At 45.4% G+C, this 61,728-nt stretch overlaps 4 protein-coding genes across 11 annotated transcripts; 1 reads left to right on the top strand and 3 right to left on the bottom strand.

Moving 5' to 3' along the window:
• Window positions 1-3,963: 3,963 nt before the first annotated feature.
• LOC309398153 (protein FAM200C-like) lies at window positions 3,964-12,367 on the bottom strand. The gene is made up of 7 exons (XM_081964759.1): window positions 12,253-12,367; window positions 10,022-10,500; window positions 9,770-9,884; window positions 9,252-9,337; window positions 7,648-7,774; window positions 7,303-7,503; window positions 3,964-6,067 (listed from the first exon to the last, which is right to left on the bottom strand). Exons 2-7 carry the CDS (start codon window positions 10,400-10,402, stop codon window positions 4,224-4,226), a joined length of 2,754 nt encoding a protein of 917 aa, XP_081820885.1. The 5' UTR covers window positions 10,403-10,500; window positions 12,253-12,367; the 3' UTR covers window positions 3,964-4,223.
• A 476-nt stretch (window positions 12,368-12,843) lies between these two features.
• LOC309398354 (uncharacterized protein) lies at window positions 12,844-16,782 on the top strand. The gene is made up of 3 exons (XM_081965175.1): window positions 12,844-12,914; window positions 14,001-14,115; window positions 15,173-16,782. The coding sequence occupies exons 2-3, from the start codon at window positions 14,082-14,084 to the stop codon at window positions 16,288-16,290; spliced, it is 1,152 nt and encodes a 383-aa protein (XP_081821301.1). The 5' UTR covers window positions 12,844-12,914; window positions 14,001-14,081; the 3' UTR covers window positions 16,291-16,782.
• Window positions 16,783-18,989: 2,207 nt separating this feature from the next.
• Window positions 18,990-24,595, bottom strand: RPS17 (ribosomal protein S17). Its single transcript, XM_081964689.1, has 5 exons — window positions 24,485-24,595; window positions 22,774-22,925; window positions 21,912-22,017; window positions 19,772-19,837; window positions 18,990-19,117 (listed from the first exon to the last, which is right to left on the bottom strand). Exons 1-5 carry the CDS (start codon window positions 24,485-24,487, stop codon window positions 19,037-19,039), a joined length of 408 nt encoding a protein of 135 aa, XP_081820815.1. The 5' UTR covers window positions 24,488-24,595; the 3' UTR covers window positions 18,990-19,036.
• Window positions 24,596-27,124: 2,529 nt separating this feature from the next.
• On the bottom strand, window positions 27,125-60,800 carry CPEB1 (cytoplasmic polyadenylation element binding protein 1). 8 transcript variants are annotated; one of them, XM_081965238.1, is made up of 12 exons: window positions 60,662-60,800; window positions 55,760-55,949; window positions 50,600-50,791; window positions 37,918-38,135; window positions 36,753-37,002; window positions 36,531-36,674; window positions 35,418-35,522; window positions 33,469-33,605; window positions 31,812-32,010; window positions 30,642-30,736; window positions 29,637-29,717; window positions 27,125-28,604 (listed from the first exon to the last, which is right to left on the bottom strand). In XM_081965238.1, the coding sequence occupies exons 1-12, from the start codon at window positions 60,677-60,679 to the stop codon at window positions 28,494-28,496; spliced, it is 1,740 nt and encodes a 579-aa protein (XP_081821364.1). In that variant the 5' UTR covers window positions 60,680-60,800; the 3' UTR covers window positions 27,125-28,493. The 8 variants fall into 8 exon arrangements, with proteins under 8 accessions (XP_081821364.1, XP_081821367.1, XP_081821368.1 ...); XM_081965241.1 differs by having other exon boundaries at window positions 35,433-35,522; XM_081965242.1 differs by having other exon boundaries at window positions 36,531-36,644.
• Window positions 60,801-61,728: the final 928 nt, after the last annotated feature.

Below are 61,728 nucleotides of genomic sequence, written 5' to 3'. Positions count from 1 at the left end.
TTCCACCATTGTGGTAAATAAAAGATTCTGAAGAAGTCAGTTCAACTTTTTAAGTTGCTTTTCTTGAACATTTTCACACTTGACTGTGTTACTGGTCTATTTTGTATATTGTTATCTACCCTAATTAATTAGCAGGTTTCTTCTTGGGGATATTCCTCCAGCCCTTTGCTATCACCATCGCCTTGTAATTTTCAATCCGTTCCCGAATAAGAGGCAACCTGCTATAGGCAAAAACCATTGATCCCGCTTGCATGAGCAGTTCTCACTTGCTATCTAATCATCTTAACTGGAAGTCCTTTTTGTACGTAAAGCTCAAGCTTTGCCACGACACTCTTTTTTCCTTCTCTTTAGAACCAACCAAGGTGTCCAAACTTGCCCACTGTAAGACCTGTGGACTTCAATTCCCAGAACTCCCCAGCTTGTCATGCTGGCTCAGGAATTGTGGGAGTTGAAGCCCACAAATCTTGAAGGAGCCATCATTGGCCACAAGTCTTAAAAGTTGCCAAGGGTGGACACCTCTGCTTTAGAACATCTCCTTCCTGCTGCCAACCCAGTGTTTGCGCTTTCTCCTTCTTCCTTGGTGCCTGTTTAGGCTCCACATTGATTTTGGTTGAGCCATTCCCACCTCGCTGTCTTGTCAAACCGGCCGTGTTCTGCAGTTCTGCTCACCTAGGCATAAATGGCCCCCGAGGAGCACAGGAATCGAGTGTGGGACCCCCCGTTCTCTTTGAATTATAGAGGAGATTCTTTTAATCCTGCATTAACACGGACTGACCATAAATAATTCAGCCCCCCTGCGCTTGCATAGAGTTCTTGCATATGTGTGCCTCGTACGTATCCCAAATCATCAAAGTAGGTCATAGCAGCAGTGGCTGCCCTAGAAAAGATGCACTTTTCCTTCTGAATTTATAACCAGGTGCACATACAGCAGGCTAAAAAGCAACAAATCCTCTCCTGGAATTTGGAGATAGTAACCAGCATTGTACAAGACAAGAATAGCTAGATTGGGCAATCTGTTATCTTGAAATCTATACTATCGGCCGGGACCTGCTATTTTGCAGGCGTGGTCTTGCAGCTCAATCAGAATAGAACTGGAAGGGACCTTGGAGATCTTCTAGTCCAACCCCCTGCTCAAACCCGAGACCCTCTTATCATTTGAGACAAGTGGCTGTCCTCTCTCTTCTTAAAATCCTCCAGTGATGAAGCACCCATAACTTCTGAAGGCAAAGCAGTTGCATTGATTAATTGTCCTCCCTGTCAGAAAGTGTTTCCTTAATTCCAGGTTGCTTCTCTCCTTGATTAGTTTCCACCCATTGCTTCTTGTCCTGCCCTCCGGTGGCTTTGGAGAATAGCCTGGCTTCCTCTTCTTTGTGGCAACCCCTCAAATATTGGAAGGTACTGCTGTCATGTCTCCCCCTAGTCCTCCTTTTCTGACGTGTCCTCTGACACTATCCATGCTGGAATTGCAATTTGGCAATTGGAATTGCAATTAGAGAGGTACGGATTCCTCATTCCTGTTATATTTTAGCTCTGGTTACGTCTAAAAAAGAACAGGTAGCGTAAATGAAAGCTAGAACATTTCTCTTCGATTTCACTAAGCTATGGTTTGCTCCACTAGACCACGGCTGGTTGGAGTAGCACAACACTGAACCAAAATCAAAACCAAATACTTGAAATGTTTTGGGTTTCTTTTCTGCGTGTTGCACAAACCAGTCCTATGTGACCTTGGCAACAATTGCTTCAGAGAAGTTACCATAAGTCTCGTTTCCAGCCTAAGAAAACCGTGCTCTGCTGCGTTCTCTTAATCCATTCCTCACCATCAAAACTTTGCTTCACCTCCAAAGCAAAACCACCAATCTTTCAACACAGATTACAGGCAGAAGCTCTGAAGGATTCACACGCAAGGCCAAAATGCCCCACATAGATTTGAACCAATAAACTTCAGGAGGCTGAGCTTTTTGCCTCTATAAACTGGTTTTTGGAACAAAATCTTGGCTATGGTGCCATCTAGAGGTGTATATTTCCTTTCTTTGGGTTCCTAAGTTGATAGTAGATTCCGACAGTGTTTCTGCTCGCCCATTAAATAGAGATGAGCCTTGGCATTCAATGGGCCACTTTTCAGCAAACGTTAGGCACACGGCATGAAGCTGTTGCGTGTAAGAAACCTTTAGCTCCTTCTTCGCTTTGCTCCAATTTAATTGCTTAGGGGCAATGTTTCTCAACCTTAGCAATTTGAGGAGGGGTGGATTTCAACTCCCAGAATTCCCCAGGCAGCCTGGGAATTAAAGTCCACATATTTTCAAATGCCTAAGTTTGAATCAAGTTTTCAGAAGTGTGTACCTTCAACTCCCAGAATTCCCCGGCCAGCTCCTTTGGAGGAACTGAAATCTGCCATTTTCCTCACCAGAAACCAACTCTCTGCTTTTGTGCAACGTGTGTGAAAAAGGGGGACGAGCTTCATTCATAAAGGGACAACTTGCGTTTGGTTTGGGAATCACATGATGACCTCATAGTGCTTTCATAGTGGAGTGGTGGTCTTGTGTTTTGAGACAAAACTCAACATTTTGTGCTCGCCTTGGTAGGAAGCTGCTACAACTCTTAGGAATCAACTTATTCTCCAAACACCCCCAATTCTCTTCTCGAAAAATTTAATGCTAAATATTGTATATAGATAACAGACACAACCTTTCACCTTTGTTGAGAGGGTCCATGTTTTATGTTTTTGTTGGCTTTGCCAGAACATGTATCTGTTTGCTGCAATCTACCAAACATCTTTTATCACCGTTGTTGTCAACAGATGCTTTTCTTTTCTTTGAAAGACAAGGCAAATTATCCATCTAACATTGTACTTTATTAGAGACTCTGAATATGGCGATTCTTTGTCAGATTTCTTCTTATCTCCTGGCCTTCATAGGAAACAAAGAATTTCCGTCATCTTCAGAGAACTGGTTGGTTGGCACTAGCCTGGGAAAACATTGGTGTGACCTCTATATAAATCCCATATCACACTTAATATCTCAGCACTTCAATCATACCAGTCTTGCTGTATGGCATCTATAGACATACCATTTATGGACATTCATCTCAGATATAAAATGCTTATGATGTGGCATTCACAAGAATTAAGAATTCTTAAGATTTTGATTACGTTTTTAAAAACAAAAAACAGAAAAAGTTCCAATAGACTCCTCTTGTCCAAAGATGCTTTTTCAAAAGGCAACTGGACTTTGTTTTTCCTTAAAAGATGTTTCGCTTCTCATCCAAGAAGCTGAACTGAAGAAGCTTCTTGGTTGAGAAGCAAAATCTTTTCAAAGAAAAACGGAAAGTCCAGTTCCTTCCTGAAAAAGCCCCTTTGGGAGAACCGTGGCCGGGATGACTGAGAATCTCCAGACCTTCAGCTTCCTCTTGATTTTTGTAACCACAAATTAACACAGTTGCCTTTGAGAAATAGCCATACTGTTTCACTCCTTCTTATTTATTTGAATAAACGACTTGAGATATGCAGCAAATAAACTGTTCCTATTCTACGTTTTCACACACGACTTTTACATAAAGGATTTCATGTTGCTTATTAAAGCTGCAAGTATTTCCCTTGCCATGACAGCCAGCCTGTGGCCCTTAAAATCTGGTCACAATTATTGAGAACAGCAAAGTTCCTAGGATTTGAGAGGCGAAAGGTATTAACACTCTTATTTTAAGTACTGAAATAGAGATATTAGTTTAAAAAGGCAAATTTTCAATAGAGCTAACAGATCCACCAGCTTCAGCTTGGTGCCTTGCCGTTGTCCTGCCATCAATCGGGAAGAAGAGGGCGAAAACAAATAGACAATAAAGCTGTATATTTTTATGTTGGGAACTTGGGACACTCAAGGCAGTTTCTATATGTGACATAACACTTTGCACCTCCAATGTGATCCTTGTACATAAGTGGTCCCATCGCGACATAGTGCTGGTAACAGATGATTCCCCATATAAAAGAGTATTTATTTGCATAGTAAAGAGGGCAGGTAGGTGTATAACTCAACATTATTCCTAGACTACCAGTACATAATTATATTCACAGTACAAATAAATCGGTATACATTTAAGTCTAGCATCTCTACCGTTTGATGGAACACAGAATGGAAAATAAAAAAATTGGCAACGTGAAGTCCGCTCTACACAAGTTACTGATGAGTGCAAAACAGGCACATGTTGCCCAGGTTTCACAGCACAGCTCCGGATTAGTGAGAGGCTTGGCACTGCATGCCGTCGGCAAGCCGGTTGTAATTGGGAGTGTAGGAAGAGATTGCCACTCGCAGGCAGTCATCCAGATGCTTGTCTGTCATCCGTGTTCTGTTCTTTGACTTGATAAATCTCCTTGTTGAGAAAACGGACTCACACTGGTAAGTGGACCCAAAGTAAGACTTGATCTTTGCAGCCGTCTTCCTCAACACAGGGAATTTTTGGGCGTCCACCAGGTTCCAAAAGTTGGCGTGACTCGAGTTGGATTTGAGGATGACGTCGTTCTGAAGGCTCACCATCTCCATCTCGACCTCTTCCGCCAAGGCCTGGCACAGCTCCCCGATGGCCGCTGCAGTCTCCGTGACATTGATGGGGCTGAAGGGGTTTTCGAAGAAGGACACCACCGGCTCGATGCCGCTGAACTGCTGGAAGCGGGCGAGGAACTGTTCCTCCAAAGTCTCCAGGTAGCCCACAAACGGCGCGTTGTTGAAGTCGCTTTCCCCGACCACTTGCTTCATGGAGGGGAAGGGAAGGAGGGACTTCACCTGCAGGTGTGACTTCCATAACCTCAGCTTGCCTTTGAAGGCGTGGACCGAAGAGATCATCCCGGAGAGGTGCTTATCGTTTCGATGCAGCTCAATGTTCAAACTGTTGAGTTCTTGCATCAAGTCGGCCAAGAAAGCCAAATCCACCAACCAGAACCGATCGTCCAGCTGTTCCACGTATTGGTCTTTAGTTTTTAAAAAGGCCTTTATTTCATCCCTCAGGGTTAGAAACCTGGCAAGGACTTTGCCTTTGCTCAGCCACCTGACCTCCGTGTGCAAGATTAAGTCCCCGTATTCCGCGTCGACGTCCTTCAGGAGAGCTTTAAAGAGCCGGTGCTGCAAAGAGACGCCGCGGATGGAGTTTATGATTTTGGTAACCACGTCCATGACGTGTTTGAACTGAAGGACTTTGGCACACAGAGCCTCTTGGTGGATAATGCAGTGATACGAAATAAACTTCGGGAAAGTTTCGTCTTTCTGGCAGTGAGCAATGAAGCCGTCCATGGCTCCCACCATAGCCGGCGCCCCGTCGGTCGTGATGGAAGAAAGTTTATGGAGTGGGAGGTTGGTTTCAGCAGCATAGTTCCTGAATGTCAGGAAGATATCCTCGCCCCTCATTTTTCCTTTCAAGGACAGGATTTTGAGGAGCTCTTCCTTCACCGCGAGGTCGCTAAAAACCAGCCGGACGATCATGGCCAGCTGGGATGTGTCTGTGATGTCGGTGGACTCGTCCAGCTGCAGGGAAAACCAGAGGCACTTCTGCAGGTCACTTTGCAGCTGGTACTCTAGATCGTTCGAGATGGATTGGATCCTGCGGGAAACGGTGTTCCCGGACAACTGGAGCTTTTGTATGGCGCTCATGATCTCTTTCTTATTGGAGAAGCCTTCGAAAATCGAGTCGGCCGCCGTCAGGAACACCTCCTTTAGCAGCTCGCCGTCCTCGAAGGGTTTGTTCCTTTTAACCAGCAAGCTGGCGATTTTGAAAGAGGCGATGGTGGTGTTTTTGGAGTGGACCACGGGCTTGGTGTAGACGGTCAGCTGGGAGGCAAACTTGGACTTCATCTCTTTCACTTTCATTTTGCGAAGCTCGGAATCGAGGGGGTAGTTTTTGGTGAAGGTGCCATGGTTCCTCTCAAAGTGCCGCTGGACATTGTGCTTCTTGGCCACCGCGACCGTGGACGAGCAGATTAAGCACACCGATTTGCCATTCACGTCCATGAAACAGTACCGCTCCTCCCATTCTTTGTGGAACAGGTACGTCCTTTGCCTTTTACGGGCCGGCTCGCTTATTTTTGCAACTACAAAGAAGGCAAGAAGTAAATCAGGATAATTCAGCACCTGCTCGTCAGCAAAGACATTTTAAAAAGATTTTAAAAAAATTGTACTCCATAAACAGATGAGTGTGATGGAATGTAGTCTGGATTCCCAAGAGGGACCCCCCCCCCTCCCAGAGGTCAAGCAGAGCTTGGTAGAAGGTCAAAGCAGACCCCTCCTAGGAGTTCACAAGATATACAGAAGTGAGCACACACACCCCTCACAATTTGTTGCCAGCACTTTAGACATTAATGGCTGGGTGTTGCATCATTTTGAGGGGACAGCACATTGATACTAGTTATACAAGCTGTATACTCACTACTTTACATTGTAGCCATTGTATCATTTCTTCAGTGTTGTCACATGAAAAGATATTTACAAAATGTGAGAGGGTGTACTCACTTCTGTGATATACTGTATCTCTAGTTAGGCAGATATTAATGCTTTAGTCTGGCAAGATTCTGTCTGTAGGCAAATAGCAATAAAGACACTATTCAGAAGTAACTCCAGGTGTCGTTCTTGGTTCTTGGGGTCTGCCAGAGTGCCATCTTGTCTTTCACCCCCCCCCACCCCCCCCATCACTCATTTATAGCATTCCATGTTCAGTAAAACCAGAACATAAAACATCCAGACGCTAAACATTATATATATACCCAAAGAATTGTAAACATCTTCTTAACACCAGATTTAAACACCAGAGCTGTGGTGACACAGTGGTTAGAATGCAGTACTGCAGGCTAACCCACTTCTCACTCAGGAGTTTGATTCTGACTGGGTCAAGGTTGTCTCAGCCTTCCCTCCGAGGTCGGTAAAAGGAGGAGCCAGATTGTTGGGGGCAAGAGGCTGACTCTGTAAACCGCTTAGAGAGGGCTGTAAAAGCACTGTGACACAGTATATAAGTCTAAGTGCTATTGCAATTCCTTCCCTTCCTTCCTTCCTTCCTCTCTTATTCCCTTTCTCATTCTCCTTTCTCATGGTGCAGTGGTGAGAATGCAGTATTACAGGCTAACTCTGCTCACAGTCAGGAGTTTGATCCTGACTGGCTCAAGGTTGACTCAGTCTCCCATCCTTCCGAGGTGGGTCAAATGAGGACCCATATTGTTGGGGGCAAGAGGCTGACTCTGTAAACCGCTTAGAGAGGGCTGTAAAGTACTATGAAGTGGTACAGAAGCCTAAGTGCTATTGCTAAAGAAGCAGTGACCCAGCATTTGGCACTTACTATTCATTTTCTCTATTTTTTCTTGGACTGCGTTCTGATGGAAGTTGCTGCTCTGGGAAGTGGGGCACTCATTCAGCTCCATCATCCTTTTCCGATTCGGTACCGATTTTCTCCTCTGTTTCTCCCTCTTTTTAATGCCATCTCCTTCTGGCAGCCCCACCGATGGGTCTCCTTTTCTCTCGACTGCCCACTTATCGGCTTCTGCAGTGAAGACAGGAAGCTAGCCAAAGCTCTTTTGGGAAACAGAGGCCCGAACCAAATCCAGCAAATCCACCAATTCAGGATCGTCTTCCACGTGGATAAACCTGGTATGATTCCATGATAGGTGAAAGAGCGGCAGCTTACCAAAGGGAGCCATTAGTCCGCAATCTTGCTCCACGGCTTGCTTGTGGAAATGTTTCTGCTCAGGATCTGGTAGAATCCCTTCTCTTTCGGTGACCTGGACAGCCACATCCTCCGTTGTCACTGTGCCCTGAAAAGATGAACAGAAAGTTGTGTCACTAGCAAAATTCAACGGCTAGTTTGCCAAAAGCATGGCTTTCTCGGAGCCTGGGGAGGGCGAAAAGGGCCCCCACCCCACGCCGAGGGTGGAAATGGTCTGTTTTCCGACTTCTGGTATGCCCGGTAGGTCTGTTTTTCCCCCTCCCCCAGGCTCCAGAGGCTTTCTATGTGCCTCCGGAGGGCAAAAAAACGGTCCAACACACAAACCGGAACTCCCTCCCCGAACTTCTGGTTTGTGCGTTGGGTTGTTTTTCTTCCCTCCCTTCAGGGAAGCCTCCGGAGGGCGAAAAACGGCTGAATATCAAGGCTGAAATCAGCCGGCCGGTGTGTGCATGCGTGCTGGAGCTGACAGGGCAACGCCTCGCGTGTCCTCAGAAATGCCATATGCTCGCCATCACAGGCCTAGGGAATGACCCGATAACAGAAGGAGGAGCCCTCCACTGCCTAAGGGAGAAAGAAAGAATCTGAAATAGAATCGGCTCCAATAGATCAGATGGTTGTGGGAGATTTGAGACTTACATCTTAGCCTTCCCAAGTGAACCAGGCAAGGAAACACAACCGTACGAATTAATTCTACTTTATCGTTAAGGCTGTATTAACAGACTCTTGTACCAGTAGTCCTCGACTTACAACAGTTCATGGAGTGACTGTTCAACGGCACTGAACTTACGACCTTTTTTCACAATTATGACCATTTTAGCATCCCCATGATCATGTGATGAAAATGTGGATGATTGGCAACTGACTCATATTGAGGACCGTTGCAGGCTCCCCAGGTTATGTTATGGCTACTCTTCTGGGTTCTGGAGCATGCGCTTGTGCCAGCCAGATGGTCCGGCGTGCATGCAGACGGCTCTCAGGTGCTCTTCCGGGTTCCGGCATGCATGCGCACACCGGTCAGCTGTTCTTTCAGGTTCTGTCATTTGTGTGACGAGTACATGCAAACCGGCCAGCTGTTTTTCGCTACTTCTCATTCAGTTAATAGGCCCCTTTCATTTCCTTATACTGGCAATAATGTGGAGGGCATTTTAGGACATTCTGTGCACAAGCAGATGTGCCTGAATATAATTTAGACTTCAGTACTAATCAGCTTTCTAACTGACCGATGTTGCAAGCTGTGAAATCACAGGCCTTAGCACAATGGCCAGCTGCTCTTCCGGGTTCCGCCACGCACATGCACTCCGGAACCCAGGAGAGATCAGCGGGCCACCGCATGCATGCGTAAAGCCCAGCTGCTCTCTCCTAGGTTCTGGCACTCCGACGTACACACACCCCAGTTTCGGCCCTCAGTGCCGAAAAGGTTAGTCCTAACACCTCCAACAGATACGAAGCAAGAGAAGGAAGACGTTGAAGATATTGAAAGACGGGGAGGCTGAGCGCAGCATCGGAGCAATCAATTTGCAATTCTCTCTCCCCCCCCCCCCCCCCAAAACCAGCTTTTTCCACACCGGAGTCTGTTGTGCCGCTGTTAGGTCTCCTCCGCCACAAAGAAGAGAGGTGGACTGAGCACGTATCACCGACATCATTCCATCTCCTGCAAGAAACCAAAGGTAACACTCGGCTTACAACAGTTCATTTAGTGACCGTTCGGATTTACAAAAAAGTGACTTAGAACCGTTTCTCACACTTACGACCGTTGCAGCATCCCCATGGCCACGTGATCAAAAAACTCAGAGGCTTGGCAACCGGTTCCTATTTATGATGGTTGGGTGTGTGTTTGTGTGTCCCCATTTGCGACCTTCTGACAAGCAAAAATTAATGGGGAAGCCAGATTCGCTTTAACGGCCACGTTGCTAACTTAACCAACGCAGCGACCCACTTAACAACTGCAGCAAGAAGAGTCATAACACGGGGCAAACTCACTTCACAAATGTTAGACTTAGCAACATAAAATGTTTGCGCTCAACGGGTCGTAACTCGAGGACAACCTGCACCCGTTCGTGTTTAGCAACGTCTTCATCCTTACCTTGCAGGATGGACGTCCCGTCACTTTCGTGTTTCATCCACCTTCGCAGAGCGCTCTGTCGGGCGTCTGAGGACGCCTTGAACGGTTCAGGAAAGTTGGGTCCCGATTCTGTATACTGAAAGGGTTAGAAGAGGGGGTGACACGGTTAGGAAGTCCCCAAAATGTGGACCAGAAAAGAGAGCCAGGAAGGAGTTCTGAGCAATGGAGAAGAAGGCCCCTTCTTGGATGGGGGAAGCAAACGTTTTTTTTTACCTGCTGTTCTTCTTGTTTCTTGTCTTCGGCCTGGGTCAAGAGGAAGATCTCAGCCAGGGCTACGGCTTGGGAGCTGGACTCAGCTCCACATTCCCGGACCCACCTCTGCATCTCCGCAGGAATGACGGCTAGGAACTGCTCCAGGATGACGAGATCCAGAATCTGATTCTTGGCATGTTGCTCTGGTCTGAGCCACAGATGGCAAAGATTGTGGAGCTTCTTACAGACTTCTCGGGGCCCCTTGGCGTCCTGGTAAAGGAACTGCCGGAAACATTGACGGTGGACATCCGGACGAATCCCCCAGTGTTCTTCACTGCTCCCTGACTTGATGGTCTCTGGGTCCCTTTCGGGTTCTGGGCCAGCTGCGTTTTGCTCGTCCATCCTTGAGACGTTTTCCCGACAGGACAGACAGCCTTCCTCGGCTGTCAATGACAGCCCCCAAGGCAAGGATGGCTCCGGTTGATGGTGGCTAACAAACTCTGCAAAGTCAAGACCATGGAGTATCATTGCAAACTCCTTCTTCTTCCAGGAGTGGAAGCATTTTCCCAGCCAAAGTTGGGATGGCTATCAAGAAACCAGAGGAAATCCCTGATGAGTTGAGCCTCTCTTTTGGACATCAATTTTTTTTTTTAAGGTTTTCATTTATTTATTAGGTATGTCACACAGCGCTCAATCCCCTCCCCCCTCCAAGGATTTTGGAGGATGGAGTAAAGAAAGCCTCAGCAGTGGGAGACAACAAGGCAAGCTCTCAAGCCGTTTTATCTGGTTAAAAACGGGATTGTCCAACCTTGGCAACTTTTAAGACTTGCGGACTTCAACTCCCAGAATTCCCCCAGCCAGCATCCTCTGAGATGCGATCCAGTTTTAGTGGCGGGACTTTGTCTTAGTCCAGGGGTGTCCAAACTTGGGAACTTTAAGACTTGTGGACTTCAACTCCCAGAATTCCCCAGCCAGCCATGCTGGCTGGGGAATTCTGGGAGTTGAAGTCCACAAGTCTTAAAGTTCCCAAGTTTGGACACCCCTGCCTTAGTCCAAAACCACAGCACTTCCCATCTGCCTGCCTTCAGAGTGATTTCAACCCCCTTTCCCCTCTAGACAAGATTACATTCAATTTACAACCGTTCCTAGAGTGGTGCGATGGCCTAGAGGGGGCGCTCTCACCTCACAATCAGGAGGCTGTGAGTTTGGTCCTACGTAGAGGCAGATATTTCTCTCTCTGGGCACAATGAGAATATTTCTGCCGAGCAAAACTCTGCATTGGTGACAGGAAGGGCATCTGGCCACTAAAACACTCTGCTAGCTTCAGTCAGTTGCCCAGACTCCACCCTGCAAGTCGTTAAAAGACGATGGTGATTTAGTGACCGTTCCAGTACAATGGCATTGGAAAAAGAGACTTTTTGCTCGTTTTTTTCACACAACTGTTGCACCATCCTCACGGTCACATGGTCAAAATTATTGGAGGTTTGGCCACTGGATTATATTAATGAGAGTCGCAGTGTCCCGGGGTCATGTGATCCCATTTTGTGCCCTTCCGCGGCCAGATTCACTTAACGACCGTTACTAAATCAATGCAGCGATTCACTTAACAACGGTGAGTAGAATCGTCATCCAATGGGGCAAAACTCACTGAACAACTGTCTCACTTAGCAACAGAAATTTTGGGACTTGATTGTGGTACAGGGACTACCTGTACTCTACGAAGGGACTGCAGTGGGCTGCCCTAGACAGAAAAGCTGCAGAAAGAACGGCAGCCCAACTCCCAACTCCTTCCCCATACAAAAGAGGCATCCCTTTGGGTTCCTTCCATGGGACAGTTGCTCTTTCAAGAGGCCCCTCACCCCCATCCCATGCACAAGAGAGGGGGGATGGCTGAGGGGGCTGCAATGCCCGATGCAAAGGGGGCGCCACCCCCCATTGCGTGGCAGGGGAAGAGAAGGGCTCCCCTACCTGCCTTCATTGTTCTCTCTCTCTCTCGTTGAACAATACCTGGATGCTGACCTCCCCCTCCCCCTTTTGGCTTTGCAGAAAGAAGGACGGAGACCCCTCCACACCCCCACCCGCAGATCCCGCCCTGCCCTTTTTCTTTGCAAAGGGGGGGGGACAGGTTGGAGCCTGGGCATTGCCCCTCCCTGGGGAGGGAATCCCCAACCCCCCCCTCCCTCGCCTCTGCAGCTCTTGGGAGAGAAAGACCCCTCTCTGCAAAGCGGCGCTGCAGGGGGCTGGAAACTCACCCAATTCCCCCCCAAGGGGGTCTGCAATGCAAAGCTCCGAGGAAGGGGGGAGAAAAAAGGCCACTCCCCCCTCCTTTCCCCACCCACCCCCCCTTGTTGGAAAAGGCGGGGCAGGAAGAGCCCTTGGCGGGAGGATAGCTTGCAAGGGAAGGACTCCCTCCTGCCCCAATTCGCTTCCTCTCTAGGAGGCCGGCTCGTTGCATTTAACCCCTTGCAAAGCCACCAGGCGGGAACGACCCCCCCCTCTCCCTTTTTTGCAACCAGGCGAAAAACATCTGGGCACCGCTGGGCAGGCGTGGCCAGGATGCATGGAAACTGCAAAGACGTGCACATGTTGCAACGGGAGTCCCTGGGTGCATCTTCTGCTTCTCATCGGGGGGGGCGGGAGGCAATAAAAAGTCTCCCCCCCGTAAGATATCCCCCCCTCTCCTTTCCCGTTGCAGGGAGGCGCCTTGCCTCGAAAGCACGAGCGAGGCTTTGCTGCCGCCCTAAGGGTTAAAACCAGCGACGGCTGAGTTCCTAGAGTGGAAAGAGAAGGCAACAGGAAGGAGAAAGGGAGGAGCCTCTCTAGGAAACAGGCTCCTCCCAGAAGCATTATGGGTGGAGGGTGGAACAAGGGAGGGAGATGCACGGCCGCTTCTGCAGGGTCGCACCTGCTGCTGGTGAGCCCCGATGCTTTTGGGGGAGAAGGGCGGCCTGGGGCTGCAGGGAAGGCGGCCCCCAGGCTGTAGCCCTTGCAGGAATTGTAGGGGTGGGGGAGAGGGGCTTTTCTGGGGGCGGGAATGCATGGGGGAGGGGGTTGCACGTGGCCTTGAAACGTGGACGGAAAAGTTTGCTCTCTTTGGTCGCCACTTTGCATAGCATTTCGTGGAGATTTAAATCAGGCCTGCCCAACCTTTTAAGACTTCATTTCCCAGGATTCCCCTGTCTGGATGGCTGGGCTGGGGAATTCTGGGAGTTGAAGACCACAGGTCTTAAAGGGGCCAAGCTTGCTCCCTCCTCCGTGCTTTAAATCAGGGGTCCCCAACTGGTGGTCCGTGAACCGTGAGAAAATTTTGGTGGTTGGCAGAAAAATTATTTGCATTTTTTATATTGCGCTAAATATTATTTCTCTTTTTAAAAATGCATATTAGTGGTCCGCGGGATTTAAAATTATGAATTTAGTGGTCTCCGAGGTCCGAAAGGTTGGTGACCCCTGGTTTAAATCATACAGAAGAGAACTTGATGTTTCTCCTGAAACTGTTTCATATGTTGTTGCTAGTTGCGAAGTCGTGTCTGACCCATTGCGACCCCATGGACAACATTCCTCCAGGCCTTCCTGTCCTCTACCATCCTCTGGAGTCCATTTAAGCTCACACCTGCTGCTTCGGTGACTCCATCCAGACACCTCATTCTCTGTTGTCCCCTTCTTTCGCCCTCCATCGTTCCCAGCATGAGGCTCTTCTCCAGGGAGTCTTTCTTCCTTCTCATTAGGTGGCCAAAGTATTTGAGTTTCCTCTTCAGGATCTGGCCTTCTAAAGAGCAGTCAGGGTCAATCTCCTCTAGGACTGACTGGTTGGATCACCTTGCAGTCCAAGGGACTCGCAGGAATCTTCTCCAGCATCAGAGTTCAAAGGCCTCAATTTGGTGCTCAGCCTTCCTTATGATCCAACTTTCCCAGCCATCCATTGCAACTGGAGAAACCAGTTTTATGGATGGATATTTTGTATATACATGTCAGTGAGCATCTTCCTTTTTCTTTTTTATAGATACTTGCACTTTGATGACATCTTGCATTACAGAGATGTGAATTTTGCTGAATCTTGAGCAGAGTTCTTAACTATCCAGTTATGGAAGAGAATTGTGGGGTTATGAGCCCTTCCGGTAAGTCTCCCCATTTTCTGAGGTTTGAGAATCAGAATGCTTCTCACATTCTGCTTCATGACTTCGTATTTCTTTCTTTTGTTCTACCAAAAGATTGTATGGCATGGCTAATTAAAACATTTGTTTTTCCTAGTAATGCAATTCTGCAGTCAAATTGAGTAATTGAATGTCAGCTCATTCAATTGTTTAACAGTAAGAGCTATCTTGAAATCTCAGAAATTGGGATTTATGAAGCACTTTTTCTGACATTTCTGAATGGCCCCACAACGAAGAATTCCTGCTCCGTTATTTTTATTTAAAAAGTAAAACACAATGAGAAGAGATACTGTAAAATTTGCCTGCCAAAACATAAAAACTCAAAGATAAACAGTGTGACAGGCCAATGCACTCCTAAATTGCATTAACGGTACGATACGATCAAGATTAAGTGAGGTACTAATAACCCTCTATAAAGTCTTAGCAAGGCCACATCTAGAATGCTGCACCCAGTTTTGGTCCCCACACTATAAAGAAGATGTTGAGACTCTAGAAAGAGTGCAGAGAAGAGCAACCAGGATGATTAGGGGACTGGAGACTAAAACATATGAAGAACGGTTGCAGGAACTGGGCATGGCTAGTCTAGTGAAGAGAAGGACCAGGGGAGACAGGATAGCAGTCTTCCAATCACCCGAAGGCCAGACAAGGAATAATGGATGGAAACTGAGCAAGGAGAGATTCAGTCTAGAAATAAGGAGGAACTTTCTGACAGTGAGAACAACCAACCAATGGAACAGAAGTTGCCTTTGGAGTTTGTGGGAGCTCCGTCACTTGAGACTTTCAAGAAGAGATTGGACTGGTCAGAAAAGGTGTAGGGTCTCCTGCTTGAGCAGGGGGTTGGGCTAGATGACCTATAAGGTCCCTTCCAACTCTGTTAATCTGTTAAAAACTAAAGTTATTCTGATAGTGGCATAATTACAAAACAATGACCCTTTCTCTTTGAAATAAAAAAAGATAAATAAGTGGAAATCTCAAATTTAAGACAAATCCAAAGTATGTTTTTTTCCTGTTTTCCTTACAGAAGTTGGCAGTTCGGAGATGGAGAATAAAGAATCGTGTGTTCTGGATGCAGAAAAGGGAGATAAGAAAAGGGAGCCGCAGAGAAGGAAAACTAAATTAAACCCGATGAGGAATAAAGCATCTCCTCCTTTGGCCAAAGATCACCCTGGTCAGTTTGCCAGTCTGGGAGAAAACGACAAAGGACATGAAATGAAAACCTTCCTTCAGCGCCAGAAAAGTTTCCATTCGGACTCCAACCTCATAGCTCATTGCACCAGCTACGTCAAGGAGCAGCCCTTCAAATGCGAGAAGTGCGGGAGGAGTTTCGGCTTGAGCATGCACCTCAGTGCCCATCGCCGGATGCATGTGCAGGAGAAGCCCTTTAAATGCTCCCAGTGCAGCAAAAGCTTCGGTGCCATGACCAGCCTCGCCAGTCACCAGCGGAGCCACACGGGAGAGAAACCCTACAGCTGTTCGGAGTGCGGTAAGAGCTACGCTTCCGGCACCAGCCTGGCTTACCATCAGAGGACGCATCGCGGGGAGAAACCTTACAAGTGCTTGGAATGCGGCATCGGCTTCAGCTTGAGCACCAGCCTCATTTCCCACCAGAGGATCCACACTGGGGAGAAACCCTACAAATGCCTGGAGTGCGGGAAGAGCTTCCGGGTGAGCACCAGCCTCACCTCCCACCAGCGCATCCACACGGGGGAGAAGCCCTACCGGTGCTCGGAGTGCGGCAAGAGCTTCTGCGTGAGCACGAACCTCACGTACCACCAGAGGACGCACACGGGGGAGAAGCCTTACCAGTGCTCGGAGTGCGGGATGAGCTTCTGCCTGAGCACCAGCCTCACCTACCACGAAAGGATCCACACAGGGGAGAAGCCCTACCAGTGCCTGGATTGCGAGATGAGCTTCCGGCGGAGTTCGGATCTCAACACCCACCAGAGGATTCACACGGGGGAGAGACCCTACCAGTGCATGGCGTGCGGGAAGAGCTTCCGGGTCAGCTCCAGCCTCATTTCCCATCAGAGGACCCACACGGGGGAGAAACCGTATACCTGCTCACAGTGTGGGAAGAGCTTCAGCAGAAGCACACACCTCAACGCTCATCAACGGACCCACAGGGCAGCAGCCGTGTGAATACTTAAGTCTGGGTACGCCTGAGAGCAGATCTCATGGAGGAATTCTCTCAAGATACAACCCCCCCTCCCCCAAGCTTTGAATGTGTGGAACGAGATTAATTTTTAGTGGACCGTATTAATGTTAGAAGTGGTACGGTGGCCTAGAGGTGGAGCTCTCGCCTCACAATCAGGAGGCTGTGAGTTCGATCCTAGGTAGAGGCAGATATTTCTCTCTCTGGGCACAATGAGAATAGAGCTGTTGAATATAACTCCGAATTGGCAACAGGAAGGGCATTTGGCCACTAAATACTCAGCATTCAGTTGCCCAGACTCCACCCCGCAAAAGATTATGGGGTCATTAAAAGAGGAGGACGACGACCATATTAATGTTCTGGGACTGGGATAAGGAACCTATTTCCTTTTCTTTGTCCTGGTGTTTTAGTACCTGGCTTTGTGCCTCCCCTTACTTTCGTTCTGTAAACGTTGAAACTGGATTAAAACTTGGCATAGCTTTAGTGCTCAATTGTTCTGCAAGTGGCAAATAAAATCTTTAGTATTGTCCATTGTTCCTCAAATAGGAACAGGTTTGAAATTTACTAATTCTGACTCTGGGGAATTCAACTGTCGTCTCCATGTCACAGCCTTCCTCTCTGGGGTGAGAGCAAATGGGCGGGGGTGTGTGTGTGTCCATGATTGGTCGCACGAGATACTGCTTGCCTTAATGGGCAACTTCCAGGATACAGGGCCACCAATGTTCCCTCTAATTTTTTTTCAGTGTGAGCAGAAAAGTATAGTGTTTGAGCGTCACCTGAATTTTTTTCACAGGTGTCACCTAAGACAACAACAAAATCAGTATTATTTGAAACTCAAAGTTATGTTTATTCAAGGTACCCGCTTAATTAAAAGTGTTATATAGTATCACTTAACAACGCTCCTGCTTAGCAACCAAAATGTTGGGTCAGAAACTCTGGCATTTGAAGCACGCAAGTCTTAAAACTGTCAAGTTACAAGATCCTTGCATCCCTAACCCTTTAGGGAAAAAAAACCCAAGGGGTCTTCAAACTTGACAGCTTGAAGACTTGTGGACTTCAACTCCCAGAATTCCTCCTCCAGTCATATTGGCTCAGGAACTCTGGCATTGAAGCATGCAAGTCTTAAAGCTGTCAAGTTGCAAGATCCTGGCACCCTTAACCCTTTAGAAAAAAAAAACCAGGGGTCTTCAAACCTGACAGCTTGAAGACTTGTGGACTTCAACTCCCAGAATTCCTCCTCCAGTCATGTTTCGGTGACGTCATCTGCGTGGATCTGCTCCATCTTCGGTTTTTTTCACAGGGGGCAGGGCTGCCGCTGAAGATGCCGACGAGCTCCTGCCGCCACCAGAATAGCAGCTGCCTCCTCCTCCAACAGCACCACCACATTTGCTGCCCGGTGCTGCGGCTGAGGAGCACCTGAGCTGGGCACCGCGTTACCCCTGCTGCCCCCTCCTCCGCCGTGCTTTTGAGAAGCCATGAGGCCTTTTCCCCCTGCTCCCGCCCCCTCCGCCGCCTTCCTACTGGCTCCCGTGGCCTCATGGCTCCTCAAAAGCACAGCAGAGGAGGAGGGGGCAGGGGTAACGCGGGGCTCAGCTCAGGTGCTCTGAACTGAGGGGGAGGCGCCATTGCCACGGGCGGGGGTGCCGGCGGGCGCTTTGGCGGCTTCACCTCGGCCGCAGTGTTGGGCAGCAAATGTGATGCTGTTAGAGGAGGCGGCGGCAGCAGATATTTTGGTAGCGGCAGGGGCTTTGGGGGTTTATTTTAGCCGCAGCGCCGGGCGCAAGCACCTAGGATTGGCCGCCCACAAAGGACCTCCCCGGGCTTGCTTTCCTGAACTCAGTCGCCCCACGCTCACCAAAACAAGTCCAGGGAGGTCCTTTGCGGGCGGCCAGTTCTAGCCGCCTGCAAAGGACCTCCCCAGCCTCCGCTGTCTGTGACAGTAGAAATCACTGCGCGGCAGTTAGAAACTGCTGCGCTGTGTTTTCTTGCCAGCTGCGCACCTTAGAGGGAACAGTGGTCAGGATGAAATATAAGATCAGGGGCACATATTTGCGAGAGGCTGGGGACACAGCAGTCTTCTCCATGACCTCTGAAAATCATGGAGCACAGACAGAGTGCCTGAAAATTAGTAAAGGGTTGTTTCTATCTTCAAAAAAGGGTAAAAAGGAGAATTCGGTCAGTTTAAATTTGGGGCAAAATTCTGTAACAAATCTTTTAAGTTTGAGTGCCTTTAATACCACAACATTTTGCTTGACAGGAGTATTTCTCAAGAAAAAATTGAGAGTCCTATAATTACAATTTTATAATCGTTTTAGGCCACGGGAATGCAATAGATACTGTGGGTCTTTTATTTTGCAAACCATTTGATAAAGCAGGGGTGACCAACTGTGGCAACTTTAAAACTTGTGGACTTCAAAGTCCCGGAATTCCCCAGCATGCAAAAAGCAGCTGAGAGTCTTGCGGGGCAAGATATATATTCTAAAACCCTATGAATAGGATTTGCTTGGCTGTGGCCCTGCTCCACTAGATCTAACCCATACTGGCTTAATCAACAAATCAAAGTTTAATACAAACCTTGCTTAGCTGATACAGGAATGCAACCAAACTCTCAATTCTATTGTACGTGGAATCGGTGTATAGAAACTTACCTAGAAGACACAGGCATTTGAAATGATACAAAGGAAGCTGTTGTTTCTATATATTTATTGTAAAAGTGACAAGATGGAATTGGCTTTAGATGGCACCTCTTGGAGTTTTGAAGTTCATCCCTACGGTGGGCTGCGTGACCTGCAGGTTGGACAGGCTGCCAAAATCCTGTGAATAGAAGAGAGCCAAGATATACTAAGTAGATCCCTGGGCAAGAGCTGAAAAGATCTTTTCACTCAGGCTAAATGATCTACTTGAAACCATTCGGGTGGTCTTTGAGGCTCAATTTCCTTGGTGTGCAAAAACAAATGAAAGCTTTTGTAAATCATCTTGTGTTCAAGTATTCTAGCGATTTGCCAAGAAGTTATGTTTGCTTTATCCCCTATATCTGCCTGGCTTTTAAACGCCCTACTACATAATAATACTGCTCTCCCCACCAACCATTCAGAACGACTCCCAAGTGGGGTGACTTTTTTGGGAGGGCATCTTCTTATCTTGACTACCAATGACTGCGTGGACAAGTTCATGCAGCTTTATTGGCAACATTTTTGGAAGTGGTTTGCCATTTCCTTCTTCCTAAGTGTGCGAGGGAGGGACTGGCCTGAAGTTATCCAGCTGGCTTCATGCCAAGGTAGAACTAGAACTCACAGCCACCCAGCTTATAGCCTGGTGCTCATGACCACCCCACCACCACACTGACTCTCCTGGCTATTTTATTTTCACTTAATCTTCAGACCCTCACATCAACAGCCAATTAAAAAAAAAAACCCAGCCACTATAGAAAAGCAATTCTACTGGAAGCCATGCCAATGCCCTACTCACCAGCAATTTCAACATTTCCTTGGTATCTGGATCCACTTCAATAATCTCCTGATCCAGGGCAGAGACCTGGAGAAGAAAAGAGGCAATGATTGACTTGGTTGTTAACAGAGGCCCAAGAATTATGAGTCAAAATACAGCAAAGGTGTGATGTATACATGTATCATAAATCCCCTTCCTGCAGACAGTTTTGAGATTGTCAGCAAGATGCTTCAATAAATGTGAGCAAGAAAAGGAGTTAAAAGCATTAGCCAAAACTATATGCAAATATGACTCTGGCATCTTTACAACCATCCCTAACCTGTTGCCCTCCGTATATTCTGCGAACCATTCCAGGAATATCAGTTTGGTATCAACAGTCCTGATATGACTGGAATGATAAGGCCCCCTAATCCTAAAACCTTTGGGAAATACGTTGAGGAAGGCTGACACACAATGTATCAGAATAAATCTGTTCTCCATAAAAACTACTGTTAAAGAGCGAAGGACTGGGCATCCAATACAAACAGAGCCTCAGTAAGGTTGTATATTCATAGGGGGTATCCTTTCCTCTCAGATATTCTAACCTGCAAAGCTTTAAGAACAAAATGTACCTCTGGCTAGTAACCGCAAATATTTTTTATTAATTCTGGAGCCCCAAATTTAGAAACTTGACAGAATAACCTTTCCACCGACTGAAATTTTGGGGCTCAGGGAACATGCAAAATACATCCCATGGAAGCTGCACAAAAGGTAATTTTTTGCCCATATTTGCCAAACTGAATTGCAAACAGAAAGTATTATGGCTCTTCTCCCCCCCCCCCCTTAAATACTATTAAAGGAAGAAAATGACCTCCAACTTTTAGTCACTCAGGAACAGCAAAAGAAAGAACCAAACTACCAGATAAAAATAGAAGCTTCAATTATATTTCATCTCCTAAAATTGTATCAGGACAACACTGAATTCAGGTAGATGAATAATCAAAAATATCTTAACAGAAAACATCCCCTAACATTCTTCTAAAGTAATGTGTTGATTTAAATTACATTTATTTGTTTTACTGTCATTTTTGTTCATTATCCTAATTTTAATCTTAATAAAACCCGAGAAATTTTACCTGGCTTAGCTATTTTCTATAGGGCTAACCAACTACAGCGTTAAATAGTCTGGGGTCCTACCAGAGCAAGCCTATGGCTTTGTAAATCATCAGAACAGAAAGAAATCAAGACTATATGATTAATATTTTACATATCTTTCTGTCAAGAGCCACACAGAAAAACAACTGCATTGTTTTGGAACAACAGAATATAGTACAGAAAGAATGCCCTTACGTTAATGAGGGGAAAAAAACAATCAAAATTATGATTAACACTTCCAAAATCAAGTACGAAATATCTGGTGCTATAGGGCTAAATGAAATAGCAATAGCACTTAGATTTATATACCGCTTTAAAGTATATAGATTTATATACCACTTTACAGTGCTTTACAGCCCTCTCTAAGCGGTTTTATGGAGTCAGCTCTTGCCCCCAACAGTCTGGGTCCTCATTTGACCCACCTCGGAAGGATGGAAGGCTGAGTAAACCTTGAGCCTGGTGGGATTTGAAAATGCCAAATTGGAGGCAGCCGGCAGTCGCCAGAAGTAGCCTGCAGTACTGCACTCTAACCACTGCGCCACCGCGGCTCAAAACCGTGTCTGAAAAGCTCAGGGTTTGAAGGAGATGGCAAGAGGCCCCACAAACACGGGAAATGCTTTCAGGCATTCTCTGCCTGCACTATCAATGACAAAGGCCACAGGGGAAGGCCTCCATCACTTTCGAATGCAGGCCCAGTTCACCTTCCCTGTTACACAGCGCTAGGGATTCGAACCGCTGAACTGCCGACCTTCTGATCGACAAGCTCAGCGTCTTAGCCACCGAGCCACCGCATCCCTCAAAAATCCACAATAGATTTTCTTAATTCGTATTAATGATTTAATACCAATTTATTGACCAGAAGAAAAGTTTTATTAGATAAGATTACAGATAACCCAGCAACTACATTTTGCTAAGATGACTTACATATTGACTTCTTGCCACGCAAAATTGACTAGGCCTAAATATGCTTTTATTTAAATTTAAGACATGAAACTCCTATGAAACTCATCTGAGATATAAAACTTACCTCTGGGACATAGTTATCCCTTCTTTCTCTTTCCTCTTCTTGTAGTTTGATAGAGATACCTCTGACGGGCCCTCTTTGGATGCGTTTCATCAGATGGGTGACATACCTGTGGAGAAGAACGGAAGGGGGGGGGGGGTTAGCATAACTCACTGTGATTTTTTTTCTCCCTGTAAAAACCATCAGGCATTCAAGCAAGAATAGACTAGAATAGAATTCTTTATTGGCCAAGTGTGATTGGACACACAAGGAATTTCTCTTTGGTGCATAGGCTCTGTGTACAGGAAGAAAAATAAAATAGAATACATTCATCAAGAATCATAAAGTGCAACACTTAGTGATAGTCAAAGGTTACTAATAAGCAATCAAATTATACTAGGAAACAAATAAAACAATATAAATTTTAAAGATACAAGCAACATGGTTACAGTCACAAGTGGGAAGAGATAGGGACCAGGAAAGGGATAGGGACTAGGAAGGAAGAGAAGAATAATAGTAAGACAGTCTTAGTAGGTAATTTGACCGTGTTGTGGGGAATCTCAGTAAGCTCTGGATGGACTCAGCAAAGCTTAGCCTTCAACATTTCAAATATAGAAAAACGCCAAACTGGGACAAAGCTATGACGTCTGTTCGAATCACCCAGTTTTCAGCAATGTCTGAAAAGCTCAGGGTTTGGTAGGAAATAAAAAGAATCCTCCAAACACGGGAAATGCTCTCAAGGATGCTTTTCCTGCATTATCAATGACCAGGCCACAAATAAGACCAAAATCACTTTCGATGCAGGTGCTGCTAGTGAGCAGGATTCAGATTTAGAACGACCGCGTGTGAAAACTCTGCACGGAGTCCCACCCGCAACAATGCATACCCAGCGATTTTGTTCCGCAGCTTCTTGCTAGGGATGATGGCGATTTCCTCACACACTCGCTTGTTTGTGTGGAAGTCGTTTCCAAGGCGCGTGTAATATTTTTCAATGATCACCCGTGCCGCTTTTTTCACCGTCTTGGTACGGACGCGTCCCTAAGGAGAGCCAAAGACACAAATAAATCAGCACGTCGAAGAATGTAGCTTTTAAATTTTGCAAACCCTCTTGAGAAATTTGAAAACCAGGGATGACCAAACTGGTGCCTTCTAAACTGCATCTCCCCTTGAAAAGTACTTGGGAGCGAAAAGCCTCAGAAATTCTGCTTTTGTGGATTATAAAGTTTATTGCCAAAGAAAGCCTGTAATTTTCAGAAATATTTTTCGAATGTGCTGAGTCGATATGAAATGCTTGCATCTACCTCTGTTCGTCTTTTGGCTGTATTGTTCAAATGATTAAAAGGGACTAATTGTTTTAATTTTTAAAAAGTGTTTATGGTTTTGAACGCCACCTGTGCCTGATGACGGAGTTCACACATTGCACTAAATCATGATAGGATTGGACAGCTTTTGGTTACAAACTACAGTTTATAAGGCTGAATGCAACACCAAAGTGTAGGGCAGGGGAAGTTGAGAAACAAACAGTTAAGAATTCTGCTGCTTTTATCCCCCAAGTCGTATAAGCAGAGTTAGGCAACCTGGCATTACCATTCACACACAGTGACAAGCCAGGCTAGAAAAGTCAGGCCTGTTAAGTCCAAAGACGATCAAAGGATTATTAATTAACCAGTAAAATAGTTTGCCTTCAGAGGTGTGGGCGCTTCATCACTGGAGGTTTCTTAAAGAAGAGATTGGGTAGCGTCTGAAATGGTATAGCATCTCCTGCTTGGGCAGGGGGTTGGACTATAAGACCTCCAGGGTCTCATCCAGCTCTATTCTGATTGATCAATTACTGGAGGTTTTTAAGACGAGATTAGACAGCCACCTATGTGAAACGGTACAGGGTCTCCTGTTTGAACAAGGGGGGGTTGGACTAGATGACCTCCAAGGTAACTATATCCAGCTCTAGTCTGATTGTTCGATCACTGGAGGTTTTTAAGACGAGACTAGCCAGCCACCTCTTTGAAATGGCACAGGGTCTCCTGCTTGAACGGAGGGTTGGACTAGATGACCTCCAAGGTCCCTTCCAGCTCGATTCTGGTTCCAATTTACCGTTTCACACGGCGGGTGAGCATCCCACGTCAAAAGCAACAACGCTAGCTGACTATCCTCCCATGCAGACGCATCAGTTCGGAGGGAAGGAATCATTTACCTGTTGGATCTCTGCCTGCCAGGCAGCTTTTCAAGGGGCAAAGGCGGATGGGGGGGAGGCAGGCGGGCCCAAAACGATGCCTTTTTTCCTCAACCAAAACGGAGAGGCGGAGGACCCCCGCCCCGCACAGTCCCAGATTTGGCCCCTTAAAGCCCCCGTAGGCCTCCAGTGCCCGCCCGGCCTAGCAGTTCCCACGCAGCCTCCATCCCCGCAGCCATTACTGCGGCGGGAAAAAAGATGGGGCACCTTCCTCAACCCCCGGAACAGGCCAGGCCAGCCGTTAGCATCGATTCTACCGACGGACCCACCGACACCCCTCCCGGAGGCCCCCGAGACCGCCCCGCATTTTCCTCCCAGCGCCGCCGCCGCCCCGGATGGCCCCGGATTGCCTCGTCCCCACTCTCACCATCTTGGCAGCTGCCGGTGGGAAAGGGAGCAAAGGATCTTGGGAAAGGATCTAGAAAGGTCGGTCTGGAAGAGCAAGCGAGCGAGGCGGAATCGCGCCTCTCGTGGCGGCCCCTAGCGGCCTGGAGGACCGCTGCACAGGCACGGAGTCCAATGGGTTTGGATCAACTTTTCCCTGTTATTTTGATTTTATTTTTATTTTTTTTGATAGAAAGGCAGCACTGATGGGCTTCTGGCATTCAGGACAGGGGCAGAGAGTTGTCCCTGCAAAGAAAGAGAAATATGCACCAAGACAAATTCCTTGTGTCCAATCACACTTGGCCAATAAAGAATTCTATTCTGTTCTGTTCTTTCCATATTCTATTCCATTCCTATTCCTATTTCATTCCATTAGAATAAGTAAAATAAAAGGGCCTTACCGAATATTGTCACTGTGGGCATACAACCCAACCATGTTCATCCTAATCTCTTGATGGAAGAATTTCAGTGCAGAAATAGTATTTTATGGGCTTTGGATAAAGATTTTATCATATAGTAATATTCTCATTTTTTTGGAGAGATGGAAGAGGAGGAAGAATGAGGTAGTGCAATGCTGTTTCTACATTTTAACAGGGGAGCTTCGTAATACTAAAAAAGTCATCATTGAAAAAAGCTGACAGCCTTAGGAAGCAATCTACTGATAAGACCTAGCTGAGATGCCAAATTTCCAAAGCCATCCCAGAAATGCATAGAATCTGGGGAGAAACCTACTTGTGGAGAAGCTATACAAAAACATTTAGCAAATCATCAACTATATATGTGTGTCTATTAGAATCTTCTTTCGTCTATATGTATATATGAAGAATGGTTTTAGAGAAGAAAAACGAATAGGATTGCTGTTGTTAGTTGCGAAGTCGTGTCCGACCCATTGCGACCACATGGACAATGCTCCTCCAGACCTTCCTGTCCTCTACCATCCTCTGGAGTCCATTGAAGCTCACACCTGCTGCTTCGGTGACTCTATCAAGCCACCTCCTTCTCTGTCGTCCCCTTTTGCCCTCAGTCTTTCCCAGCATGAGGCTCTTCTCCAGGGAGTCCTTCCTTCTCATTAGGTGGCCAAAGTATTTTGAGTTTCCTCTTCAGGATCTGGCCTTCTAAAGAGCAGTCAAGGTCGATCTCCTCTAGAACTGACCGGTTGGATCGCCTTGCAGTACCAGGGACTCCCAATAATCGCTAACGGGATTATTGATAGTAAAAATAGAATATCCAAGTGTGACAATAGTCCAGACATACAACTGTGTTGGGTTACTAAAGAAAATGTGCTCTGGTATTTTTAATTATGTCTGGTTTCAGTTCTCCGACCCATTTTTTTAAAAAAATTCTCCCTCAACATTGGAGATTCCAGCCCCACATTATTTCTAATGTGTTTTCCCTGTGACTGTCATTTCTTTGAATGGAAGAATGATACAGATAAGGAGAGTTTTAAATCTACAAAAATATTTCTTCGGCATTTTTCCCGTTGACCTCAGGAAAGAAACGGAATCACTGTGACTTTTAAAGGTTTTTACTGGCTTTATATTGACTGTTTTGCTTATTGTCGTGCACCATCCAGAGTCCCCTTTGAGGGAAAGATGGGCAACTATATAAATTTGATTAATAAATAAATTTGCAGTCAGAAAACGGGCTTGATATGTGAAATCTATGAAGAGCTCCTTTTTTTAAAACTGGCATTTCTGCAAAGCTGCAAACGTTATGCAGTTATTGAAGTCTTAAATCTAACTAGACTTCCCACAGCCTAGACATGACAATGCAAAACACAATTACAACAGAATGCATTAGCCTTGCCTGTGTTTCTACACAATAAACACTGCCCTGCTTTTGACATTTGATCTTAACCAAAGGCCGAGCAAATGTATTGATCAGACAGCATCAAGAGGGCAGCAATTTGGTTTGAGAAAAAGTTATATACTGATGCCGCAGAAATAAAAGATATTCCCCTGGGGGTCCTTTCAAACGGAAATGAATACAAATAAATGGGGACAGGAGGACAAGGACGGTAGGCACGCCCCGTTTACAGACCTTAGGAATGGGGTGAGGTCCACGGTAGACCGTTTAAAGTTTTGGGGGTTTGAGGCTGTAACAACAGTGTCAGGTAGAGCATTCCAGGAGTTGCTGAAGTTGTATTTTCTGCAATCGAGTTTGGAGCGGTTTACCTTGAGTTTGTATCTATTGTTTGCCTGTGTATTATTGAGGTTGAAGCTGAAAGAAGTCATTGACAGGTAGGATGGTGTAGCAGACAATTTTGTGCAGTACACTTAGGCGGCTTGGTTCTAGGCTCTCCAAGCCCAAACTTTCAAGCCTGGTGGCATAAGGGATTCTATTGTGAGCAGAGGAGTGGAGGACTCTTCTCGTGAAATACCCCTGGACTCGCTCAATTGTGTTAAATGTCTGATATACAGTGTGGATTCCAGGCAGACGAGCTGTATTGGAGGATTGGTCTGGCAAAGGTTTTATATGCCCTACTTTGCAGTACAATGTTAATGTCATTTTGGGCTCGTTTGCGGTCACAAATCAAGGATTATTTGTACACAGACGGCAGCCTTCAGATTCTCCCGTCTCTTCCAACCTCCAGCCCTGAAAAAAACACCACACCAGCCGGAAGTTCTGCTGCAACGTGTTTTATTATGTGCCAAGAACTACATCACAGCTTACTCCACACAACTGTAGGAGAATGCAGTCTTGCCCGCATATGCTACAATGAGGTAGACTTCACATACTGCTTCACAACAACCCCACAAAGAGCAGCTGGAATATGCAACATGAGCTCAGCAGGAAAAAGGGAGAACTTAGAACATTCGTTCTTTGGCACACAGCTTTCCAAGAGACAAGGGGGGGGGAAGAAAACCCAAAATAAAACAAAATCAAAACTTCAACTCCCAGCGCAATCGGTGGGGCTGCTCCCACAGCGCCCGAGGGGGCCGTCCCTCTAAAAGAGAAAAGGGTTCCTCGTAAAATCTTTGCTGGCCCGACCCAGCGCAGCCCTTACCTCCGCTCAAGACATAAAAAAAGAAAATTGAAGTCTTGTGACTTTTGTGATTAAAAACCTTTTTGTCAAGCCCCCGGAAGTGCAACTTAAAAGTGCAACGAACTATATACAGCAGATCAAAGATCCATTTATCCGGTCCAGTTTCAAAATCCAAAATATCCTGCCCTTCGCGGGATTGCAAATACTGCTATTCACAACTGGGAATTATTATTATTGTTGTTGTTGGTTTTTTTTTCCTTTTTTCTTTTTTAAACTAACAGCTCCCAGAAATAAGTTGCAAGGATGTTAAAAGCTGCCAGGAAAGAAAAAAATCTCGTCTCAAACGGCTTAAAAACCATTTCAAGAGTGTAAAAAGGAACTGGTAAAAATCCTGGAGCGTAAAATATGAAATATGATTTTGGTTTCAAGTGAAGAACAATGTCTCCTTGTTGTTACAGTAAAAAACACCAGCTGAACATCCAGTTTATTCCGTTCAGATGGGGAAAGGGGAAGGGGAAGGGGAGGGGAGGGAAAGGTTAAACGAATGGAAAGGCACTGTATGGCAACTGCAAACAAAGTGGAGCCAATGAGAACTGCATTATTATGCATTCTACCATCAGTATTGCAAGAAATGTAAAAAAAGGGCCCTTGATAAATAAGAAATTTGAAGGCATCTGCGTCCAATACCTTCTCAACCTATGGTCCCTTGATGCTTCTCCTCAGCAGGCAAGGAACCAAAGTCTGGGAACTGCAGAATTGTTTCGAGGGGCCCCTCCCCCCTCACAACCCCCCCCTCCCCAAACGAAAAAAACTTCACTGTGCATTAGTGCAGAAACAAAGAAAGACCAGCAAGTGCAAACGTGAAGGCAAGGTTCCCCCGTTAGTCCTTCCGACGGGCATCTCCCCCAGCCTGGGTGTGGCACCAACTAGGATCGGTGGGCTTCTCTTCTCTTAAGTCAACGGAAGAGCTTTGCCCGGCAAACAGGAGCAGCTCGCCAACGCTGCTCTAGCTGGCGTCGCGGTTCTTCTGGTTACGCATCAGTGGACGGTGGTGGTGTAGGATCTCCATGGAATGTTTCCAGTGCCAGCAAGAGCGACAGAAGTATTTGAAGCACATCTAGTGGTGGAACCAAGAAGATCATGAGAAGGTCTGAAGCCACCTTGCAACTAAGGTCCTACTGTTTATGCTGAAAGCAGATACACGTCAGACTCTTTCATAGGACACCACTTTTTTTTTTTTGGCCACCGGTTCTGTGGGCGTGGCTTGGTGGTGGGTCATGTGACTGGGTGGGCATGGCCAACCTTTTTCCCCCACTTTTTAAAGCATTTTTTTCCTGCCGGTTTGGGCGAATAGGCTGGAAAGAAATGCTTTTACAATAGCAGAGTTGGAAGGGACCTTGGAGGTCTTCTAGTCCAACCCCCTGCCTCGGCAGGAAACCCTATACCGTTCCAGACAAATGGCTATCCAACATCTTCTTAAAGACTTCCAGTGTTGGGGCATTCACAACTTCTGGAGGCAACTTCTGTTCCACTGATTAATTGTTCTGTCAAGAAATTTCACCTTAGTTCTAGGTTGCTTATCTCCTTAATTAGTTTCCACCCGTTGCTTCTTGTCCTGCCCTCAGGTGCTTTGGAGAATAGCTTGACTCCCTCTTCTTTGAGATATTGGAAGACTGCTATCATGTCTCCCCTAGTCCTTCTTTTCATTAAACTAGACACACCCAGTTCCTGCTGCAACCGTTCTTCATATGTTTTAGTATGAATATGATTATCGGAATCTTTTTTTTAAAAAGTATTTTTTTTCCTGCCTATTTGTCCGAAACGGCTCACAGCTGATCCATGCAATTGTCAGAAGATTTTTTTTTTAGCTTTTTAAAGCATTTTCTTCCTTCCTATTCGCCCGAGTCTGCAGAAAAACAAATGCTTTAAAAATCAAAAACAAAAAGCTCCCAACGATCGCACGATCCTTGGAAGTTTTTTTTACTACCTTTTTGCAGAACCAACAACAATTGTTCCTACTGGTTCGGCCAAACGAGGAGGATTTCACCACTGTATGACATGTTTACAATATACCCTAGTAGAACAAAACAATAAAAAGGGACATCTTTCACCAGATTTTCAGACCAAGGATGGAGATAGGAGCGTATACCTGATCTCTACAGAAGAAAGGACCCGGCTGAGATCTGCAAATCTGACACATCGCATCTTCTAGATACGGATCAATCTGAACCTGTAGAGAGAGAAAAGGAAATTCACCCCCTTTGAATGGAAGCATCGTGAGAAAAGGGGACACGACCCTTTGGTTAATTGAACAGAATAAGGGATGTGTCAATGCTGCTTTGGGAAATGATCTGCAAAACTGCAGTAAGGGTAAAACCATAAATGGTTCCCTCACTCAGATCGCCTTATGAAACATTCACAGTAGATTATGTATAATTTTAGAATAGAATGAAATAACAGAGTTGGAAGGGACCTTGGAGATCTTCTAGTCCAACCCCCTGCTTTATCCAACATCTTCTTAAAAACTTCCAGTGTTGGGAGCATTCACAACTTCTGGAGGCAATTTCTGTTCCACTGATTAATTGTTCTTACTGTCAGGAAATTTCTCCTTAGCTCTAACTTGCTTCTCTCCTTAATTAGTTTCCATCCATTGCTTCTTGTCCTGCCTGAAGGTGCTTTGGAGAATAGTTTGACTCCCTCTTCTTTGTGGCAGCCCCTGAGATATTGGAAGACTGCTATCATGCCTCCCCCTAGTCCTTCTTTTCATCAAACTAGACATATCCAGTTCCTGCAACCGTTCTTTATATGTTTTAGTTTCCAGTCTCTAATCATCTCCTTTGCTCTTCTCTGCACTCTTGTATTCTTTTTGCTGATTCTCTGTTAGTCTTGGTACTTGGGGAACGCAAAGCCCAACAGTTTTAGTACATACTGTCTTCCGTGTTTCTTGCATTAATTCTGTTCTAGGTTGTAACTGTTTTAAGTGTTTTGTTTCAACACCCAGAGTCTCTTGTTTGAGGTGGGTGGCTATAGAAACGGAATCAATAAATCTTTCACTCCAACCAGGATCTCTACCCCTGACTTCACAGATGGACTTGCCATGCTACAAGCTTCAGTGTCTCCACACTACGAAGCTTATGACCTGGGGTCCCATTACCTTTTTTGTAAACTTTGTTGTTTTGATCTCCACAAATGCAGCACTGACTGCTTTCAGATAGCTACGCTGGTTGTTAAAGGTGACACGTCCAGACCCTGTAAATAAGCCAGTTTATTAGTACAATAAGACTGAGAGGCAGATCAACAACAAAGCTTTATGAGTCGGCATGCAGGTGACTTACTACAAGGTCTGCCCTACTGGGTCAAGAGAAGGAAGAGTGGTTTCTGAGCAGTTTATCTGTCTAGAGACCCAGATTAGAAAGATGACAATATGAAAAAAAATGTTCGTTTCAGGAACTGAACCGTAGCTTATTTCTGCATGAAATGTCCTTATTGCACCTTTCCGATTAAGATTTAGATTGGAACTTGAATATTAATAAAATTTCACACCTCTCAGCTGGCTTTTTTTTGGTCCTGTTGAAATACATTTTGATCTTAATAACCGAGGATTAATTCAGGAAGGCAACAGATGCATAGAGGTAAAAATATTGCCAAGTCAACCTGAACTGAAAACAGATTTTGTCCATTTTTAATAACATTCAAGATGTCCAGTGCAACACATACTGGGGGAGGAAAACCCATTTTTCATTCTGCCCCGTTGTCAAGAATTGGCAAAGATCAACTGGAGAATAGCAGTAGCACTGAAATGCTGCTTTATAGTTCTTTACAGCACTCGATTTACAGAGTCAGCCTCTTGCCCCCAGCAGAAATAGCCTGCAAGACTACATTCTAATCACTGCACAACCACACCAGATAGATAGATAGATAGATAGATGATAGATAGATAGATAGATAGATAGATAGATAGATAGATAGACAGACAGACAGACAGATAGATGATAGATAAATAGGCAGATAGACAGAAACAGAGATAGATTGCAATACTTGGGATTGAACTGCTGGCAATCAGCAGAATTAACCTGCAATACTCATTCTAACCACTGAGCCACCATGGCTCTTAGCACCCTCATCCAGCCTCAGTTCAATTAAAATGACCACTAGTGAGACCTTCTCTGCCACCCGTGCTCACCACAGTCCAACAGTGAAACCAAGGTAGTTAAGTCTCTTCTTCTTCCCTTGAGTTCCTATATGGGGAAAGCCACTGGTTCCCCAAAGCCCCAAATGCCATCCCCACCGAAGGCACTAACCGCCAAGGACCGGCTTTACTTACCAATGGGATACTTGTGCTTGTCTGTGTCAATACCTGCATAGACAACCCCACCAAACAGGTCATTCAGGACTCCTGCCAGGGCTTCTGCATTCAGCATCCCGTGAAGAGCTCCCACGAAGACCGTTTTCCCAGGGTCCAGCCTCTGAGTTGGGCTGCGCACGAAGTTGCTATCGGCCAAGACCCATGGGATCACCTGCACCTGCAGGCACAATGGTTAGCGCTGTTCAAGCCATCCACACACAATCCCACCCCGTTCCTTTAAACCAAGCGCCAGGTAGCTCCGTGACTTCAATTCCCAGAATTCCCCAGCCAGCATCTCCCCTGTAACTCCGGCCTCATTTGAGCTGCAAAAACTAATCCCGAATACTGGTGTGTCTGCTTGGCTTGACCTCTCCAAAGGCCACCTAAGGCTCGACTTCTATGACCAGTCCTTTGGGCACCAAACCTGCCTCTTTGTTTCCAGGCACTGCTTGGCAAATGCAGGCAGTTACCGTATTTTTCGGAGTATAAGAGGCACCAAGGTTTTGAAGAGGCAAATTAAAAAAATGAAAAAGTTTTCGCACTCTGCAAACCTCCCCAAAACGGCCAGTTTTTTGCAAAAACGGACCTGGTTTTTTTTTTTTTTTAAAGGGCATGAATACCCCTTAGGAGGCTTGTAGACTGCTCGGGGGGGGGGGGGTTGCAAAAATGAGCAAAAAACAGTCGGTTTTTCACAAAAACGGCCCTGTTGGTTTTTTTTTGTCAAAAAAGGGCATTAGGAAGCTTATAGAGTGCTCCTGGGGGCTGGAAGGCCAAAATTGAGCAAAAAATGGCCCATTTTTCGCTCATTTCTGCTCTCCCCAGCCCCAGAAATACTCTGCAAAGCTCCTAAAGGCTCTGCATGGCCATTTTGGTGAAAGGGGCAGGGTTTCAGGAGGCAAAAAATGCTGTATTCAATGTATAAGACGTACCCAGATTTTCAGCCTTTTTTTTGAGGGAAAAAGGTGTGTCTTATACTCCAAAAAATACGGTATATCTGCTCAGGTTTTAAGAGGCCAAGTTCCATGTTTAAAACATGCAACTAAGTGAAGTTTGCGATTTCACAATTTCACTTCAACTTTCCTCTGCTTCGCAGACCTGCGAACATCGTGAATACAGGTAGTCCTCAACTTATGACCACAAATAAGCCCAAAATTTATGTTGTTAAGTGAGCTTTGCCCCATTTACGACTTTTCTTCCTGCAGTTGTTAAGCGAATCGCCGATAGCCGTTAAGTTAGTAACATGGTTATTCAGGGAGTCTGGCTTCCCCATTGTCAGAAGGTTGCAAAAGGGGATCATATAACCCTGGGTCACTGCAACTGTCTTAAGTACATTCCAGTTGCCAAGCCTCTGAATTTTGATCAGGTGACCATGGGATGCTACAATGGTTGTTAAGTGCGAAAAAAAAGCGTGTAAGTCCCCCTTTTCAGAGCTGAGTAAGTCAAGGACTACCAGTACGAAGATTAAAGTACCTTTTTCATCACTGCTGTAACTGTGAATGGTTGTTAAAAGAGGCAGCCCCTAAATGAGAAAGAGCCAGGCGCATATTGTGGACATGTCTGCGTGTAAACTCTGATCTTTGCAACGGACTTTTGACTTGATGATTTAATTTGCACCTCGAGTAGAGGCCAGACTCACCTCCTTGCATCTCATTCTGCGGCTAGACATCTTGAAGTAATATTCGCTAAGGCCGCTGGGGCTTAGCAGATCTCGGGAGCAATTTTGGAGCAAGGCACGTACAGACTTCTCAGATTCAAACACTAAGTAGGCATAACCTATGATTAGAGAGACAGAGAGAGAGAAGAACTTAAGACTACAGGACACATCTGTTCTCTTCCCACATAATTAATATTAAGAGGTGCTTTTTTCTATCGGTTCAACACTTTTGGGAACATTCAGTAACACTTCCCCACATCTGATAATTGGAGGAAGCACAATATTAACCAGGATATTCTACTTAGCCTAGTGCAGTGAAGGCCAACCTTTCACATCACCGCGTGCCGACCTGCGTGCTGGAAATGGCACACAAAACCACCCTGCTTGGAATGTGCAGCCTCGCTAGTCCTCATGCATGCGGGAGTGCCGAAACCTGGTTAGGGTGCAGTGGTCCATTGTGAATGCATGCACCGGTACCCAAACTTCCAGTTTCCGGTGCGTGCATGCGCCTGAGAAACAGCTGGCTGTTCGGGTGCCGGAATGCGCACGGCTGATCAAAATGCTGCTCTTTGCACGCGGACGGGCACAGGAATGCAGTAGAGGAGCCAGCGAGGCCATGCATCCCATGCGGGATGGCCCTGCGTGCGGCGTTCCTTAGATTCGCCACAACAAGGGTGGTTAAGGCATCAGGGTAGAAAACCAGGAGACAAAGTTGTAGTCCTGCCAAGGTTGGGATATACTGATGTATCTCACAGGAAACAGTTTGTAGGACTTGATTAGAGGACAGGAACCAATAGGGGAGCCCCAAAACATCTGGACCAAGAGAGGCGTTTACTAATGGAACAGTCCTGGATGCACCACTGGAGGTTTTCAAATCAAGATTGGGTAGCTGTCTGTCTGAAATGGCCTCGGGATTCCTGCGCTGGACAGGAGAGTTTGTAAAGCAATGTAGAAGGAAGGACTCAACAGGTATGAAGGGACTTGCCGAAAAGATCCTACGATGGAGAGAAGCGTGGGAAAGCAACTGATAACCGTGCCTTGATTTTGTTCAGGGCTCAGCCAGGACAGAGGGCAACCCGGACAGGCTTTCAAGGTGGATGTGAACCCTTCAAAAGCAGGCAGGTCAAGAAACAGGATTCCAGGAATATTCTTGATGGCCGTCTAGAAAAATGGAGCCCAGAAAGCCTGTCCAAGATTATTTCTCTCCGTCCCATTTTATACCATGAATTGTGGTGGCGCAGTGGTTAGAATGCAGTATCGCAGGATAATTCTGCTGATTGTCAGCAGTTCGATGCCGACCGGCTCAAGGTTGACTCAGCCTTCCACCTTTCCAAGGTGGGTAAATTGAGGACCCAGATTGTTGGGGGCAAGAGGCTGACTCTGTAAACCGCTTAAAGAGGGCTGTAAAAGCACACTGAAGCGGTATATAAGTCTTAAGTGCTATTACTATTGTTATCGCTATACTGAACAAAATCAAGGCATTGGGCACTTGAGTTTCTTCCTCACACTTCTTCTTTCTCGGGGCTGCCTCATTTCCCCCCCCCTACAACCGTACCCTCCTTCCTTCTCCAAGCTTGGTGGTTCTATATTCCTTGTGAGCTGGACCAACAAACCTTCAAGGTGCCTTCTCACCTAGGATGGTAGGATAATGTGGTCCTGATGCATGCGAAGGGGACAACTGTTGAGGGCACTGGGGGTCCCTCTCCCCCTGCCCGAAAGACCTGCTGTCCTTAGCCCTGAGTAGCTTCAGGTGTGCCGTTTTCCCTTGGCAAGGTGGAGAAGAGGGTGAAAGGAAGCACCTGTGCACTAGGAGGCGGCCGCCCACCTTACCGTGCTCTCCTTGTCCGTCACCAGCATGCATTCATGCCCAGGAGCCCTCAGTGGTCTATAGGAAGCATGGATAAAAAGAATTCCTACCATGTCTGTATTACCTTTAGGCATATTACCTTTGGGAGGGCAGCGGGGATGCTTGCTATCCTTACCAGGCCACTCCACTCTCAGCGAGCCAAACACACGGAAGGTGCTGATCAGACCCGCTGCACGGAAGAGAGACAGACTTCGTTAGCCAGGAGGAACACCAACAAAACTCACCTTCCCCACTCAAACCCGTGAAGTAGGATCAGAGGTGGCATTCAGCCAGTTAGGACAGGTTCGCCCAAACTGGTGGCGGAAATCACGGGAAAGGCTGAGCTCCAAAGAATGGAGGCCTTTGAACTCTGGTGCTTGAGAAGACTCCTGCATTGAGTCCCTTGGACTGCAAGGTGATCCAACCGGTCAGTCCTAGAGGAGATCAACCCTGACTGCTCTTTAGAAGGCCAGATCCTGAAGAGGAAACTCAAATCCTTTGGCCACCTAATGAGAAGGAAGGACTCCCTGGAGAAGAGCCTCATGCTGGGAACGATGGAGGGCAAAAGAAGAAGGGGATGACAGAGAAGGAGGTGGCTGGATGGAGTCACCGAAGCTATCTATCTATCTATCTATCATCTATCTATCTATCTATCATCTATCTATCATCTATCTATCTATCATCTATCTATCTATCTTCTACAGTATCTGCCTATCTATCTATGTATCTATATATCATCTACAGTATCTATCTATCTATCTATCTATCTATCTATCTATCTATCTATCTATCTATCATCTATCATCTATCTATCTATCTATCTATCTATCTATCTATCTATCTATCTATCTATCTATCTATCTATCTATCATCATCTATCTATCTATCTATCATCTATCTATCATCTTCGGAAACTCAAATCCTTTGGCCACCTAATGAGAAGGACGGACTCCCTGGAGAAGAGCCTGATGCTGGGAAAGATTGAGGGCAAAAGAAGAAGGGGAAGACAGAGAAGGAGGTGGCTGGATGGAGTCACCGAAGCAGTTGGCGTGAGCTTAAATGGACTCCAGAGGATGGGAGAGGACAAGAAGGCCTGGAGGAACATTGTCCATGGGGTCGTGATAGATCGGACACAACTTCGCACCTAACAACAACAACAACAACAACAACAACAACACAAGAGCTGTCAGGGACTCACCTTCTGTGATGTCCCAGGGAACACCTCCTAAAAACACCTTGCAGGAGTAAACGGGGTTTTTGTAGTTTCTAGGTGGGAGCTGCCCACTCCAAGTGCAGGTTGCCTCATTCACAGCTGGAGACAAAAGCCACAGAGAAGTTTCACCTATGAGGTGGGGACAATGGTGGAATACTTACCTGGCCTCTCTTGGTCACCCTGACACAGCGCCAAGGTTTGGCTCACCTGCAGCTTGCTTGTGGAGCCTGGCTTCTCTTTCTATGCTGAAGGTGTCCTCCGGAGAGTCCGGGATGTTCCAGGATGGCCAGGAAGAGGCCCCAGGCCACTGCTTGGAGAAGGCGCCTGAGGTGGAGGAGGTGACCGCAGCCAAGGCAGCCTGCTCTTGATCCAGGCGAGATCCTGCTCCAGTCAAGGAATCTCTGGTTATGCCTCCGATGGGCAGGAATGGCAGAGGAGGTGAGATACGCAGACTTGACTGCAAAAGACGTTCATCAGAGGCACAGTGAAAAAAGTCAAAAACACCCACATTCAGTCTATAAGATGCACTTACCGTATTTTTTAGAGTATGAGATGCACCGGAGTATAAGACACACCAATTTGAAGAGCCAAATTAGTTTTTGCACTCTGTAGGCCTCCCAAAAATGGCCTGTTTTTCACCAAAATGGGCCCGTTTTTTGTCAAAAAAAGGGCATGCATAGCCTTTAGGAGGCTTATAGAGTGCTCCTAGGGGCTGGGGGGGGGGGGCAAAAAACAGCCCATCCTTTGCTCATTTTTGCCCTCCCCAGCCACCAGAATCACTCTGGAAGCCTCCTAAAGGCTACGCACAGCCATTTTGGTGAAGGGGGTGGGATTTTGTGAGGCCAAAAATACTGTATTCAATGTATAAGACGCACCAAGATTTTCAGCCTCTTTTTTTGAGGTGAAAAGGTGCGTCTTATACTCCAAAAATACGGTACATTTTCACCCGTGTGTGTGTGTGTGTGTGTGTGTGCATCTTATACTCCAAAAAATACGGTAATTTAATCTAATTTAATCAGGTTTAAGCACAACGCGAGATGTTCTAATTCCCTTCCACCTCCATCCCCAAAACCACGCGAGAGAAATATCTATCTATCTATCTATCTATCTATCTATCTATCTATCTATCTATCTATCATCTATCTATCTATCTATCATCTATCTATCTATCATCTATCTATCTATCTATCTATCATCTATCTATCTATCATCTATCTATCTATCTATCTATCTATCTATCTATCTATCTATCATCTATCTATCTATCTATCTATCTATCTATCTATCTATCTATCTATCATCTATCTACCTATCATCTATCTATCATCTATCTATCTATCTATCATCTATCTATCTATCCATGGTTTCTTACGATCAGATCTGAAAGGTGGTCAGATCCAGAGCTGAATCCACTGGTGTCCGAGTCGGAGGGGCTGCTGGAGCGGGAATAGAGAAGGGAGCGGCTGCTGTCCAAGCGCGAGGCCCTCAAGGTGGGAGTTGGGAGGTTCTCGCTCAGCTCCGAGCCGATGGGATCCAGGGGCAGGAAGCCCAGCGACGGCTTCCCGAAAGGATTGCTGAGCATGTTGAGAACTGCAAAGCAGGACAGAAAAGATGGTGAACGAAGAGTTCCTAGAGCGGCGGCACCTAATGTCTGCTTCCTTCAAACTCAGACACCTTTGGAATTGCGGGAAAAAAAGAAGAATCAAAAGGGAAAAAAATCCATTATGGGTCTGCATTCACATGTACTAGGATGCAGAAGCGCTTCCAATGTTTATCTAGGTCCATTCTCAGTCATCCAAGGTCATGGTTGTCCCAAAGGTGGCTTTCCCCCCCAACAAGCAACTGGACTTCCTTGTTTTTTCTTTTGAAGAAGTTTCGCTTCTCATCTAAGAAGCTTCTTCCGCTCTGACTAGTCCAGGGGTGTCCAAACTTGGGAACTTTAAGACTTGTGGACTTCAACTCCCAGAATGGCTGGCTGGGGAATTCTGGGAGTTGAAGTCCACAAGTCTTAAAGTTCCCAAGTTTGGACACCCCTGGACTAGATGGTGGGGAATGGAAGGATTTATATTCCTTGCAGACAGCTGGTCGTTTGAATCCTTTTTTTAAGATTGTCATTGAGGCCACTTAGAGGTTTATCTGTGTCCCGCTGAGGAAATCCTTCCATTCCCCACCATCCGGTCAGAGCTGAAGAAGCTTCCTGAATGAGAAGCGAAACGTCTTCAAAGAAAAAGCAGGAAGTCCAATGGGTGCTTGGAAGGAGAAAAAAACAGAAACAAACCACCTTTGGGACTTCCAATATTTAATTTATGCCCGTGTTTTTCAAACCTTAGCAGCTTTCCGACATGTGGATTTCAACTCCCAGAATTCCCCCGTCAGCAGTACCAAATGACTCCCCTCTAAAGAAACTCATAGGCCCATCCCCGTTCTTGGAGAGGTTAAAAAAAGAAAACATCTGACTTCATTAGGCATCGCTTTAAATTTCCCTCCATTCTGGCTGCTTGAACTTCATCAGCCCTCGAAGCTGGCTCTCAAAATGCTAAAAATGCAAACAGATTTAACAGAGTTGGAAGGGACCTTGTAGGTCATCTAGTCCAACCCCCCCACCCAAGCAGGAAACCCTACACCGTTTCTGACAGATGGCAGTCCAGTCTTTTCTTGAAAGCCTTCAGGGATGAAGCTCCCACAACTTTTGGATAAGGGCATACAAGTAGTCCTTGACTTTACAAGTCTTTGTTTAATGGCCATTCAGAGTTATGACGCTGAAAACAAGCAACTCATGGTTTTTCATTCTGGTGACCGGCGCGGCATTTCCAGGGTTCACATGATCAAAATCCAGGCACTTGGCAAACTGGCATGTATTTATGACAGTTGCACTGTTCCGTGATCACGTAACAATCGCTTTTTGCAATCTTCTCGGCTGACACTGACAAAGCAAAGTCAAGGTTCGCTTAACGACTGATGATTCACTTAGCAACTGTGGCAAAAAATGTCATAAAATGGGGCAGAACTGATTTTATAACTGCCTTGTTTAGCAATGGAAACTTTTGGCTCAACTGTGGTCGCAAGTTGAATAGAATAGAATAGAAAATAGAATAGAAAATAGAATAGAAAAGAAAATAGAATAGAAAATAGAAAATAGAAAAGAAAAGAAAAGAATAGAATAGAATAGAACAGAATAGAACAGAATAAGCTGGAAGGGACCTTGGAAGTCTTCTAGTCCAGCCCCCTGCTCAAGCAGGAGAACCTATACTATTTCAGATAAGTGGCTTTCTAATTGAGGAATACTCGTATTTGTCTTTATAACCCCAGGATACCTGATGTCCTTCCATCCATTAATCTGTCTGGCCTGCCATTGGCATCTTACATTTCCTCATTTGTTAGACTAAACCTAGTTTACTGCAAACCACTGGTTTCAGCAGTCACCTGTAACGCTGTAAACGGCAAGCCACCATCCTGAATTATTTGACTTCAGCTTAGAAAATCTTTGGAAGCTGATGGATAAAATCTCTTTTACAGCCAGTCCCCTCCCACACTGGGGAAAAAAAAAACCTCACACATGCCCTCCTACACAACACTGTCTTTTCTACAATCACATGGACCAATCACCAGACCATACACTAAAGGCTGTATATCACAGCCAGGAGCTTGTGCAGCTTTGTTTAAAAACACACACACACACACACTCACTCCCTGTCCATGTTTCTCTAACAAAGAGGTTGACGCAGCCGTGTTGGATTGACAACACAAAAAGATTCCAGGGCAAAAATAATTCACAAAAGTCCTTGCACCACGTTGGGCTAAAGAAGAGAGGAGATGCCACACTCATCTACAGAGTCGGAGGGTTCAAATTTGACCTTTCAAGAGACGGTTTCTAGCCCTCATGATTTCAGACGAGTGTTTCTCATATTTGTCTCTCCGTCTTCATAAAACATCCAGCTTAAGAACTTGGATCTTGGCTGACAACGGAATGGAAGATCCAAGCAGGCCAGAAGCTGTTTGCACAACATGCAATAAACAAGGCAAATGCTCTGATTTATTCTGGAATCAAATCATGGATTAAGGATGTCAACGGTGACATCCTTCTTAGCTGATGCTATGAGGGTTAATTTCCAGTCCAAGCAGTCTTTGACTTACAACAGTTGATTTTGTGAGCATTCAAAGTTGCAACAGCACTGGGAAAAAAGTGATTTATGATCACTTTTGACAACGGAGACTGCTGCATACTGTTCACGTGACCCAAATTCAGCCAATTGGCCACTGACTCACATTTATGATGGTTGCAATGTTCCCAGGGTCACGGGATCCCCTTTTGCGACTTCCCGACAAGCCAGATTCACTTAAACACCTTGTTAACCAGCTTAACAACAGCCGTGGTTCACTTAACAACCGTGGCACAGGAGGACGTAAAATGAGGCCAAATTCACTGAACAAATATTTCGCTTAGCCGCCAAGATCTGGGGGCTCGATTGTGGTCGTTAAGTCGAAGACTAGCTCTATTTTCATGACTGCCAACTTCGGAAGCCTCCTAAGATCACGGTGGCAAACAAAACTGAACTGACCCCGGAGAATCATTTTCGAAAAATAAATAAAAATAAATTCCCTTTCAGGTATTCGAGGTCAGAGAAAGCCAACCGCGCCTCACTGTAAACAGCAGAAATCCCAGGAGATCTGCAAACATCGCTGGAACACCGTGAGCTGAGAGGGGCTTGGATAAATAATTCTTCCGAGACAGTTTACTGTGCAACTGCTATATTAGCAGTTTGTTTATTTTTAGATGTTAATGAAACATGCTGTGCTTCAAGATCTAAAGCTAAGAACCGACACCCTTTCGTCAGCCAGAAACAGCAGGCTACATTCAGAGGAAGATAGACTGACCTGGGAGGGGCCTGGGAGGTCTTCTAGTCCAACCCCATATTCACGGCAGTGGTCCTTGGTGCTTATATATAGCTGTTATAGAAGGAGACCTTATATTGTTGAAGGGATGCAGCTAGAGAGGACAGCTGGTATGAAAGCGGGATCAAGAGGGGGGGGGAGGATAAGGCACCCCCTAATTTCCAGTCAACAACACAGTCCTTTCAGCAATTCTAAGAAGGCTGGTACTTAGGAAAAACGGTTAAAGTTCAAGCCAGAACTATTCCTATTAGGCATTATATCAGATGGCTATGATAATCGGACAAGGTACCTAATATTACACATCCTGACCGCAGCAAGAATGGTGTTATGCGCAGCAGTGGAAGAGAGAAAACACCCCTTCAGAGGAGGAGACAATAAGGAAGATGCCCGTCTGTGCAGAAATGGATAGACTAACGTTAAAAATAAAAGACAAAGGAGAGACAGAATATTATGACACATGGAACAGGTTCTATCAATGGTTAGAAGCACGAGATGGAAGTCGGAATACGGAAAAACTAGGGTAGGGAGACCTGGAATGAAATGCCGTTTCCCTGAAAATAAGCCCTCCACAGATAATAAGCCCAAGTGAGCTTTTGAGCGCCTGCACTAAAATAAGCCCTTCCCGGAAAATAAGCCCTCCCTGGAAATATTGCAACACAGCAGCAGCCATGAGGGGGCCACGTTCACCGCCTCCTGCACCTCAAAAATAATAAGACCTCCCGAAAAATAAGGCCAAGCGCTTATTTTTTTGGGGGGGGGGGTTGTCAAAAGAAATTAAGACCCTGTCTTATTTTGGGGAAACACGGTACTCTATATGCATCATAGTATAAGAATGAATTTGAGGGTCAAAAATAATTGTACAACATGAGCACTGTTTAAGTAGTATATATGTTATTTGTTTTCACTTTGGCTTTTATGGCCAGGACAATCACACTGTGTTCAATATATGTAAATAATAAAAATGTATTATTATTATTATTTTTAAAAAAGAAGGCTCCACACTCATTTGCTCTGTTCAGGGGACCCTGAGGGCATAGATAAACCTCCAAGTGGCCTCAAGAGGTCTCAGGAAGAGCGCTAATGACCAGATGACTGGGGGAAAAAAATCATTCTATTCCCCCGCCCTTATCCTGCCAGAACTGTGTAGTGTTATCTAACAAACGTAGATTAATATTTTTTGGTTGAATTAATTGTAAAACTGTACTTGCCAGTTGCAAAAAAACAGCAGCAAAATGCACCCAAAATATCAAAAAAAGTAAAAAGACAAATTAGGTTTTAGGAACAGAAATTCCATTATGTGGGCTGCACAGTAATATTTTACAGTGCCCTTCCATTATATAATTCCTAGGGACACTTGGCAATAACAAAATAATAAAAAAGATAAGTCTGTAAAAAAAAGAACTATACTCTTAAAACCATAAGGTAATAAAAAAGCAATCTAATGCAATCAGAAGATTTAAAACTTGCATCTAAACCCTGGCGTAACGGGTGAATTAAATAGCAGTCTAACTCCCCTTCCTTGCAAATCCCCTGCCTCACTCCGTATTAAAATTACTCTGATCTTTTCCAATATAAATGTGGCTATTTTTCCCCATCTGTAACCATGGTGGGTGTGCGTTTAAGATCTTACTGCAAAAAAGATACCAAGAATACAAATTTGTTTTCCCAGAATTCCATGTCTCCAATTCTTTGAATTCTGCAGCACCAACTACGTTCTGGATCAGGACTTTCCGAGTTGTGTTTGTGTAGACTTTAAGGAAGGATTGCTAGAATGCCCAACCCAGCACCTCTAATATATCTATCTGATTTCTTCATGCGGGGCAACGCTTAATGCTGTTCTTTTAGGTGTACAAACCGAACATTTTGATCCTAGGGAAACAGTCTTTCCCGATTCTTCTTACTGCAGTCACAACTCTTTGCAGTCACTCTGAAATCAAAGGTTCCCAAAGAAATCAGCAATCTCCATCAGAATACAGCTGGAAGGGACCTTGGAGGTCTTTTAGTCCAACCCCCTGCTCAAGCAGGAGACCCGTTGCGGCCCTGATGGGCGCAGGCGCATGTGCGCTCCCTTTTCGGCATTCAGTGCCAAAAAGCTTTGCCATCACTGCCCTATACAGTTTCAGATAGATGGCTGTCTACTCTTTACTTTTTTAAAAAAGAAAAGAAAAGAATTTTATTGGTTTTTAAACATTTATGGGGAAAGGTAAAGGGGTGCATAGAAAATTTTGGCAGCTCCCACGCTAGTGGTAGAAATCCCTCCAAATCTCACAATTTTTACAATATTAAAAACGAGATATAAAAGATAAGCAAAAAACAGAATCTTATTCTACATTGTATCAACCATGTGTTCAATCATTTTTCCTTGGTCACTTTCTAGTATATCAACAATTACAAATATTTCAAATACTTTTATTTTTGTGACCTGAGCCTTTTCGATATTGCTCCTTCCTCCCTGTCCCCAGGTGGAGCCACAGCCCCCCCCCTTCATGTCTTGTACCTTGCTATCCTTTTCACTACCTTCCCTGTGTTCGTCCTCTAGAGGAGAAAAATGTTTTTTAATGGCTGTCTACTCTTTTCTTAAAAACCTCCAGTGATGGAAGCCCCTATCAAGCACCTGTGGCACAAATGAGAAGCCACAGAAGAGCTAAGCAAACAGACAGGTTAAAAAAAAAGAATTTTCTACTGGACTGATATATAGGTAACTCTTGCAAGCTGGCGTATATCCCCGTGTCAACATAGCAAACTCCTCCGACAGCTTTGAAATTAACTTCCTTTCATTCCTTCTATCTCCGCTCTAAAGGGGTCCTAAGAAAGTTTTTTTTTTATTTCTCTCTTGCAAAGGGCAAGTACGGCTTACGCTTAATTCAAGAAAAATTAATTCAGGTTGCAAAAAAGCAAACAATTCAGTATCGCCGAAGGACCAGCCACACAAAGCAAACAAAGATGAACCAAGGAGCTTAGCCTTTTTACAGACCTTTTAATCAATCTTTAAGAAAACAGTCAGAGCATCCTAGGAGGAAACAAAAGAGGAATGCTCTTAACAGAGATTTTCCAAAAACCCTATTAGAGGAAGATGTTTTGGAGTACCACTTCAGCATCCTCATCCTGGAGCAGCCTCTCCCAGGAATAAAATTAAGCAGGTCTTTTTATCTTCTGATTTATTTCTGTTGTTTTGCCTGTCTGCCACTCCCAGTGGCCCATATATTAACACCCATGACTCAGCTCTCCTTCTAAAATCTCCTCCTTGGAGTAAACCCGGCTGTAAAAAGGAAGGGAAAAATATAACTCCCTGTCGCGAAACCAACTGCAGAAATCCAGAATTCACGAACTGCACTGTTTTTTCTAAGTCTCTAAATCCAGTAACAAACTTGGACTCTCCCGCGGAGAGCAATTAATCTTCCCGGACCTCACCCTTTGCAAGAGCATTGTACTCCTGAACAACAGATTGAAGAAAAACCACACACACACACACAAAATGTCTGTCTCCTTACTAGAAAGCAAATGATAATTTTAAGAGGAGGAGCACTCAAAAAGTTTTAGTCTCCACCGCAGGTCACTTTGGGAGAGATGTGGCTTCGAAAAGGAAGCATAAAAATGTCAGAATCAAGTAGCAGATTAAAAACAATCATCTTGACAAGAGATGGGAACTGCAGTCTCTCAATGAGGAGGTAGAAGTTTTTTTTTTTTTTTTTTAAATAAGCCTGTCTTATATCTATCCCATCCCTGGGATCAAAAGGGATGCAACCCACCACTAAATGTCTTTTTTGGGAAAACAGCGTATTGTGTGAATAATCCCATAGTTCCATGATTCACAATTTTGACTGCTGCCGATGCAGACCTCGTTTGGATTCCCAACCTGCTCAAACTCTATTACTAATAAAGGACTCCTTATTTTATTTACAGTAATAAATTCTGCATATTTTATTTTATCTAAAATAGAAGGAAGAAGAGAAAGTGGGGGTATATATATCAATCTTACACGGGAAAAGACCTGAATACAACAAGACCTCTGTGTGTGTGTGTGTGTAAGTAAATAGGATAAGGGAGGAGAGCTTGTGGCTTAGAGGTTATTATAACTGCCTAACATGTAAGATAGCCCAAGTTCAAATCCCAGGAAGGGTATGGCTAGCTGATGAGAACTAAATAGCTTGAAATAGATCTATACTAGTCTCCCTTCATTTATTTATCAGCAAAATATTATCTATCTATCTATCTATCATCTATCTATCTATCTATCTATCTATCTATCTATCTATCTATCTATCATCTATCTATCTATCTATCTATCTATCTATCTATCATCTATCTATCATCTATCTATCATCTATCTATCTATCTATCTATCTATCTATCTATCTATCTATCATCTATCTATCTATCTATCTATCATCTATCTATCTATCTATCTATCTATCTATCTAGTGTTGCATTTTGTGCTGATAAATAAAACACAAAACAACACAACACAAAAAATGGTTTCCTGCCTGGAAGGCTCCTAGGGTGGAGCTGAAAGGCAAAAGGGAAGCAGTATGCTCCCTCCCACATTTGGGCATAACAGGTGCTTTGAAATAACACATATGTATGTATGTATGTATGTATGTATGTACACACACATGCTACAGATAGTTCTTGACTTACAATCTAGCAACAATTTGAAAATGGCTCTGAAAAACGTGGCTTTGTTCACGTGAGGTCCTCACCCTTACGACCACTGCAATATGCCCAGGGTCATGTGATCAACATTCGAGCCCTTGGCAAATACCGGCCTGTATTTAGGATGGCTGCAATGTCCTGGGGTTTCCTGGTCACCATTTATGGCCACGCCATCCAGCTTTTAACAAGTCAAGTCAATGGCAAAATCAAGAGTCCCTTAATGACTGTGTGATTTGCTTAACAACCACAATAAAAATAAAATTGGACCCCGTGACACGATGACTTGTTTAACAACTGCGTTAACATACAAATGTTAATAACAAGGACTATGAGCAGTAAGACCTTAATAGCTACATCGATCACAAATGGAGAGAAAGAACCTATGCTAATAAAAATGACCCAAATTCCGGTCCAAACTGAATCTGGAGTCAAGGATTACTTATGTAGAAATATAACAACTGTACCCCAAAATAGGAGCACCTGAATTCCCACGTCTACAATACTGTTTGTGGATGCTGACTTAAAAGAGTTGTCCCATCCGAAATTATTTCTCTGTCTAAACCAGGGGTGTCCAAACTTGGCAACTTTAAGACTTGTGGACTCCCAGAATTCCCTACCTACCATCCCCTCCATCTTCCAATCAGAACTGATGAAGCTGGGGAATTCTGGGAGTTGAAGTCCACAAGTCTTAAAGTTGCCAAGTTTGGACACCCCTGGTCTAAACATTTCTGGCTGCAGAGGAGATTGCCACGGGGCAAAGGAGACAGACTGGAAACACAAAGCAGGGGACAAATTGTTTGCAGCATCCTTAAGAAATCGTTGCAGCGGGAAGGAGATGGCCGAAGAAAAATATGAACGGGCCAAACCTGCAATCATGTCCAATGCAGTAAAAACAGGAGATGCTTATTTATTTATTTATATCCTGCCTTTATTGTTTTTATAAGTAACTCAAAGAGGGCTGGCGTATCTCATGCTCCTCCCCTCCCATTCTCCCCACAACAACCCTATGAGGTGGGTTTTGACTGAGAGAGAAAGAGGACTTAGTCCAAAGTCACCCAGCTGGCTTTCATGCCTAAGGCAGAACTAGAATTCACAGTCTCCCGGTTTATAACCAGGTGCCTCCACTACTAGAATGGGATTTTATCTGGTCCATCAGTCTCCGCCTTTGACCTTCTGCAGCCAATGGCAAAGAGGCTGGAAGACGTATGCAAATTGCTCCTGAGGTTACCAGCCTCCCCTGGCAGACGGGTGCCAGTCTGCCCACTTTGGGTACCTTTTCTGCAGAGCATGACAGGGGAAGGGGCTCCTTGCCAGTCTGCCACAGGGTAACTGCCAGTGCCCTCCAACAAGGCTGGCCTTCAAGAGAAGCAGCAAAGGCTGGGTGCCCAGATGTAAATGCCCGCTCCCCCTCCGTCTTTAAATCCCTGCTGGCCCCACCCAAGAGAGGCATTCGGATTTAGAAGAGTCACAACGTCTGGATTCCAAGCACATCCGAAGTCGAAGCCCGAGCACTCCGAGAGTGCAAATCAGCAATCGTATTTTTAGCCCCGGTTGCAAACTTTCTGCACTGGCCAGCCAACTCCCTCGGGCTTGGTACAGCTGAGTCATTGTAGAAGCTTCCAAACTGCCCAGAGACCAAGGATGCTGCTTGCTTGCTTCCTTGGCAGGGGAGGCCATCCCTGCCCCACAGGCTGGGATCTCGACAAACCCAGGCAATGCTGCAGTTCTCGTGCCAGACACCCTGCCAGCTGCTGCATCAAAACCCAGCCTGCTGAAAAATCCAACTCCAGCATCTTAGGCTTTTGACCGGAAGAGCTGCCTTCTCCAAGAGAATTCTCCCTCTGCCCAAATACTGCCCAGGAGCATTTTAGCCTCTCTTCCCCATGGATGTCAGCTTCCCCCTCCCCACGAACATTGCATCTGCATCCCCTCCGTTGCAAAGTCATGGCATAGGGGGTGGGGCTGGGGAAAAGAATAAACAGGAATCTATGCAGGATTTAGAAGCTGGCACACTCCCTACAGCCCACTACTAATTCCCTACTACTAATGGGTTTGTAATTGGACTTCTCTCATTCCCAGTACAATGTCAATATCCGCTTACTTCTTCTCATTCCTGTTCAGGGACTTTTGATGTCTCAGCCTTACTTTTTCCCTTACCAGGGTGAGGTTTCTATGAAAGCTGCAGCCTGACAATGCAGCATAAAGTTGGATGAACAAATATAAACTCAGCTCCCAGAGTTTGCCACGGACTCCGTGTTGTTTTTAAAGAGCACGACATAAAAACCTGGTGCTACTCCTAACCCAATTCTCTACCCAGCTTCTCTTAAGCCGAGTAGGCTTGTTTTAAGTGTTAGGTTGAGCTAAACGTGGGACGGCGAAGGGTTAATTCACTGTGCCCAATAATTCTTCACACGGAAGTATATTTAGTATCAGGGTCACTATATGGATCACGCCACGGTGCTAGAATAATAGAATTCAAATGCCAAAGGAATAGAAAGAGAGCATTCAACTATTTCTGCAACGCAATCGTGCCTCTGGAATACAGCCTCAGACAATGAACGCCTTTAGACCGGTAAATAAAATTAAATTTTTCCATCAGCTGGAACTGTGGAAATGGTCCATCTGATGTCAGAGCAGTTCTCTTCAAAGACAAAATGACAATTTGATAAATTGGAGCCCTGCTCACCATCCAGCACCGAAGCAATGAGCTCTTATAATTGAGCCGAAGGGATGGCTTACAGAAAATATGAGAAAATTACTTTGAACCTCCCCAGACAATTTATCCTCTTCTTAGAAACCCTAAGTGCTGCCTACATGTTATTTAGATGTTGTTGTTGTTTTTTCCATTCCCTACTGTAAGAGCTCTTTGACCCACATGGGACATGGTGTTAAGGATAGGGTGAAGACCTGTCTAACTGCTAACTGATCAAACACCACTAACTTTTTTTCCCTGCAGGGCCTCTCAAAAAGCAAGACCTCTATTGTTTTATATCTTCCCACGGTTGGCAAGTTCCAATTTTGCCCCACCTCAAAATGTCTGCAGAAAAAAGCCAGCCCTAGCCTGCGTGGCAACTGTACCCTACAGCAAGACAAGGAGGTCAAGACTCCTGAAACAAACAGAAGATGCCAAGAATGGCTAAGTGCAGCCCTATTATAAAGCCTTCTACTGATAGCTGCTGTCGTTTAGAGCCTCACCAGCCACAACCTGAGGGCCATCTGACGAATTTGCCAATTCCAGGCGGCTAATACCGGCAATGGCAACAAGGAAGTACAATTAGGTGTGGTTCTTGAGCTGCCCATCTCTGTAATCCTGGATCGGCTTGCGGAGCTGCAGGAAGGCTATGGCACAGCAGCATAAAACAGCTCGTCTTCGTCCAGTTACAATGGGTGGACACCAAGAAGCTTCAGCAATCTAAGGGGCAGACAAGGGGGTCTTTTTACTTAGCCCCCCCCCCTCCAAAAAAAGCCATTCAAAATTCATAAGTGGTTGCAATCAGGGCTTGTCCTGGCCTAGCCAGCTCCTCTAAAAATCCTACCAATATAAACGTGGAGTGGTCCTGCCACCATACTATAGGTGCCAAACCTTCAGTCACAGATCCTGGACAATCTGGGATTAATGCACAACACACGTCTTTCACCACAACAGGTGCCTAGTCACTGTCCTTTGTGGAGTGCTTCGTTTTGACCAAGAAGGTTTCATCTTCTTGAAGCATCACATTAGCAAATGTGGGAAGTCAATGCCTTATGGGACAAGTATAAGCGTTCCATATTTTGGGGGGACAGCTTGGGTTTAAGGAAAAACTGAGCCTCTGATTAAAAATACAAGTGCATTTTTTAAAAAAACGGCATACTAAAAGACGAGTCTTAAGCAGCGTTGTCACTTGTCTCTTTAAGGTTTGGCTCTGGAGCATCCAGCAAGCAACTGGAAATACACACACACACACACACACACGCACACACACACACACAGAGTCTGAACACTATTACTCTTACTACTGTCTAAATCTACCTGGAATCACTTGGGAGTTAAGGACGGGATAAATAAAACGCCAACTCCTTTCCATCGCCTCTGTTAAAACACACTCTGCATATACCAGCCCATGTGCCTGCAGGGCCATCCCCAAAAAAAGGAGTTGGGAAAAAACTCACTTCCATATATTAACCCATATATTCTCTGTGCTGCTTCAAACTTAGAAAGTTATGGGTGGGTCTGTTAGGAAAAAAGGAAGGAAGGAAGGAAAGGAAGGAAGGAAAGGAAGGAAGGAAGGAAGGAAGGAAGGAAGGAAGGAAGGAAGGAAGGAAAGGAAGGAAGGAAGGAAGGAAAGGAAGGAAGGAAGGAAGGAAGGAAGGAAGGAAGGAAGGAAGGAAGGAAGGAAGGAAGGAAGGAAGGAAAGGAAGGAAAAGGAAGACTGCCAGGGATCGGCTCATTCACCAAGACCGGCTGCTGATGACAGAGCTGCAAAAGGCAAATCCAGCAACTGTTGCTGTGCGTCAGCAGATTCTCTTACCAGACTGCGTGCTTGGCTTGGCTGCAGCATCTGCATCCTGGGTGCTCCATGGCCTATCCCACCCTGGCAGGCTGAGAGACTGCAATCCAAGGCACAGGTCACTGGCGTCGGGCAAACCACGCGGAGACTCCTGGACAGAAGCGGGGAAGAGCATCCTGCTTGCAGTCCCTGTTCCCTCGGAGTCTGGAAACTCTGCTCAAACAGGGACACACAAACACACACACACACACAATGAAAAGCCACAGGGACAGGTGTCAGGGAGTTCTCGCAGCCTTCAGGGGATGCTTCCGCAGGCAGCGACTTCTCGCATCCAGCCGGAGCGAAAGTACCATATGGCCTGTGATCAGGAGCTCCTTCCTTCCACCTTCCTATCCCGCCTGCACTACTGACTGGCCCAGCATGTGATCGAACTGCTGATGCTTACCGTGTGCCATAGACGTCACTCGGCCATGCAACACAACCACATCTTTGCTTAGAGGAGGAGGAGGAGAGAGGTGGAGAGCAAACCTGCCCATGGGAGTCTAGGCAGCATGCAGGAGGCGCAGCCCACCAGCCAGCCAGCCCCGGCGAACGTCTCTCTGTCTCTCTCCGGCAGCCAGAGACGAGACGAGCCGGGGTGTAGCTAGCAGCAGTGCATGGGAGGTGGCTACAGCCGGCCACCCCTCCAGCAACAGCTGTAGCAGAGCGGCAGCCACAGAGAGCCAGGGAAAGAGAGATCACACTATCGGCTTGGTGCGCTCTCTCCTGGCCCCGCCCACACACACCCCTCCCCAAAAAAATCTTTTTTCCCCCTGGAAGGCTTCCAGCTGCTGGCGCAAGCCCTCGAAGGCAGGGAAAAATGCAAAGCTTCACAATTCTGCTAGCATCATCTCTTTGCTTTAAACTTGGCAATCGGCTTTCGTTGTCTCTCTGCTTTGTTTATGACTATGGATAGCCTTTAAAGGGGGGTGGGGGGAGAGAGAGATTCTTAGCTAGAAATGTGCCTGCGGACTTGAAAAGAGGGCAATGCCTAATGGTCATTAAAAGGGCACAGGGTGAAGGAAGCAGCCAGCACCCTGAAACATTTTTTTATTCTCCAACAGCCAACCAGGTTCCAGGTTTCTTACGGAAGCGTCACCTCGCTCTGCTTGTGACTTCACACAAACATTTTTATAAGGGAAAAAAAAATGCAGTGTTATTTTCCGAATTCCAGCATAATGCAGAGATGGGGGTGAGTGGGTGGGAACTGGGCCACGAAGAGGTTATCTCCCGCTGCAAACCCCGTTTTCCTTCCTTCCACAGCATCATTATCACACCTAGAGAAGTTTCTCACGCCCATCCTCTGGGCTTGCTAAGAAAACGGACCAGGTTTGGCCTGTACTCGTGAAAAGCTGCTTCCAGGATTAGCTTACATTTTTAGGATGCAAAAGACCAGCCAATGCAACACCAGCAGGACGCAAAAGTCAGCTTATGGCACAGAATGTCATGTGGGGTCAAGGGCAAGCCCATGATGATCAGTTGTCTAACTTTAGGGTTCTAGGTCATTAAACACTGCTTAAAATCTAGGATGCCTCTATGCAGAAGCTGAGTTAACCCAAGGCTTAGTTCTTAGCTGTCACAACCATTAACGCAGGATAGATCTTCTCCTTGCATTCAGAAAGTTGAGTGAAGTCCCTGTTTCAAATCTTTAAACTAACATAACTTGTTATCCTTGCAAGGTGGCCTGCTTTATGCAAAAATTTGATTATGTTTATGCTAACAGAAAATTAAAAAAAAAACACCTGATATTATCCCAATGACATTCTCACCAGAGTTTGCAAAGCTTAAGTTTCAACTCTCTTTTTTTAAAGTTGCTGTTAAAATTTTAATTTAGGCTGCTGATCTCCTTGAAACCAAGGTTTGACTAAAATACAAGCTGGCTTCATGCATGACACTAAGCCATCATGCATTTCGCTTGGTAGGGTGTGGTATAAATCTATTAAGGCCATTCTGTTAAGGCCAGATAGAATTAAAACAGGAGGCTAAAAGACTAGCCAGATGTGAAGATAACATCATTTTGCTAGCTAGAGTAAGGAAGACTTCATAGGGGGATTCCGAATCAGCAACATATGTTCTCTGATTAAGGTAAAGGTTCCCCTCGCACATATGTGCTAGCCGTTCCCGACTCTAGGGGGCGGTGCTCATCTCTGTTACAAAGCCAAAGAGCCAGCGCTATCCGAAGAAATCTCCGTGCTCATGTGGCCGGCATGATTAAACGCCGAAGATGCATGGAATGCTGTTATCTTCCCACCAAAGGTGGTTCCTATTTTTCTACTTGCATTTTTTACGTGTTTTCGAACGGCTAGGTTGGCAGAAGCTGGGGCAAGTCGCGGGAGCTCACTCCGTTATGTGGCACTAGGGATTCAAACCGCCGACCTTTCTGATCAACACACTCAGTGTCTTAGCCACCGCCTCCCTCTTTTCTCTGATTACAGAAACCAATTTAGCCATCTTGGCCAGTTCTATCCTCTTTACCAGCCAGCCTTCCATAGTGGCTAATGGTTTACAGAGGCTTCTTCTAGTGAAAACAGCGTATGCTTCCAGGAACGGAAAGGGTGTATTAGATTAGGAAAATAAAGCAAAATGTTTAGTCATGCCATTCCCTCCAGCGTAGCTTAGCCTGCAGGAATCATTCCCAGAAATGACATCTGAACTAACTTCCTATTTTAGAGCTTTAAAAGATGTTATCAATGGTTCAATCAGAAAATGGCCAGCAAGGCTTCCTGTTTATTAGGATGGGAGCAAAGCTCATCCTAAGAATACTCTTGTCTGAGAAGAATACGGGATGGGCCAGGATGGTAAGTCTCGACTTACAAGAATTTTTGTGGCGAAGCGAGACATTTGTTAAAGGAGTTTTGCCCCGTTTTATGACCTTCCTTGCCATGGGTGTTAAATGAGTCACTGCAGTTGATAAGTTAGTAACCCAGTAGTTAAGTGAATTTAACCTTCCCATTGAATTGGCTTGTCAGAAGGTCGCAAAAGGGGATCACCTGAGCTCGGGACCCTGCAACAATCATAAGTCCATGCCAGTTGCCAAGCATCTGAATTTAGGTCACATGACCAGAGATGCTGCAAAGGGTTGTTAAGTGTGAACAGTTGGAAGTCAGTTTTTTCAGTGCCATCGTAACGTTGAATGGTCACTAAATGAATTCTTGTAAGTCGAGGACTACCTGTAATCCGTGGCCTCTTCCTGCTTCTATTCCACCCCGGCCAAAGCGAAATCCATGCAGTTTTTAATCGCAAGAAAATGGAGAGCAGGGAGCCAGCAAATTTCCTAATAATACCAGCTTTCATTAAGGGGCCTCCTGGTTGCTAAGATATGCTTGTGTGGGCAGCCTCTGCTGAAATTAAGAGAGAGACTCTGGTGGGGCTCGAACGCTGTTATTCCGAGGCATCCGAGGGAAGAAATGCAGGGTATCGAATGGGATGCCTCCCCCCCACCTCAACTTACGACAATGGAGTCCAAGATTTCTGTTGTTAAGTGAAACATTCGTGAAGTGAGTTTTGCCCCATTGTACAACTTTTCTTGCCATGGTTGTTAAGTGAATCCCTCCAGTTGTTAAGTTAGTGACACGGTTGTTAAGTGAATCCCTCCAGTTGCTAAGTTAGTGACACGGTTGAAGGCAACATCTGTGACGCAATAGTGCATGGAGTTCTCCTAAGACAGGGGTGTCCAAACTTGGGAACTTTAAGACTTGTGGACTTCAACTCCAAGAATTCCCCAGCCAGCCATGCTGGCTGGGGAATTCTGGGAGTTGAAGTCCACAAGTCTTAAAGTTCCCAAGTTTGGACACCCCTGTCCTAAGACAAAGATATGCAACTATACCCCTTTACGACCTGTCGACTTCTATTCCATGTTGGCTCGGGAACTGTGGGAGCTGAAGTCCATAGGTCCTAAAGGGGCCATAGTTGCCCACCCCTGTCCTAAGATTACTCTCCAGCTTCCTTGAACATCTGCAATGATGGTCTTGAAGAGTCCACTGCCCTACAAGACAGACAAGGTGTCCTCTTGTATCATAACACACTCCCGTCCTTCCTCAGCTTCTCCAAGCAAATAGCTGGAAATCCCTTCCCCGCATTGCCAGCCATTTTCTAAAATCTGATTGTATTTTAACAATTGGGTGTTGGCCAGAAGAGAGTTAATGGAAGGGAGACTTCCTTAACAGTCCTATCGGAGCTGCTTAAGTGCCTAAATAATCTTTTAAAGAGAAATACCTTGGAGGAAAGAGGTCATCTCAAGTCTAACTTAATTGGTAGATAAAAGAAAAAAAGAAATTAGGGCAAACCTATCCCCAAAGTGTAGAATTTGGGTTCCCCTCTCAAACAAAAGTCAATAAATCTACTACTACTTTATTTTCGAAGGAAAACCTAAATAAGGATCCCTGGAATTTTATACCTGTTGGGTTTGCAATAATCCTAGTTTAATCAAGATAGCTTAAGTATGCCTTTGAAGCTAACTTATGGAGACTCTTTTTAGTTCCCCCTTTAAAAATTATTTTATATATATATAAAAATTGATTACACAGAAATCTGGAACCAATTTAAAGATGATCAGTCTGTCAACTGTGGGTGTTTTTTTTTTTTTTTTGCTTACTCTTACTACAATATCAGCTTACTCGTCAATTAAGAAAGGACCTCTTCCTTACTTCTTCCGAAGCCTGCTGTGATCCAACTCCTCCTAGGCTACCTTTAAAAGTTCAAGGTCATTTAATGCTAAAACTGCAGTGGTTGGATAAGAATTGAAGACTGTCCCAGTTCTGATTTTGGTGAGGGGTAATGACCGTTTAATCAAAGTTATGGGTTTGAAACATTGATCAATGGAAATATTTGTCTTCTTCCCCCTTCCTGCCCAAAAGTAGATGGCTGGCCTGAAGATATTGAAGATAACCCCACCTTAACAAGGTGTGTGTGTTTGTTTCTCTACCCCCTGATGTTCTTCTTCCAGATTTGCTGGACTTCAGCCCCATAATCCCCAGCCTCCAAAGCATATTACTTAGGGATTATGCAGGTAAAATTCAACAGGAATGAAAAGCACCCACTTAGGGATGGGAGGAAAGGTGATAGAAGCCATCGGAACAATTTTGGAAATCACAAATATCTTAAGTCATGTCTAATAAGATTTGAATGTAGAATGATATTTACTCATTAGGTCACCTGGTAGTAGCTCTCTCCTTTCCTTTGTGATGGGCGTAGTGCAGACCCCACTGAAGTCAAGAGAATTGTCGAGCATGGCGTTTATTCGTCGAAAAATGTCAGCATTGCTGCATGTGGTGAGAGCTGGAACGTCGGAATTATTCCAGCAATCCTTAGTGATCCTTGCAACACCTTCCTTCTAGGAGAAAAAGAAAGAAAAATAAGAGTTTAAGCTACAAACTTTAAAAGCTTGCTTTGAAAGCACCTGAAATACAAAGGGTTGCATCCAACTTGAATCAATTTAAGATTTTTTAACCCTGTTGTATGCCACTCAAAGTCAATTGTGAGATGGGAAGCTATATAAAATGAGATGTAAAGTTCTGTTCTGAGGCTACAATTAGATGAATTAAAATTAATTAATGTTTTAGGGCTAACATTATGCTTTCCTAGGTCTCAAATTCTTTCTCCAAAGTCATTCCTATAGAACGCCTTCCTTCCTTTTGTTCTGTAAACTTCTAATTTCTCTTTTTTTCAGGATCTCATCAACTCCATCCAATCACAAACTTCCTTGGTCTTTGATTCATGAATGCTCACATCCATGGCTACATCATATAATCCACCCAACATGTGCTGCAAAATCACTCACATTCTCAGTTAAAACTACAGCACCATCTGCTGCTCACGGTTAAGGTTTTATGGTACTAGTAAAATTGCAATGTAACTAAGTTAATGGTACGCTGACTACCAATATAATAAATGTTAGTTTATTGTAATGTATATGTACTGGATGTTATGCCTTAAGCCACCGAGTCCTATGACTAATAACACGGAAACTTTTGCAATAAATAAATTAGCAACCTACAACCAGCTCCACAACCAACAAACCTCCAACATCACAAGTGCTCCTTATGCATTTATTAATAACTGCATTAAGCAACCGAGGGGACCCCCACCATTCACTAAGCTGTCCATTTAATCTCACGGGTTTAACGTCCACCACGTAACACTTTCAACGCATTAAGCAGGCAACCTTGCAATTCCATATTCATGCCCCTTATTCCATAATTCCTGATTACTTTCATGTGCATTATCTAAATCAATTAATGTACAGTGAACTTTCTTCCTATTCATTGATTTCTCAATGGCCTGCTGGACAGCAAAAATTTGCACCACCCTTCCCAAATTCTGTGCACTGTTGTCTATTGTAGTTTTCCGTTTCTGTTGTTTTCAGCAGAATTATGGCAAATAGTGTCCCAGACACACTTAATAAATCCATTCTCTAGTTGGCGCATTCCCTATTGCTCCCTTCTCTGACAATGACATTATCTTCACGCAGAAGTTGCATTAAGCAACAAACTTAATTATCTGCTATGCTCTTAGCTAGTTTAGTGTAATGGTTAAAGCATTAGGTCAGAAACTGGGAGAGTGGGAGTTCTAGTCCTGCCTTTTAAACACAAGGCCAACTGGTGACCTTGGGCCAGTCTCTCTCTCTCAGCCCTAGGAAGGAGGCAATGGCAAACTTTGCCAAGAAAACTGCAGGGACCTACCTGTCCAGACAGTTGCCAGTGACCACACTAATTCAAAACCACCCAAAACAATAACTTAGCTAGTACTGCCAGGTCTTTATTATCAGCAGTAATTAATAATTACACATTGACTTCTAATCATCCTATAACAGTGTAGCTCAACCTTGGCAACTTTTAAAATGTGTGGACTTCAACTCCCAGAATTCCCTGGTTGTGTTTTGAAGTCCAAGCATCTTAACTTTGCCAAGGTTGAAAAATACTGTCTGAAATAACTGCAAATTTTACCACCTGGAGTAGAAACTGAATTAATACTCTCAGTGCAGTATTTTCCTATCCATGCCCAAATTATCTTGGCATCCACTACTCAAACCAGCAAGGTTGCGATCCCTCAAATCCCCACTTTAACAAGAGAGTGTAGAAAGACTGAAGCTAGATTGAAGAAGAAAAATCTGAATTGGTGCAGCTGTTAAGTTAGTATACTGCATTTCAAGGTTTTGGAGCCTCAAAACCTTACAACTGAGTTGTCATTATTTTCTGTCTTTAGGAAGCTAGATTACATAGCAAGAGGAAAGAGCAGGAGGTTATTACAGCAATGGCAAAGGAAATACTTTCCCTTTTATAACAAGACACCGATTACACTCAATATCAGCTACTGAATCATCACTAATGTCTCAGTCACTAATAACATAATGATGGGGAGGGGAAAAAGTGTGGCCAAGCCCTTTAGTCTTAGTTCCCCAATGACAAACTAGGTAGTTGAGATTTTGGAATTCAAAAATCCTCTCCAATTCTGGATTTTTATTTTTTATAATGACAAAGGCTTTATGTTGCACTCATAGGACAAGTTGCTCTCTTACACATACATACATACAGGCAATCCTCATTTAGTTACAACAGGGATCGGCCCTTTTTGTTGCTAAGTGAAGCAGTCGCTAAGTGGAACCGCATCTTGGTTTCAATCCAATTTCAGCTTCCTTTTGCTTTGCAGATCTGCAAAGGTGATAAATGCCAGGATTGATTGTGAAATATTTTTTTTCATCCTTGTAACTGCAAAAGAGGCAGTCAGTGAATGAGGATTACTTCTATATATGAAATCTGACTCTGTAATAAATTTATTGCCCTTACTCCCTAATAAAAATTTCAAAGCTGCATATGGTATTTCCCTGAAAGTCCCCTAGACACAGATATATTTTAAAAATGGATACCCACTCCAGTTTTCTTTTAAAGCTGTAAGTAGGGGCTCAAGGAATTTCTCACGCTGCTATTAAAATTTTCTCAAGCAGGGAAAGTAAAATAGATTGCAAAATCCTGGAAATTCATTCTGAGGGAGGCTTGAGGTTTCACCAAAACAAATGTAACATTGCGGCAGATATGCATTTTCCCATATGGCTCAGTTGCAACCTATCACGAGGCACAAAAAGTGACACCAGATTCTACTGCGACATCCACACTTAAAAAGCAGCAGCTGTTCTCAAAATCCGGCAACTCCCTCCGTCTCCTTGTCTTCAGGATCTCGTAATGGCCCTTCAAGGATATTTTGGGAATAACGATTGTTCCTGGGACGGCTCCCATTTTTAAGGCTATCACAACCTCACAAAGGCTTCCGCATGCAAGGGAGGGTACAACGCAAGAGGCCATTTGAAAGGAAAACGTTTATCTTTCATGCTCATTATTTTTTAAAATTAAATTACAAAAGGCCCAGATCAACAGAGAGGGAATTAAGTTGCAAGAATAAAATGTGAGGCAAGACAGCTTGCACTGGTGGCAAAAATCAGCCACATGTGTTGGCTTCACATCTGGAACCAATGATAGCTCATTTGGAATCAATGGTAGTTAAAGTTGGAAGCTGACATGTTGGTTCTCCTGGTCGCAGAGAGAGAGAAAGCTTCCAACTCAGTATTAATGTTGCTTGGTTAGCAGTGGGGAGGGATACATTCACACCATTTTGGGGGAAAAAATAAGCTGTTAAAGCAGGAGGGTCCAACCTTGGCAACTTCTAAGACTTGTGGAATTCAATTCCCAGAATTCCCCCATCAGCCATGCTCCCCCCCATGAAGGAATTCTGGGAAATGAAGTCCACAAGCCTTAAAGTTGCCAAGGTCAGACCCGCTTGCTGTAAAGCAAAGGACATATACCCCTATCCGCTTTCTGCTACTCAACACAACCAACCTTTTAAACCAGAGGTCTTCAAACTTGGCCACTTGAAAGACTTGTGGACTTCAATTCCCAGAATTCTCCAGCCAGCTGGCTGGAGAATTCTGGGAGTTGAAGTCCACAAATCTTCAAGTGGCCAAGTTTGGGGAACCCCCCCCCCCCATTTTCAACCTATGTTTAAAAATGGAGCCTATTCCCTCTAGCCCAGGGTTAACACCCAGAAATTCCAACTGGGAGCCTTGGGGAGGGGGAAAGGGGGGCACCCCACAAGGGCAGCTTTGGAAGGCCTTTGGCACCCCCAAAATAACTTGGAGAAAGACCAGGGCAAATGGTGGACTCCCAAGGGAAGTCCTAGAAAAGGCCCTCTTCTTTTGCTGAGGCTAAAGCAAAACAAAACTCAAAACGAAAACCAAATGCGTCCTTCAAGAAACCGAAAGAAAATGGCAGGAAAAATATTATGGGTCAAGCGGGGAGGAAAGTAGCCGCCATGTAGAAACCCAAATATATAAGAGGGGGGGGGGAGACAGAACCATATAGGAACATATATATTTTAGGCGTGTGGCTCCCTACGAATGCATTAGTAACAAACTAATGGGCGCAAAGAAAGCCCCGCATCCCCGAAGGGGAAACTAAACCCTGTTGGAAGCGAACACGGGCCGCTTCGTTCAAACCATTAAAAAAAACAAAAACTGGGTTTAGTCAATGAGGCAACCGCTTAACAGGAGTTGGAAAGGGACCCTTGGAGGTCTTCCAGTCCAACCCTAGACCAGGGGCTTCAAGTGCAGGCGGCGAAAACGGGCAGCCGAAAGGAGAGCCCGGGGCGCGTTCCTGACACGTGTCGGGGGAGGGAAACCACTAACCCGTGAAGGGCCTTTGCAAGGAACGCCTTCTCATACAATAGAATTACAGAGTTGGAAAGGGACCCTCAGAGGTCTTCTAGTCCAACCCCCTGCTCAGCCAGGAAACCCTCCATCACTTCAGACCACCTCTTCTTAAAAAAACCACCTTCTTCTCCACCGCCGACTCTTCCCCGGGCAAACGCCTTCCGTGCAAACAGCAAGAAAGTGGGGGGAGGGGAGGAGAGAAGACGCGTGTCTGCTAAGAGACGTGAGAAACCACCCCCGCCAAGGAGGTGAGGGGTGGAGGGGCTTCTTCAGCCTGCAAAACCAGCCTCGGGCAGAAGCCTCAGCCTTCCCACGTGCGCCCTGGCGGTTCCCTGACCTCGACTCACCGGGGGCGGGAAAGCCATGTTCCAGTCAACGCTGCGGAAAATCCCGCACGAGGGCCGGGCGCGGGAGACTTATAGGCTGGGGAGGGGCGGGCGGAGCTCCAGGCGCAAAAGGCACCACGCCCGCGCGCGACCCAACGAGGAGCCCGGCCGGCCGGCTGTGGCGCGCGCAGGGCTTTGCAAAGGCTCCCCTGGGGCGGTTTCCTTCTCCTCTTGCAACCCACCCGGCTACCTCCCCTCCCCAGGCGAGAGGAAGAGGGTGGGCTTCGCAGCACGTGCACCCGGAGGGGGGGAAGGGGCGGCTTGGAACCCCGAACGCGTGTCTTGCAGCCAGCAAGGGGGAGATGCAGCTGCGGGGTTGCAAAACGGGGAGCGGAAGGGATCGACCCCGACGTTTTCTCCTCTTCATTTCTTTTTTTTTTGCCCAGCAAATTTTGAAAAAGCAAGCAAACAATTAAAAAAAAAACCGTCGGGGAAGTTTTAAGACTTGCCTCCAGAAGTTGTGAATGCTCCAACACTGGAAATATTTAAGAAGATGCTGGATAACCATCTGTCTGAAGTGGTGGAGGGTTTTCTGCCTGAGCAGGGGGCTGGACTAGAAGACCTCCAAGGCCCCTTCCAAGTCTGTTCTTTTAGTCTTATTCTAAAAATATACATGTATCCATTAAGGTCTGGTGCCGGGTTTTCAACCGTCGGGGGTTAAAAAAAGAACCCTGCAAAAGTTTACTTTGGGAAGCGACGGCGGGATTTGCACACGAGCGAGCAAAGACGGGGCGCTGCGTTTTTGTGTGTTTTTAAATATATATATACTGGCGATTTAGGGATTTTTTAAAATAAAATAACGGGTTTTTTGGTGTCTTTGTTTTACAAGAGGAGGAGTTTCTGGAAGAAACAGGAGGCGGGGTCCGTTCTATTAAAAGTCGTGGTTTGATGAAATCCTGGTTTGATGAATAAACCATGGGTAGGAATGTACTATCTTGGGACATGGTGGCTCAGTGGCTAAGGTGGGCAGTTCCAATCCCTAGCGCCACGTAATGGAGTGAGCTCCAGTGACTTTTCCCAGCTTCTGC

Source organism: Natrix helvetica (genome assembly GCF_964273705.1).
Source record: "Natrix helvetica genome assembly, chromosome: 12".
Classification (NCBI taxonomy): domain Eukaryota; kingdom Metazoa; phylum Chordata; class Lepidosauria; order Squamata; family Natricidae; genus Natrix; species Natrix helvetica.
The sequence above is the reverse complement of the archived record's forward strand: the minus strand, read 5'-3'. Positions and strand labels throughout refer to the sequence as shown.

Coding starts and splice junctions, on each gene's coding strand:
- LOC309398153 (XM_081964759.1), bottom strand. CDS start 10,402: ATGGACGAGCAAAACGCAGCTGGCCCAGAACCCGAAAGGGACCCAGAG. Junction 7,504..7,647: donor CGGACTAATGGCTCCCTTTG/GTAAGCTGCCGC, acceptor TCTTCACTGCAG/AAGCCGATAAGTGGGCAGTC. Junction 6,068..7,302: donor AAAAATAGAGAAAATGAATA/GTAAGTGCCAAA, acceptor CCTTCTTTGTAG/TTGCAAAAATAAGCGAGCCG.
- LOC309398354 (XM_081965175.1), top strand. CDS start 14,082: ATGGAAGAGAATTGTGGGGTTATGAGCCCTTCCG. Junction 14,116..15,172: donor TGGGGTTATGAGCCCTTCCG/GTAAGTCTCCCC, acceptor TTTTCCTTACAG/AAGTTGGCAGTTCGGAGATG.
- RPS17 (XM_081964689.1), bottom strand. Junction 22,018..22,773: donor CTGCGGAACAAAATCGCTGG/GTATGCATTGTT, acceptor TCTTCTCCACAG/GTATGTCACCCATCTGATGA. Junction 19,838..21,911: donor GGGATAACTATGTCCCAGAG/GTAAGTTTTATA, acceptor TTTCTTCTCCAG/GTCTCTGCCCTGGATCAGGA.
- CPEB1 (XM_081965238.1), bottom strand. Junction 37,003..37,917: donor ACCACCTTTCAGATCTGATC/GTAAGAAACCAT, acceptor CGTCTTTTGCAG/TCAAGTCTGCGTATCTCACC. Junction 33,606..35,417: donor CAAAGGTAATATGCCTAAAG/GTAATACAGACA, acceptor CTCTAATCATAG/GTTATGCCTACTTAGTGTTT.